Source organism: Colius striatus, chromosome 1 (genome assembly GCF_028858725.1).
Source record: "Colius striatus isolate bColStr4 chromosome 1, bColStr4.1.hap1, whole genome shotgun sequence".
Taxonomy (NCBI): domain Eukaryota; kingdom Metazoa; phylum Chordata; class Aves; order Coliiformes; family Coliidae; genus Colius; species Colius striatus.
In genome coordinates, this window is record NC_084759.1 from 180,818,997 (window position 1) to 180,891,085 (window position 72,089).

Below are 72,089 nucleotides of genomic sequence, written 5' to 3' on the forward strand. Positions count from 1 at the left end.
AATTGTCTCAATTTTAATTTTTCTTACTGTATTCCATACATAACACAAGAAACTATAAAATCATTCCTGCTGTGACTAGTTCTTTGGCTAGGTGTTACTGGGTAAGATCTCAAATAGGTACCTTTTTGGCTGAGCTAACAGTGGGTTTGATCAGTGACAGAGAAAGCAAGACTGTCTGATCTATCAAAGTGGAAGCTTTGTGATGCATGACCCTAACGACAACCTTAATCCGCTTGAGAGAAAAGTTTCTGCTTGCAGAGCCAAGTTGGAAGATTATTCAATGGCTATGAAAGGAAACTGATATTTAGGAAAGCTGATGGTGTCAGTTTCCTCCTTTCTAGCCCTCACCATTTTGTGATTTTATGATTCTCAAATGTGGGTGGCAAGTATCACCAATCTGTAATTATTAAAGGATATATAAACAATTCAATTACCTATTAATGTTCCTTGGAATTTGTAGCCATAAAAGTATGATCTCATATACAGCAACTACTTTCTTGCAATAAACATCATCTCTACAAGTCTAGGCTGAAGTTACTAAATATACATTATACAAAACAGTTGCTATGTTTTTATCCAGCTGGTATTTCTCTTATCCCTTTTTAGACATTATATACAATCTTTATGTAAATTATTACTAATGGAAAATCTGAGAACCGCAGAATATTTTTTGGAGCTCTCTTGCATGGGAAATAAGCCAACCAAGTACTCATAATATTATATTGTTAGCCGAGCTGTATAGGAAATTATTTCCTGTCTCATAGATTTTTTTGAAAAATCAAGAATTGTCTTTCATTGCATTGGAATGAAACTGAGAAGGTTCAAAGAGAGAAACATGACAAGCACATTTTTCTAGCCTGAGCTAGGTAAAGCAGCATTAGATATTGGTTGGCTGTAACTTACACAACTACCTTAATCATAGAATCATAGAATCATAGAATCATAGAATCATAGAATGGTAGGGGTTGGAAGGGACCTTTAGAGATCATGTAGTCCAGCTTCCCTGCAGAAGCAAGTTCACCTAGATCAGGTTACATAGGAACATGTCCAGGAACATGTGAAGACCTCCAAGGAAGGAGACTCCACAACCCCTCTGGGCAGCCTGTGCCACTGCTCCGTCACCTCACAGTAAAATAGTTTTTTCTTATGTTTAAGTGGAACTTTTTGTGTTCCAGCTTCATCCCATTACCCCTTGTCCTGTTACTAGCTACAATAGAAAAATGTCATGTCCTAATCTCCTGACACCCACCATTTAGATATTTATAAATGTTAATAAGATCTCCTCTCAATCTCCTCTTCTCCAGATTAAACAGCCCCAGTTCCCGCAGCCTTTCCTCATATGAAAGATGTTCCAGTCCCCTGATCATCTTGGTGGCCCTGCGCTGGACTCTCTCCAGCACTTCCCTGTCCTTCTTGAGCTGAGGAGCCCAGAACTAGACACAGGACTCAAGATTAGACCTCACCAGGGCAACGTAGAGGGGGAGAAGAATCTCCCTTGACCTGTTGGCCACACTCTTCTTGATGCATCCCAGGATGCCATAATCCTAGGTGAGATGGAAATATTTTTCCTGAGTTCTCTCACTGTGGTCAGAAATTCCATTCCTAGTGTTTGAATTCCTTGAAGAAAGTTTTTATTTCAAAGAATGAATCTATTATCATGATAAAATAAAAATTATTTCAAAATGTTGCTTCTCCTGTACCTTGAGAGACCTCTGTCATAATTTTCAACAGAAAAAAGAGTTAAACTCATTGGCTTACATCAAGTCAAACGCAGCTAACAAATAAATAACAAATTTTTGTATCTCTCTTCATGTGGGAAATGCAAGTGTCCAGACAGCTGTTCTAAATCAGAGTGAAATATTAGAATCTAAGAGGAATTATAATAAGGAAAAACTGTCAAAACAGAATTTCTAATAAAAAGCTCATATTTGCATTTTGCTGTTTTTTCACATCTTTACTTGAGACAGCACCTCTCAGTACTATAAAAAGTCAAATCACAAAACTGCAAAATGGCTGAGGTTGGCAAGGACCTCTGGAGGTCATCTAGTCCAATCCCCTTACAGGCCCAACTATAGCACATGGCACAGGACTGTGAATATCTCCAAGGAGAGAGACTCTACACCCTCCCTGGACAATCTGTGCAAGTGCTCAGTCACCCTCACAGTAAAAAAGTGTTACCTGATGTTCAGATGGAGCCTCCTGTGTTTCACTTCATGCCCGCTGCCTTTCATCCTGTCACTGAGCACCACTGAAAAGAGCCTGACTCTGTCCTCTTTGCACCCTTCCTTCAGATATTTTCAAACATTGATGATATCCTCCCTGAGTCTTCTCCAGGCTAAACAGTCCAAGCTCTCTCAGCCTTTCCTCATATAAGAGATTCTCCAGTTCCTTAATCATACACGCTTTCACAGGACTCTTACCAGTATACCTGTGACTCTCATACCAGGGAGCCCAGAACTGGACACAGCACTCCAAGTATGGCCTTACCATACTTGGGCCATGGGGAAAGATTACCTCCCTCGACCTGCTGTCAGCACTCCTACTAATGCATCTCAGGATACCATTTGCCTTCCTTGCTGCAAGGGCACATTGCTAGATTAGGGTCAACTTAGTGCTCACCAAGATCCTCAGGTCCTTTTCTGTAAAGCTGTTTTTCATCTGCTGAGTCTTCATTGGTTATCAGGCTATCAGGAATAACTGGGGATTATTCCTCCCCAGTTACAGGACTTTGTGCAATTCGCCTTGCTGAACTTCATGAGGTTCCTTACTATGGATACATTCTGCCCCATCAATCATTAATGAAAAAGCTGCTCTTGACTGCCAAGCCAAGCCTCTTGGTGAATCCATACTAACTTTTGTCCTTTATGTGACTGGAAATCGTTTCCAGGATTAGCTGTTCCATCACCTTCACAGGGATCAAGATGAGGCTGACTGGCCTGTAGTTCCCTCAGTCCTCTTCCTTGCTTTTTCTGAAGACAGAGTGACATTTGTTTTCTGTCAATCAAAAGTTATCAATTGACCTCACAATACAGCTTGGCAGTTATGGACACCTCTCATCAGAGTCTATAAACTTATGTATGTCCAGGTTGCTTGTGTATGCTCTGACCTTCTTGAAGCAAAGGGACATCTTCTCTGCTCCAGTCTTTCCCCCGGTCTCTGGGACTTCTGAAGGCTACTTTTACTAGTAAAGACTGAGATGAAGACAGCTTTCAGTATCTCGGTCTTCTCAGCCTTTTGCATGTCCTTTGTCACCAGGGCCCCATTTAGAAGCAAGTACACGTTTCCCCTGCTCTTCCTTTTGCAACTTGTGTACTGAAGAACCCCTTCTTCTTGCTTTTGACATCACCTGTCAGATTCAGCTCCAAGTGGGGTTTGTCTTTCATAGACATGTCTTTGCAGGCTCAGACAGTGCCTCCATATTCCTCACAGATTATCCATCCCTACTTCTGCCTTCTGTACACTCCTTTTGTATGTTGGCCAGAAGCTCCTTGTTTATCCATGAGTGCAATATTTATGGAAACTTAATATATAATAAGCTTTTTAAAGAACATGAAGTGTATCTCTCGGTTTGCTTAGTATTTTTCTGATACCTTTTTTTTCCATGCTATAATTCATGATACATTTTGAGTAAGTGTTGGGTTGTTTGGTTTTTTTCTCTAAGTAAATTTACCTCAATTAGAAATTTCATAATGCAGGAATCTTCCTCAGGTTGGTATGTTTGTAATTACTGTCTTTGTGACTAAACAGCAGATATTAATTTAAGAATTAGCAGTACTCTCCACTATATAATTTCTGAGTTAATCCAGTAAAGGATTTAAAAGCCTAAAAGTTATGCACTACAATGCTTGGTTTCTATGCTAAGATGCCTAAAGCACACATAATTCATGGAGCAATACCATAATCCAGAACAGTCTAAGGTATGAAGCACAGTGAGCAAGAAAGGAACTACAGTCAGCAAACAGTTGCCTCCCAGCTTATCTGAATCACCCATACTTGATAGAAAACAATTCTGCCTGTTAGGAAACAGAACTGCCTCCTAACCCATTTCTTTCATAGAACAAAGGACAGCTCACTCTTTTCTTTTAGAAAAGGTTTTTCTTTTTATGTTTCCTTCCCTCCTCTCCCCTTATCTTTTGCCTCCAATACTTTCCACAGGTACAAGACACAGGTTCAAGTTCCTCTTCTGACTGAAGGAAGCTTTGATTTTCCAGCAAGTGCCAAAATCATGAAGCTACAGCACTTTTTCCCACCATTTCTGCTTTGCCACTGTTTCAAGAACTGAAGACTAACAGGAATAGACAGGGAGCAAGTGAGTGAGCATGACTGTAGCCTGTGTTAAGGATTCTTTGGATAGTAAGTCCTTCTCACTTGTAAAAGTGTAGGTTCACGCAATATCTGGTTTATGTAGGTCTTGGGACTGTGTATCCACTAACTTCGACATATTACTCTCTCATTATTTCAATAGACGTCTTTTTTTTTTTCTCTTTACAAAGGTTCTACTTCATAATCATGTTTAAAACATCTCCTTTAACTATCTAGCCAAAGTCTAGTAGTTAAGCCACACTCCTAACAGCTAGAAGTTGTAGTTTGAATCCTGATCAAGCTGAGGTAAGTTTACAATTTTCTATTCCAATTTGAGGGCAAGTTCACTATCTACTTGGGCACTACAGAAAAAGTGGGGTAGAGCCTCTTCTCACTAAACTCTTTTTAAAAAAACAATATCTGCTACTGAATTTTGTACTGATCTTCAATCAGCCTCTATTTCATGCATGAATGAAACTTCGTAACACGTTACACTTCTCTGAAGAGTGAAATGCAATGATGTCCTGGTTTATAATAACCATGAGCCAGCAATGTGCCCTCATGGCCAAGAAGGCCAATGGCATCCTGGGATGCATCAAGAAATGTGTGTCCAGCAGGTCAAGGGAGGTTCTCCTTCCCCTCTACTCTGCCCTGTTGAGGCCTCACCTGATGTCCCATGTCCAGTTCTGGGCTCCTCAGCTAAAGAGGGACTGGGAATTTCTAGAGTCCAGCACAGGGCCACTAAGATGATCATCCTTCTTATGAGGAAAGGCTGCGGGAACTGGGGCTGTTTAGTCTGGATAAAAGGACATTGCATGGGAATCTCATTAATATTTATAAATATCTAAATGGTGGATGTCAGGAGGTTGGGGTATTCCTTTTTTCTATTGTACCTAGTGACAGGACAAGGGGTAATGTGGTGAAGCTGGAACACAAAAAGTTCCACTTAAACATAAGAAAAAACTATTTTACTGTGAGGGTGAGGGAGCCCTGGCACAGGTTGCCCAGGGAAGGTGTGGCATCTCCTTCCTTTTCAGGAGGTCTTCAAAACTCACCTGGACATATTCCTGTGTGACCTGATCTAGTTGGACTTGCTTTGGCAGGGGGGTTGGACTAGATGATCTATAAAGGTCCCTTCCAAATCCTACTATTCTATGATTCTAGGTTTAGACATTAGATCTTGAATAGACCAAGCATGAAACAGGTATCAAACTACCTGTTAATATTAACAGTTACAGAATCTCAAATCTGAGTATGCAAAAAGTGAGACAATTAACATACAATGAAGAACTAAGTGTATGTTTATCTAGGAAGCAGATAAATCAGCAATGCAGTAAGATTTCCAACTTGTGATTTAAGCACCTAGAGTTCCCTTCAAGGGTTTTATTGGGCCTATCCCAAGACATTCCATGTAACAGTCTCTTGTTTCATCCAAATGGATACAAAAAGGCAAATGTTACTGCTTTCTCAAACCGAAATGTTTTTTGAAAACTGAATTAGTGTATTAAGCCACTTTGAGGCAAGACAGACTCCTCTATTTACATTACACTTAAGACTGAAAGATTCTATTAAAAAAAAAAAATCTTAAAACATATAGTGTTATTAGTTACAACATGAAGCATCGAGTAAACAGTGTAGCTGGAAACTAGTCTCAAGACTTTGCTTCAAAGTTTAAACAAATTAACTGTTTATGAAATCACAGTTTTATTAGAAACAAATTTTCAGTTTTGCTAAGTCTTTATGTTGCTATCTTTTCTCTCAATCGAGGGTGGATTTATAAATGAGGAAAGGCTGCAGGAACTGAGGCTGTTTAGTTTAGAAAAGAGAAGACTGAGGGGGAATCTCATTAATATTTACAAATATCTAAATGGTGGGTATCAGGAGGCTTGGACATCCCTTTTTTCTATTGTACCTAGTGACAGGACAAGGGGTAATGTGGTGAAGCTGGAACACAAAAAGTTCCATTTAAACATGAAAAAACTATTTTACTGTGAGGGTGACGGAGCCCTGGCACAGGCTGTCCATGGAGGGTGTGGAGTCTCCTTCCTTGGAGGTCTTCAAGACCCGCCTGGACATGTTCCTATGCAATCTGATCTAGGTTGACTTGCTTCTGCAGGGGGGTTGGACTAGATGATCTCTAAAGGCCCCTTCCAAACCCTACCATTCTATGATTCTATTAATGTATATATCTAACGTTTGGAGATACATAGTTACTCCAAATGAATTCATCGTTATGGTATCTGAGTGAAAATCATAAAATGGGAGGACAATCTGACAGATCATCTACTATCTCTTATTCTGTTTTCAGAAGTGTGTGTGGTAAAAGTATTAGCCTTTCCCCATCTTCTTTGTTGTCTCCATGAATGTTGTTCTGGGAAAGTTAATGCTGTGATACATCTTGCTCTTTCTTAAAAAATGCTAATATTTAAAACAGATATTCAAAATTTTGTAGTCAGTTACAAGAAAGCCCAGCTCAGTGCCCTGTCATGTTTCAATGCTGCACACTTGCAACTTTAGAATCCTTAAGGAGAAAAGGTATATGGGATCACATTCACAGCATAGGAAGTTATTTCTGCCAGACTAATTAAAGCCATAGAAAACACAAAAAAGATTTAGAATCTTAAAATGCATTCTTTATTGGTCCAGGTCTCAGAGGAAGTATGTTCCAACAAAAAATGTGCTGGTTTGCAAAACAGAAGTCTTATATTACTGTCTGCATTTTCTATCATGTATATTAATTTACAGGCTTTATTGATAGGAGCAGTATTAAATTTCCTCTGTTTTAGTACTAAATTATTCAACTGTAAGATGCACAAATCACAACTACAGCATCTCCAATTCAAGAGGTTCAAGAAAAATACAAACTATACAATAAAAGCTATTATTATCCCATTAATCTCAGGGAGGTAAGAATGAGGAAAATATACTTTAATCACATAAGATTCTGTTTCACTTTTTTTAGCTTCATAAAAATGAAAAGTTGCTTCTATATCTATTCCCATATGAAAAGCATATAATAAGGACTATGATGCTTGAATTTCTCTGCTTAGCATAATCAAAGTGACTAGCAAGTCTTTGCAATTGTTGGCATTTCTCACTATCACATTATATTATTCAATAGCACATTAACTTAACAGGAATAATCTCTTGCCTAGTCCTTAGTCTGAAGAAGTTAGGAGCATGGATAATACATGGTCCCATGCATACCAACATTTCAGGCACTGGAATCATCCCTAAAACTAGCAGGAAGGAGCCAGTAAACCAAACAAAACATCATGAGAATAATAAATGAAAACCAAAATTTCAAAACTAACAAAAAAAAAAATATGCAACAGAGCTTGCTGTTCACCTCTCTTTAGAACACACACACACTGAACATTGCAACATTACTTGGTGGTCTATGTTCTCTCATGTTTTTTCTAATGTTACACTTGAGTCCATCCCTTCTCAGATTTATAGAGTGTCTTGGCCAAGATCTGCTGTATAGATTCATTGGTAAGAGTGGCTGGTACATACACCATGATACCTATCCCAGCACAAAAGTCAGAGTTTTGCTTTTACCTGTTGACAGACAACAACATTTTTGCTTTGTTGCAAACATCTTTGAACAAGTGACAGCAGACCAAAAAAATCCAAACAGAAACACTGAATGGGAAGCACATTTGGCCTCTGCAGAAGAAACAAAACTACTTTAGATTTACTTGAGAGAAGTTGGTATGTGTGGAGATAAAACATTAGATTCTGTAGATGAATAATGAAATAATCTAATAAATATTCATCACCACTTCCTAGGGTAGCTCTATAGTCTGTATGAATGTTCACTACTTTTCCAAAGTCCAAAATAAATATTGAAGGAGAAAACATTTAAAGAAGCATTCAATTTTTAAAATGCTTAATTATTGTCATTTTTTTATTACATATGCCTTACGTATTAAACACGCTTTATCAGTGACATGCCAGGACTGGTTACACACAAATGAGATTGAAGACTCAGATAAAAGTCTAATTTTTTATCACAATATTAATCCAGCACCAACAGGAGAAAAAAAATGTTCAGTTCAATGATTAAAAAGAAATTACTGCTGTAGAAGATGTACTAACATGTGATGAGATCGAGTTCTGGACTGACGAAATCTCTTGCGTGGATTCAGGTGGAAGAAAATCTACTCGAGTAAAACTATCATTGCCTCCAGATGTAGTGGAAGTGCGAGGGAGCAGAATTAGGCCACAAAACCTGCACTAAAGAGCATTTCTACACAGCTCCACGGACTCTGCTGGGCAAGTCAGGAGTGGGGCCCTGCTCCAACGACCACATCAACTGCCATACTTCTGCCTGGGACCCCAGTGCGCAAACGGACACAACCAACACATCTCAACTGCCTCAATGAGACCTCGGCCCTCGCTTTCACTGTTTTTCCGAGGACGTGCCCGGTGTGTCCCCGGCACAGCCCGTGCACCCGGCAGCCTCGCCAGCCAGCAGGAAGGTGGCAGCCGGGACCCGGCCCGTGTGGGCACGGCAGCCATGGCTGCGGATGTGGGCACAGCGAGAACTCGCCTGCCCGCGCCTCCGTCTTCTACTCGTGTCAATAAATCACTTGGAGCCGGGATTTTAATTTTTTTCCCTCCTTCGGGACGTGCCGAGTTCTCACGCGTCAGTCCTCCAAGATAAACCGCTGCGCTAGCGAATGCCTTCCCCATGACCTTATCATCCCGCCGGGGATGACTCAAAGGCCGTGCCCACGGGCGGGCGCCCTGCCAGCCTCAGCTCCCCCGCCGCCGTCGCACCGGGCCGGGCAGGGCAGGGCGGGGCAGGCGGGCCCGGCCCAGCCGGGCCTGGCGGTGCGGCGGCGGCGGAGGGTGATTGGCTGACGGGCGGCGGGCGGCCGGCGGGGATTGGCTGCCGCGTTGCCTTTGTTCGGCTGCAGCCACTGCCGCAGGGCAGCGGAAGTTTGAGCGCGACGGCGGGCGCAAGGCGCGGCCCCTCGGCTCTGCGCGGCACCGGACAGTGGCTGTCGTGCACCCGCTCCGGGACCCGCCGCCACCATGGACCTGGAGAGCAGAGTGAAAAAGGTAGGTGAGATGAGGTGAGGGCTGGCCGCCGAGCTACCTGCCGCGTCGGCCGGCGTCCTCTTCCCCTCCAGTCGCTGGAGACGCCTCCTGAGTGCCCGGGCGGCCACGGAGCGGTGCGCCTTGCCCGACGGCTTGCGCCTAACGCGCCGGCCCATCGGCTTTTCGTGATGGAGGTGAGGTGTGGTGGGGCGAGAGGCCAGAGGAGTTACCTGCGGAGTGACCTTCCTCCGCCTCGGCCACCTGGCCCACAAGCGGAGCAAAAACCTTCCTCTCTGCTTTCGACACCAATTAAAACGCTGCGGTTTCCCTGGTAGCTACGTGGGTACCCCTGTCCTACCATGTAAGTACAAATAGCTACACACACCCCCCAGCAAAAAGCCCTGAGATCTAATAGTGGTGCTCAGGTGTATGTGCTGTATATGTAGGTTTGGCTGAAACCTAAATGACGCACACCCAAATTCTGTCGATAAGTATACTGAAGGTTAATTTCTGACCTTTAATGTGACTGACTAATTGCAAATACGTTGTCGTCGTTTGTATGGCTTATGTTCCTGAGATGGAAACTTAAGAGTTGGTAGGGTTTTTTGTTTGTTTTTTCTAAGGCATGTTAACTTGGAGTCAAGCTGTCAAGAAACACGATAAGTAACAAAGTGATAGGTAATGCATTTATATTTCCAAATACAATTTTGCGAACTTACTATTTAAAACTTCCATCCGTAAAACTGACTTCCTGTAGGACACACCTCTAGTTTATTGCTTCTTGTGCTTTTGCGAATTAAATGCAGCATTTACTCAATTACTTCTTTTAGTAAGAACTTATTTATAGTATCCATAATGATGACCTGTGATAATGGCAGAAGGAGCTTTGTAAATGAATGTGGATTAAATCTCTACAGAATTTTCATTGATATATGAAAATTAGTCTTTTAAAATGAGTGATGTATAGACATGCATGTCTTTTATTCATTAATTGCTGTATTTAAGGGTAGTAACTTGTTTTAAAGCATATGCATTTCTGTATACCTGTGTGCTTTTCTAGCTTGCAGGCTAGAAGGTGCCTCTGATACAGAAGCAATTGTTTGATATGGAAGGCCACCTGTTAAGTAAAGACTGAGTCATAATGAAGCAGGTTAGCCTAGAGTTATAACTTTCTCCAAGTGATGTCACCATGTGATAATGTCACCGGGATGAGCGTCTCAGTTTGGAGAAACCACATATCTTATCCCCAGGCAACATTAGACTTTCAGTGTATAGATGGGTGTAGCTAAGCGTATTTAGAAGCTAGTTGTGTGCACAGAATTGTCCTTCTTTTGTGATTGCTTGTATGTAATGAAAACAAGCTTACTGAGTAGACTTTACTCTTTTATAAGCACAATTTAAAATTGATGGCATGATGGAGCTTTTGAACTCTGAGGATGGTGGGGGATGGGGAAGAGATGCATATTTTTGGAAGAGAGATTGTTTCTATTAAGAGCTTCTCCATCTACCAAAAATTAAAATATGTAATGTGAAATACTGATGATGGTGGAGTCTTGGTTTGAGTGAACCTGTACTTGCCTAACGTCTACTTTAAATATCACAGTAATTATTGGACAGTTGTGTGTGCTGTAAACTTATTTGACTTTTTTGTCGTACACTTTATTCATCTCTTATTGTCCTCCTTAATCAACTTCAAAGGCTCCTGAAGATTTTTCTGAACCTGCTGTGACATGGAAGCTAGCATTACAAAAGAAACCAGAAAATCTCTCTTTGTAGAAAGTAACTCATGTTTTCTGTTGTTTTGCTTTAGTATTAATACTGCTGAAAGGTATTTATGGTGTGTTTCTGCTATATGTATGTTCAGAAAAATATTTTTCCTCTGTCCTTCCTCCTATCTTCACATCTTATCACCTTTGTTCTCTTTATAATTTTGCTGAAGCTCATTTCCCAAGTGAACGGACAAGGATCTATGACAAGTCAATGCAGGAAGAACTGGGAAGCTTTGTGATGTACTAGTGTGTTTGATAGTAAATAGTTTTCTCCTGTTTTTTGACTATCAATAATTACTTAATAAAGAATTCTTCAGATTTTGTATGCTGAAATGGATGAATAACAGTTGTTGTGGTTCAAGCCAAGGCAGACAATGAAGCCCCATGCAGCCGCTCACTCACTTCTCCTTCCCACACTTGCTGTAGGATACGACAAGGAATAGGTAAACAAGTATAATAACTAAATTAAAAAAAAAAAAAACAGTACAAAGCATTACATATAATAAGAGTAATTAAGAAAAACAAAACCCAAGAAAATGACACAATGCAGTTGCTTACCACCTGCTATCGACGCTCAAGCAGTGATCAGCCTCTCCCTGCCAGCTCCCTCCAATTTATATATTGGGCATAACATTGTGATACAGAATCACCTTATGGCTACTTCAGATCAGCTGTACTGCACATGTTCATTCATGCTTTTTGTGCACACACCAGCTTCCCTTCCTCCAGTCTACTCACTGGCAGGGCAGGGTGAGAAGCAGAAACAACCTTGATGCTGTGCAAACACTGCTCAGCAATAACCACATATCCTTGCGTTATCAACATTCTCTTCAGTGTAAACCCCAAATATAGCCCTGTAGCAGCTACTAGGAAGAATATTAACTCTATTTCAGCTGAAATCAGTACACAGATCATGTCAACTCTGTGACAGCTTTTTATCTTCAATCTCCATTTGTTAATTCCTATTCTCAACTTTTTTTTTTTTTGTCAACTTCCTCATTTTTTGAGAGGTGGAAGAATATTCTGGGGAGTTTCCAGTCAAGTTTATTAAAACTTGTAAACTACTTGGCCTTTAAGAGAAACTTGTCTTGAGGTAGAAACATCCGTATCAGATTTTTAGTCCCATCAGCAGTAACGGGTTACTTAAATGTGTGTTGTAGTTATTACCCCATCTTTGTCATGTGCTCTGGGTTGAAATGTCTTTAGTCCTTGTGTAAAGTCTGCTTGCTACCTTATGTTAACTTCTCGTTTTGTAGTAACTTGTACCTCTTTACCAACAGTGACTGATGATGACTGTTGGGTACAAAGCCCTAAGAACACTGGGCAGAAGCAAGCAAGAATTGCAATGTTGTTCCCAGATAAGTTGCGGTTCTCTTGCTCTTTCCAACTCTGAGATGTGAGTTCAGAAGCTGGCTGTTCCATAACCTGTGTTCAACAGACCAGAGGGAACTGAATGCTCCATGGAGCAGCATGTAGTGTGGAGGCTCAGACGCTCACCTCTGGGTGCTTGCTTTCCCTACCGGCTAGTATAATAGAATGGTTTGTGCTTCTAGGAAAGTCAAGAGATGAAGTTTCCAAGGTGGTATTCTAAGATTTCTTACCTGAGCCTATTCTTTGGTTGAGAGTTTCTATGTTGTCTCTTTGGGAAGCTGCTGTTGGCTTTCAAAGGGCTGGTACCATGCTAGAGAAAAATATGCACATATATGTAAATAGTACATTTATATGTATGTGTCTGGATTTGTATAAAGAGAAAACACACTTGTGAACTGGATCAAAAAAGTCTGTTTTCATTGTTGATATTAGGTTTGGGGTTTTCCCCCAAATTTACCCGTTCTAGCGCAGTTCATCTGATGGGAATTGCTTCCCCTCCACAGTTAGGGCTCAAACACATTACCCATCCTCTGTCAAGAAGGTACCTTATGTTAACTACTTCACCTGCCACAAATTCTATCCCATCTTTTTAGCAGTAAATAGCTTACCTATTTGCTATCTTGTAAAAGAAAAGCAGCAGTCCTGTGTAACAATTCTCTTAAGTGTTTGCCTGTAAGGAACTTAAACTTAGACTTTTCATTTAGCTTCCTCTGTTTGGTTTCTTTTATGTGCTGTAAAACTCATCTTGCTGTCTTCACAAGTTGTGGGAGGAAGCAAGTCTACTGTGTAGCCAAATGTCTGCTACAGTCTGAATGCTGGGTTCTGGACAGCCACAGTCTGCAGGAAACACATTTCAGAATGAAGTTTTGTCACAGAATAGATGTGGAACGTATAGATACATGTAGAATAATATGTATCTCTTTGCTGTCAGGTCACCATGCTGCTTAGACATAAAAATCACTGGCAAACATCTAGGCCATGTATAGTGTAGGAAAACAAGTTGCAAGGCAGTCTTTTCAAGGCAATCTTTTTAGCTACTGTGTGAATACTAACTCTGATACCTTATTGTCTATCAGAATTCCCATCTAAAGGATATGGGAAGTTTAAGGCTGACTACACAGTTTTCCCCTTTTTCTCAGGAACAGATGAATTTGCTCATTCATTTGAGAATCATGAAGGGAGCTCTGTATATAAAAAGAGATTGCACAACAAAGCTGAGCCTAGAAACAGTAGCTTCAGCTTGAAAAGTATTTGTGCAACAAACAAACCTTTATTTCTCCCAACTACAATATACACTGTGTTCGCAAGCCTTGATTTGACACTATAGGGAAAATTAAGATTTAATACTTTTTGTTGAAAACTCTGTTGGAACAAAGTTCCACTAGTCTGGATTGCTGCCCTGTCTGTCACCTCTGAACTTGGCAAAATAAATCAGTAGGTCATGGTCTTGCTTTGTGGTCCTGCTGGCAGTATGGTCTTGTGCTTCACTAGACAAAAATAAGAATCTGGCAAAGAGTCTGTTGTGTATAAGCTTTCATAGTATAATACTTGCTTTATAAAAGAAACTTTGGTTGTGTTGGGAGAAGGGGCAGGGGAGTTTAAGGAGAAGAGATGCAGTTTCTCCAATGCAATGTCTGCATGATTCTTTTTCTGTGGTGTGAGACTTGGTTTGTTCTGTTAGGTGAAAACCAAACACAGAACTTTAGACGTTAAGTCAACAACTGTAATGCTCTTTGATAAATAAATGGTGAATAAAGTATGTATAGGAACAAAGTCAACTCTTTCATATTTCGCAAGGCATGGTGTTGTAATATCTGCTGGGCTATGCTTCCTGTTGAGGTAACTGTTTGTTTTGGTGTTACTGCCATGGAAACCCACTATAGTAGAGCTTTTTTTTTTTTTTTATTCCTTGTGTATAGTAAGATGCAACTTTATTCATGGGTGAGTTTTACCCACAAGGAGTATGAAAGCAAGCATGGAGATGAGAGGAACTACTTCAGTTTTGTTAACAAAGAAACTGCTTCCTGCACATGTTGTGGTAGGACTTTTTTTTTCCCCCTCTCCAACTTCAAAAACAAAAAGAGAATTGTCTTCTGGAACACCTATCTGAATGCACAGCCCTGTTTACTTATTGTCCAACGTGCCTGGATATCAGCTTGGCAAAGAAGGCAAGGCTAAATTAAACTTACTTTTTGTACTTTTTTTCCTGTGGCAAAAGTACTAAACTGCCTAGATCTTTGACCATAAAATGTCATGAAATGCCTGAGTAGCATGCCAAGAAAGTATTTGAATGCAGGACTGTAACTTCTAACATATGGTGAAACTTTCTTTGATTATATAAGCTGACTATTAAGAAGCGAGATGAAGAATTTACTTATAGTATTGTCATTAAAGGCAAAAAGGTTTGTTTCTGCAAGTGTTCCTGGAAAAAAAAATGTTTTTCCTTTCATCTAAGTAAAATAATATGATAAGTAACAATTGTGAATGACTTTTTTTTTTTTGTAAAAGTTACTTAAACACAGTTATTTTGCTTCAAGAAAGTATTCTGAATATATCTTGCAGATTTTGTTCGCTAGGAAGAAGCCATTAAAGATAGCAAAGTTGTATTTTACAATCTAATTTAAATAGGCATATTTGGCCTTATATATATTATACATATATGTATGGGATCTTATATTTTTTTCTTAAAGAGAGGGTATACGTAAAGAAACCAAACACCCTGTTATATCCTTTGGGCTAACATGCAGTGTTGGTGAGGTTCTGGGTGCTGGAGACCTGCAGGAAGAGTAGGACTGAGAAGGTAAAAGCTTGTCACTCTAGATAATGTGTCTTAGACTCAGTCAAACAAATAAGTTAGGTGTCAAGGGAGTAAAGGGGCTTACAGATGTAACTGTACTCTGGTACTGCTTTGTGTGTGTTTCTGGTCTTTTGAGTATGGTTTTTAAACTGCTTAACCCTTCCTCCTTTCTGCCTTATTTTCTTTCAGTCTGACGTTGTCTAGCTGCATCTTCTAAGAGCCCCGGTTGAAACAAAAAACATGCACTTTTTTGCATGACTAATGTCTTAAGTGAGTATGCAGATTTCCAGGCTTGCTTCTGGAAACCTAATGTTAGAAGATACAATAGGCCAAGAGCACTGATGTTGAAACAAAATATGCCAAGTATTGTGGAAATGCCTCTGCAGCATTGGGTGATGGATAGTGCTGTGTTGGAGGTTTATAGACAATATTACAGTGCGTATCAGTTGCATTCAAAGTTTTCTAGAGTAATACTGAAGTTTAAATAAATACCACTTGTTTTCTATCCAGCTATCTTGAATAGCTATTAGTCTTTTGACAGTAGACCATGTAGCAGTGTCTTAAATATTTATATTCTGAACTGTTTGATATTTAGGTAAAGATATCACAATAAAATAAATCCTTAGTACTTGTGTACTATCATAGGCTGCTGCAGCTCCTCCATTTATTTTTCTGCCCAGATCATCTTTCAAATATTTTTCTTGGATACAATGACTTTTTGTCATCCTTCTTTCTGTACAAATGGACTTCTTTACCCAAGTTTCTGCATCTTAATTTGAGTCAACTTTTCCCTTAATCAAAATGCACATTTAAAAAACAACTAGGACAGACTTGCAATCAATTTTAGTAGACACATTAATGACAAATACAGAGTGATTGGTGGGATACTACTCTTCACTGCAGATAAAACTTTTTATCTTTTATACAACATCTGCATAAGTCTTGTAAAAGCAATTGTCCACATATAAACATGTTTCTTTTGGTTTTTTTTTTTTCATTTTGAAATCATAATAAATAATGTTCTGTTTTATTTTTAAAGTTTAAAGTCTGGAAACTATTTTAATTTCCAGTTTGTTGTGTTTCCCTACTAGAGAAGCTTTCTACTCTTACGGTAATACAAGATCAGATCTTAGCAGTAAAGCATGCACAGTACATGAGACTTTTGAGGTGTCTTGTTCTCACTGTCTTTTTTTCATACTTGGCTTTACCTTCACTTCTTCAAAAGTTCCTAAAGTACATTAGAAAATCCTTGAGATCTGTTCTGTTATGCTATACAAGTGGGTTTTTTTCTCAAGCTTACATTGGGAATGAGAAATAGTATCATTTGATTTGGCCCCTCAAACATCCAAATGGATCAATCATAGTTGGATAATCTTTGAACTGGAAGATTCCTGGAATTTTTAGGGTAAGTCCAAGTATAACTTTATCATGGGTCTCTTCCATTCTGCCCTTGGAGCACTTAAAGCCACATGAGAGAGGTCTGCATAAAGGACGGTGAAAAGGATATACCTCTGTTCTGGGTCTCACTGTTAATTATCAGTTTGCTAGTGACAACTTCCTCACTGTATAGCCCCAAACTTTCAAAATTCTGCAAAGGTGTCAAACAATGGAAGCTTCTGCAGAGGCTAAGTACCAGTATTGTGTCTTGCTGTCTGTGGCAAGGTGAAAGGTTAATACAGCTCATCTGATGGTACAAGAGTCCTCTTGGGGGAAGGAAGGAAGGTTTTCCAACCAGCCTAGACTCAAGTTAGTGCAGATCTTTTGGTGGAACCGAGAAAGTAAAAAATCTTGTGGGGAGAGTCCTGGAAATGCCAAAAGGAGCTTTTACATTTTGTTGCAGGTTCATCTCTTACCTTCTTACTGCTGCACCCCAGGGGCTTCTTCGTAAAGGGGCAAGAAGGTCAGAGCAACTAGCTTTGTGGGCTACATTTGTGTTGGGTGTGATGACTGTAGTCAATTACTTTAATAATTTCCATTGAAGACTTCCAGTGGAACTCTGTCAGGATACTTTTTGTATTGTTTATGCTTAACTGTTTAGTGGGAGGGAATAAAAAAGATGGAACGGGACTCTAGTCACTGTACAGTGTTAGTATTGAGAGATTAGGCAGAAGGTGCAGTGTTGAGAAATTCTGATTAAACCCATAGGTTTTCTTTATATAGTCCAAATTGTAATAGGCTACTGAACCCACATCTGCGCAAGGCTCTGGGAAATATGATGTTGCTGCACCTGCTTTTTATAGGCAGTTGTGTGACCTCCAGAGAGCCCTTTCAACTTAATAATCTATGCTTATTAAAAGCAAGAATAAGCAAGCTTTAAAAACTACTGTTCTGTCTTATGTTTTAATTAATCATTCTCAGAGCATAGCTTTTTTTTTCTGTAACTCCAAAATAATCTTGATTCCTGTGATGTTACACTTAAACTATTAAAAAGATAATCTTTCATTCATTACAACATTATTTTTACCAGTGGTATGTGATGTGGCACAGTTTGTTCCGTGTAAGAAAACTTGTTAATAAACTTACCCATATCTTACCACATAAGATAAACAATAGCTGGCAAAATGTAATTGTGTTTCTATTGGCCTGCAGACTAAACTAGCCATCTACTTCTACATGAATGATCTATTTGTGTCTCTGACTTATTTTTTTCATAGCATCCCACGTGGGAAGATAGTTTCTTGTCTGATGGTCTCTGAAATCTTCTGTATTTACAGTAATACAAAATCTGAAGTTAGTATTCTAATCTTACAATGAAGCAGGACTTGAATGCTTGCTGATGGGTTTCAATTAGGAGAGAGAAACAGGATTTGTTGGACTTTGATTCTTGGTCATCTTCAATAAAGATGACCAAGACCAACCTGTTCTGATGAGACAGGTTTAACTATTTTGTAGCAACTGCTGTGCTTCTCCCATACATCTGAACAAACTATTACACACTTGATTTTTAAGATGACAGTAAGCTTCTGCACATGGCTCCTTAATGTAAAGTCAGCCAACTTTTAACACTGGATTCAAGTCTGAAATGAAACGGAGCAATCTTTCACTAATTCTCACTTAGCTGTAACCATTTAACATTCTTTGCCCTTGAGGATTATTAAATCTTGAAAGCATCACACAACAGATGATCTTAATCACATTTATATCATCTTATGTAGACAAACTATTTAAATCTGTATTGGGCATCTTAGCCATACCAGATGGTTTTGGATAGCTTTTGCTATGAAATGAAAATTAATGGCAGTAGACAGGCAGGAACCTTCTTCAGGCAGTATTTTAGATCTGCTTGTGCCACTTCTCCCATAACTCTATTTATGGGGAAATGGATTCCTTCCTATTTTCAGGGATGCATTCCCACTCCAGTGTGTGCTCAGCCTGCTCTGTATCTCCGGGTGCTCCAATACTGGTCTGGCTATGCACTTCAGAATGGGGAATGGGTATGAGTAGCAGTAATGAAGAAGCACACTGCAGCTTTAGACTTACTGAATTTCCCCAATTACAATAGAATTGGCTGCTGAAGGACGGTCACTTCTGAGGCTGATGCTTGCTTACCAGTGAGGGAGGACCTATTATAGGACTGAAGGAATTTCATGTGCTCTGACTTTCATATAGTCAAACTCAAAAGCACTGTGTGCTGTTGTTATTGTGTATCTTTATTTTTTGGCAAGCAGCCACATAGTTTCTCTGTCAGAACAAAGACAGAAGCTGTGTGTGTATATGGAATCATGTCTAATTTGTTTCTCAGCGTGCCCCTTAGTTTTGAACTAAGCCTTTTCCATAAGGTGACCAGATGTTGCATACAGAAAGGTCATCCCTTCCTTTTATTTTACAGCAAACTTTAGAAATACATTTCAAAACATGTGTATTTTGTTTCCTAATTCAGTTTATCTCGCTGCATAAGCATTTACTAAATGATTATTAAGCTCTTTATTAGTGGGGAGTGAATTAGTGTGGAATTCTGTATTTCTGAAGAAATTTGTGCAGAGACTGCAGGTTGTGAAGATGCAAGTAGGCTCAATGATTGCTCTCCACTTCATCTGGAAAAGGAGCAAGTTTTAGGTGAGGAGTTCCCATTTCCTCTCCTTAATTTGCTCTTAAATGTTAGAACCCTTAAATGTTAGAAGTCTTGGAAACAACATATAAAAAAACTGCAAACCCCATTTTAATTTTCTTACTCTAATTGTCTAAACAGAATCTGAACTACTTGGAGTATTAAAGCTGTTTCTCTATGTACTGTACAACAGCACTCTAAACACAAGTGATCCTGGACTTCTAAGCCTTTTAATTACAATATTAACAAAACTTTTATTCCCTGTTCTTCTTCCTCTTTTTGTAAAGGAGGTGAGAGCCCAAGCATAAAGAGGTAATGCCAGCTTGTAGCTGAAGTAGCAGCTAGAGAGAGTGAGTTCATATTAGCTTTGCTTTTTTGTTTTTAGGGGAGTGTGGGGGATTTTGGGGCTGTTTCTCATCATAGTTTTCTAGGGCAGTGCAAACACATTTTAACAACTTTTTAAGGAAGATGATTTTAAGAGCAACACCAACAAAAATCAACCTCAAAGAAAACCTGACCTCTTTTGAAAGGCAAAACAAAAAGCAATTGTGGTTTGTTGCTTTAGCTTCCTCTTTCTCTTTTGAGAACATCCTGACCAACATTTTGTACGTTTAAGTGTGTGACTTGACAAGAATGCTCAGTTGTTTTCTGATGTCTGTTGTGTGTGCAGAAGGTACAGTGTGCATATGGTGGGGTTCAATTCCAAATGAGAAGATATTTGTTAACACCCACCTTCAGTGGACACAAACTTCTATTAACCTATTAGCTTTATATATCCAACATAGACAAAACCATAGTTGATGAAGTCTCTAAATGTATGTTTTCACATGTCTATTGCTCTGCCTTCAAGTTAGTGCCTACAGCATGTGAATTTCTTGAGCGCTTAAGCTGATAAAGGTGTCACAATCACAACAGGCTTGTATTCCTTTCTTCTTTCAGATAAGAAAGGAAGAAGTCATTTTACGACCTTCTGCCCATCCTTGCGGTTGCAAGCAGTAGTTTATTAGCTGTCAAAGTATCTCTTCTCCCTAAATAGATCATAATCTGAAGGAAAGTTCTGTAATTTCCTTGGGGATGTCTAACGACTGTGGAGGCAGTGATAACCACAAATCATAAAGTAACTGAGGACATGCGCTTCTCTGCATCTTATCGCGTGTTCTGTGTTAAGCAAGTTGTTTGTGAATAATCTGTTCCTTTCTTTTGGACAGAAACAAGTTGAAAATTGATCTGTTTATATCCCCGTATGTACAGTAACAGGGATATGGCTTCTCAGAGTAAATTGCAAACTTCTTAATAAAACTGTATTGTCACATCTAATTAACTGTGACCTTGTATCATGGTCAGAACTAAGCTTAGGGCCAGAATTTGTCAGCACTAATTCACTCTCCACTTTTTTTGGTAAAAGCCAAACTGCAGGTGAGCTATCTCCTTCATGATGATAGTCCCTCCCAGTGCATCCACCTACAGGAGTGCTTCTCACGTTGTGAGGGCTATGGGTGGGAGGGTGAGGATGGGCTGCCTTCTGTGTGTTGGGCATGAGCCTCAACATCCAACCATCGCCACAGTTACATGGTCCTTCGTGCATTTGATTTTAAAAGCATTGTTCCCTGAAGAGAAGTAAGAGCCAAGAGACCTCTAAGAGCTAGAGTGAGACATTTTAAATTTACTGTGTTATATGAATGCATAAGTTATGGTGCTTGGTGTCTATTTTTCATCTTGAACTTCCAGTGGCTGTTATTCAAATTTGCTGTAGGATTGATATATTGTGTGAATACATGGCCTTTACTCTGCGATGGTTTTTATATTCTCTCATATTTCCTCTGAATTGGTCATCTGTCCTTTTAAACTTTTCACAGTGAAACCCTTTACATATCATTTATGGTCATTGCTTTTGCTAATTGTGCTGTTTCTCTTTCTCCTTGGAAAGTAAGCTGGTATTGGTCCAGCTGAAATGTAATTGTAAAGGGTATGTTCTGCTTTCAGTCACTGAGTAGTCCCAAATATACTTGGGAACGTTAGTCTAGTCACTTAAATGTTTTCTTCATTCCTATCAGAGGCTTAGTGCATATAAAAGTGGGATATGTTTATTTCTTAGTGGTCCTACATTTTGCCAAATGTGTACTGCATATCACTTTGTACTGACAACTGGATTAAATGTCCTTTGACTTGAGGACTGATGGCCTCAATGTGGTTTCAAAGCCACAGACCCAAGGAAAGGCTGCAAAGAATCTGCTTTCTTCCCTTGTATGAAGCTTGCAGAGCAGGCTAGTCTGGGAAGACAAGTCATCAGAAAAAATACTTGGTTTTGGCCAAGGCTAACTTTCTGCTTTCTAACTCAACCCTGTGAACAGGCTTGCATGGATGCTGTCACTTACATAAGTACAATACAAAGATGAGTGGCCCCCAGAATACCGTCCTGATGTCAATTAGTCAAATGCTTAGTCTTTTTCTTTAGTCATGAATAGTAGACTATAAATGCAACAGTAAGATCATTCATGCAGTAAATTTCTTGAAGCTGACTCTGGTCATCTTGTTCTGTACACAGATGGGTCTGGGCCATGAGCAAGGATTTGGTGCCCCCTGCTTAAAATGCAAGGATAAGTGTGAAGGATTTGAGCTCCATTTCTGGAGGTAAGTGACACCAGATGTCTTTTAAGCTGTGACTCAGCACTGCAGATCTTGGCACATAGATGAAAATGTGTAAGTAACTGCTTTTGTTCTTTCGTTTAAACTATTCAGATGGTTTAAAGAAGCTGTGTCTAGGTTCAGGGCCCAGGCTTCTCAGCTACATTACAACAGAGTGCATAAGTATGTAATCACTTATGACCATATCTTTCATCTGCACTGAAGTCAATGGTAAAAAATCCCTCTCAAAGGCAACAGCCTGGAAAGGACCCAAAAATAAGTAATTTTTAGTAGCACTAACTCATACTAGCAATGAAAATGACTGCATTTCACTAAGGTGATTTAGCTACAGTCCTAAGTGAGTTTTGTAGTAGGGTTTTTGTTTTGTTTTTAAGGTAGTATTTACATCCCAGCCAGATGGGCATCAGGTGCAGATGAGGCCCAGGTGATTTTACATCTTTGCCCAAGTATTTGACTGCAGCTGAGAATGTTTATAAAATAACCAAATGGACCATAGCAAACACTTAAGCTTTAAGTATCTGTAATATGTAACTATAGAAACAACTTAGAAATAATGTCATGGAACAAGAAGTGATAATACACTAGTAAATAAATGTGATCATCTAAAGATAAAAAATTATTAATTTATGGAAAGACTTTTTCCAATATGCACTGAGGAGACTTGTTCTGTTTTGTTTTAGTGGTATCTCTACACACAGTTGATGTGTGGATAACTCAACCAGAATTTTTTAAATTTCAGGAGTAAATACTGGTTTTTATCGATGTTTCAATGAGAAATTATGTCACTTTTGAGTTGAGAGGAAGTTCTTTATTCATAGTTAGTGTGATAGATGGGGAAGTCACAGCTGAGGGGAGGGAAAAAAGAGTAGTCCAGCTAACTTTCTCAACTCTTCTTTGTCCTCTCTTAGTTCTTGTTAGACCTTGTAATTCCTGTCTTATTCTTTAACAGGCAAGAGTTTGGGTTAAAAAATAAAATGTCTAAAGTGATTTAATTGCATAATAGCGTGATTATCAAGTTGGAAGGTGTCTGCTCTTGTGTGTGTGCCTGGAGGGGTTTGTGTGTTTTTCTTCATACACCTTTTGCCATGTTCCTGTGGGTAGAGCTCATTGTTACAAGTCCTGAACACATAGCTTGTCAGACCACTGTCTATCCTAGAAAAGCAAGAGCTTGTAGACAGTGGTAGTATAAAGAGCAAGTAAGAGATATAAAACTTTTGACTATTTAGTTAAGACTTAATTTGGAAATGGAGTCTACATAGGAAATACCAGATAAATAAGGTAGCTGGAAGCAGTCTGAGAAGCATCTCCTAGATGTCAGACAAATGTAACGTGTCTCAAACTGTTGAAAAGTTGGCAATTGAGGCATTTCAAGAATGGGTTAGAAAATAGCTGTTTCTCCAGCAAAACTGGACAATACGGGTGTGCATCCAAAGTGTGAAATAAATTTTGTCAACAACTTTCAAAAGAAAAAATATATTCATATACATTGCATGATAGAGATTTCCTGAGTCTTATCATTTGAACAGAAAGGGATGTCTCACAAATACCTCTTTGCTTAGCCATTTTAGCCTTAAAATCTGACAGAAAGTAGAAGCAAACTGTAGTACAAGAGGACAGAGTACTGTCTTTATAAAATGAATGAACAAAATCAGTTCAAGATTAATCCGTTTCACCATTACTCATATGTAAAACATAGGTGTTGAGGTAGGGGTTGTAGTTAAAGAAACTTACATGTTGTTGGAGGAAGAATAACTGGTGGGTTGTTGACTCCAGACAGCAGCCAAGCAGCCACACAGCTGCCTGCTCCCACACTTTCCTGAGTGGGAACAAGGAGTGAAAAGGAAGATGACATATGACAACTTACAGGTTGAAATAAAGTCAGTTGAATAGGTGAAGAAAGGTAGAGGCAGGGGAGGAGAAAAATCACCACCTCCCACTAACAGACTGATGCCCAACATGTCTCTAAGCAATGTCCACTTCAGTATTGAGAAACCCCATTGTCTTCATCTTCTATGCTGTCTTATTGCTGAGCATGACACTATATAATATGGAGTATTCCTCTGGCCAATTTGAATCATCTGTTACCCCTTCCCTACTGCTTGCCTTCTGCCAGTTTACTTGCTGAAGTGCAAACAGAGCCCAAAAAATGGGAAGCCTTGACCATTTTGAAAATGAAAAATGCTCTCAGGGCTGTTTTAGCCATAAACTCAAAGCACAGTCTTAAGATTCTGTGATATGGGCATTACGAAGATCGTTACCTCCAGAGAGCCACATCATACACGAGGAGTGAGGCTGCAGTGGTGGTGTCAGGCTGCGGGCCTTGCCCTGCTCTGTGATGTGGGTGCACTGCCCTTTGCTGGGGATTGCTGAAGAGCTCTAGCAGCTCACGGAAGTCTTGGTCTGATACGGGATGAAAACCCCGGTGTACCTCAAAGAGCTAAGATGTCATTTCTTTCTGTATTTCTGTATGAAAGAACCTCAACTGTGCCTTTGGGAAGTCAGATTCAGCAATGCAGGAAAAAATCGAAGTGTGTACCTATTTAGTAGCAGAGGTTTATATGCAGTTGCTACACTGTCTTTCTCTATACATCTTCTGAGGTGGCAAGTACTTTTTAAGCGCTTTGTCCTATCATTTTTGGAATAGTATGTGGGATGGTTATATAGGTGCAGGACTGCTAACTTAGGCTAATCTAGAAATGGTGGTAAACAAAGCCCTGTCATGGTTTAGCCCCATCAGGGCACAAAAGACCAAGATTAGACTCAAGTACCAAAGCCTTAAGAATTGTCAAAGGGCAGAGAGGGCTTAATTGCTGCTTATGGTTTCAGACAAAACAGACCAGGCTACTTGGCTTGGGGAAGAAAACAGAAAATAACTTAATGCAACACCAACTAAAGCATAACCATAAAATCCCAAAACGTAACAAACGCAAAACAACACAAAGTGGTACAACGATGAGGAGTACAACCAGCTCTTTAAGACCACCTTCTCCCCTCCTCTCTTCCCAGGCTCAGAGCTCTGATGCTGGTGTCTTTATCTCCTCCCCCACTGAACAGCCCAGGGGAGCAGGTAGTGGGAATTTCAGTCAGTCTATTCCTGATAGCTTCTGCCATTCATCTCTCCTTTGGGCAGGTGGGCTTCGTGCCAGTCCTGCCTGCACCTCTACAGTGTACCTCACACACATGGCAGCCCTGCACAGGCCACTCTGATGTGTGTACATCCCAAAGGCTGCAGCTCCTCTCTGCCTCTTGTATAGGTCTGCTCTGTGGCACACAGGCTCTTCAGCATGGCCTGCGCCATGGCTGCCTCCTCACACAGTCTCTTGCCCATTTGGGCGCACTCACACGGAGCTGCTGGTGGCTCTCAGTCCTGCCATTGCCCTGCATGTGTTGCAGGGGTACATCCTGCATTCTCGCCACGGCTTGCAGAGGAGTCTGTGGTCTGGTGCTCCTCCTTCCTTCCTCCTCTGACTGTGAGGTCCATGTGGTCGCCTCCATCTTGTATCATTCTTACACCTCCTGCCAAGCACTTCAAATTCCCATCCCTAAATAGTGCTGACAGAGGTGACAGATTGGCCCAGCTAGGCTGGAGGTGGGTCTGAACCCAGGAGCCAGGGGAGAGATAACTCTTTACTGAGTCTTCACTGCAACCTTCTCCCAATGTTACCAAGCAAAAGCTGCTGCTTGCTAAACTATGACAAGCCTTTAGTGACATTTGTTCTTAAATGCTGAAGTTCTGAAAGTGTCAGTGGTATGAGCTGAACCCAAAAGGAGTACAGTGGGAGTCACAGTCTACTGTGGTAGCTGAATGGCAATTACCTTCTGTATGTCAATGTGGTGATGGGTTTTGCTTTTAAAACTGCACTCAGAATCATGCTTCTGTCCAAGCATAGCAGCAGGCAGGGTCTTTGCCATTCGGGTATTAGACTTTGTTCAGACTGCAAAATGACCTGCACAAAATTAGCAGGGCAGGCTGTCTATAAGAGACTGTGGAATGGGAGGATATGTTTGCTTTTTGGGAATCCATTTCCCACTAGAGGGAAGTGTGGGACAAGAGTCAGAAGTTGCTGAAAGCAGGAGGGAAGGCTCTGATTTATCTTGGTCATGTATTTACTGGAAAGTGATGCTTGTCTCCAGTGCAGCTTGCCAAGATGCTAAAAAGCTTCTGGAGAGAAGAATCTTGCTTGGGAATGACCTTTTTCACCATCTGGCTTCTCTTCATAGATGCAATCCCTAGAAGGCAGGGAGAGCTTTAAGTTGACTTTAAGAATTTTCTGATACTACAGCTAACAGACAAGTATTAAGGCACAGTTCAAGGCATTTGCAATTACTATAGCTGCATTAATAGCTCCATACACCAAAGCACAGAAAAGTAGGAGGATGGTTGATATTTGAAAAAGGAACTGGAAGTTTTTGATCCTTGCTGTCAGTGGACATCCAAGGTACAGGATTTCACCTGGTGCAGAAATACTTGGGAAGGAGAGAGGAATCTATTTACTTTCCTTCTTTCTACCCACTCAAGATCTGGAAGAAGGCACAATCTGCTAGATCTATCTCTTACAGTGACAATGCAAGTTTTAATTCCACAAATTTTGACATTCCTTCCCTGTCTTCCATGTTCTGAATAGGAAAAGCCTCCTGAATTTGAGACTTGACTGGAGCATTTATCTCCTTCACTAAAGTTCTGAGAGCTGTAAACACAGAGTCCCTGATACTTCCTTCAGTAGAGATCTTGCTGAATGTCCTAAAGTGAACGGGAAGTCTTTTTCAACAATGCAAGTGGAGAGAACAAGAAATTCTCATTACCTATCATCTTGAAAGAGCTAAAGGAGATAAAGTTAACTCTATACACATATATGACAGCTGATCTATATTAAGTAAAAACCGTTGACTGTATTCCTTCTGCAGAAAGGCTGGTGACTAATGAACAGGACTCTGATGTGGCATCTTAGTGGAAGATGATATGACTAAATTGTAAACAGTACTATGCAGGAAGAGTCATGTGTGTAAATGTCAACCAGATATCTTTTAAGGACTGGAAATTATTCAAGAAAAGGAGTTATGAATCAGAACATGGAACCTCTTTTTTTTCTATTAGCAGTGTACAGATACCTTCATGTGGCTGAGATCCAGGGGAGCCTTGACGAGCCATGTCAATGGCAATAGCCTGGAGGATTTTCTTTTGACTTACTGAGAAATGCTGACATCAGTTGTGAATCAGCATTGTCCACATTCCTTCTGGATTGTTTTCTCCTGCGTTAGGAGAATTTGTTATCCGCAGATTCACTGTCAAGGCTGCTACACTTTAATTTTTTTAGTATAGCCTCTGTAACAGCTTCTTGCAGACTCCATGTAGGCAAAGAATCATTCACTTGATCTTGAAAGAGCAAGGAGATAACATTAGACTGAAATGTACATGGTGAAATTCTTAAGTCTGGGGTGGGGGAAGATTATGAGCATCTCGCACCTGTCAATGCAAGTGTGAAGCATAATAGTTCTATACTGGTTTTCACAGTTGGACCCAGGAAAGACCTGAGGACAAGTTATATGCTTTCATTTCTCTGAAAGTAGCTGTTCAGCTATTTATCAGGACAACATAATCTCTCAAGATGGGGCTGAGGATGACAGAAACAATTGAGTCAGGGTGCTTTTCTAGTTGGAAACAGAAACAAGATCTCAAACTTGTTCTGCATAACAAGAGTATACTACTAGAAAATAGACATATCATTTCATGTTGTAGCATAGGCTAAAATAAGGTGACCCTTGTGGCTTTTCCAGCATGTGTGAAAGTCTTGGGGTAAGAATTCCACCACACCTTTTTGGAGACAGTCTGGTCTCTGCAGGCTGTCGATGCTGCTTCACTGTGGTTGGATGTTATACAAATTATAGAGTTGCACAAACTGTCACGCTGCTGTCATGACTACGCAGGCAATATGACAGTACAAATTGTTACTGAATTCCAGTTTGGAAGCAGAGTGATTCTGGACACCAAGACATACTTTACTTGCATGAGTCTGTACAGGTTACCTGAGAATGTCTGTTCACCAATGTTATTAGATCTCATTCTGTCAAGACGCAAGAATAAAACTGAGACTTATTATTGTTAAAGACTTAAGTTGAAAAAAGTGAAGAAAATATCTGGTTAGCAGTTGTCCAGATGAACTAAGTACTTGAAATAAAGCTGCATGATGGTCATGATGTAATAATGAACTATAACTGTAAAAAGTAAGGTCTGTGTTATCTAGCATTAGATCTCAAGACATGAGTCCAAGGGGTAATGAGGTATAATCATATGCACAACTTAAAAGATGCACAATGTGAATATAAATTGCTATATTAGTATGTTAAATAGTGTCTAAGTGTTACCTAGGTAAAGGACTCATTTAGACTGAAGATCATGCAAAATAGTATGTAGTGCGTATTTGAGATGCGTAGTACAGCATTTAGGCATAATGGCAATGCTAGTTCATGCTTGAATGTTTTGGTAGGATGGGAGATTGCAAAATGCTTGGTATTTACTATCTATTCCATGTAAGTATCAACTGTGAAATTCTGTGCATGTTTTATGTTGAAATGAGTTAGAAGTCAAGCAAACTGTCAGCCTACACTTCAATTGTTGATGTCTTTAGTGTTTTTGTGTTGCAAAGCAGAGTCTGTTATGATTAATGTTCTTATATTGCTTGTTTTTTTCCAAGTGTTTCTTTTCTATTACAGTTAGCTATTTTTATCTGGAGTGGGCTTTCATAACTTATGGTAATCTAACTTATGTTTGTTGTGTAATCACATGACCAGGGCAGCAGCCGTCACACACTGAAATTATAGTACCCCACATCATAAACTGGTGTATACATGTAGTGCGTACTTTTGGGGCTGGCTGTGCATCACTTCATATGGCCAGTTACATGCAAGTCCTTCTTCCTTGCTTTCCTATCACCTAATGGGCCTGCTGTAGTCATGATGTGTTCTTGTACTGTACCTGTTAAGTGCCTTAAGGTGTCTATCTTGCCTTCAAGACTCTAGAAAGCAAGATGAAAGACTCTTTGAGTTTGCATTTTGACAAGCAGGACTGAGATGCATTTTACAGGTAGTAGTTTCATTCTATTTGCTGTGTGAATAATACTAATGGGGCAAATATTAATGTGGTAAAATATTACTCATTCCTCCTCCAACTAGAGATCCAGGAGGCTGATCTGTTTTCTCAGGCTGTAATAAGAACCTGTAGTTAACGTCTAACCCCTCTAATTTCCATTGACTGTATCTGACTGCTTTGAACTGAAGCTCTGGAGAAGCTGTCAATAAAAAGTAAACTAGCCTGCCTAATGCAAAGTTCTGTTTTAAGCATAATTAAATAGTTCACATATAAGGTAACAAATTGCTATTTAGTCTTACACCCATAGAATGGTTTGAGTTAAAGATCATCTAGTCTCAACCCCTCTGCCATGGATAGGGACATCTTCCTCTAGACCAGGTTGCTCAAAGCCCCATCCAGTGTGACTTTGAACACTTCCAGGGATGGGGCACCCCCAACCACTCTGGGCAATCTATTCAGTGCCTCACCACCCTCACAGTGGAGAATTTCTTCCTAATACGTAATCTAAATTTACCCCCTTTCAGTATAAAGCCATTTCCTCCTTGTCCTGTCACTACATGCCCTTATAAGAAAGTCATAGACAGACTTTTTACAAGCCTTCTTTAGGTACTGGAAGGTTGCTTTAAGGTTCCCCCTCTTCTCCAGGATGAACAACCCCAGCCCTCTCAACCTGTTTTGATAGGAAGTGTGCTCCAGTCCTTTGATCATCTTTGTGACCCTCCTCCGGACTTGCACCAACAGGTCCATGCCCTTCTTATGTTGAGGTCCCAGAGTTGGATGCAGGTATTGCAGATGGGGGTCTCATGAGGGTGGAGTGGAGAGGGAGAATCACCTCCCTCAACCTGCTTCTTTTGATGCCGCCCAGGATAGGGTTGCTTTTCTGGACTGCAAGTGCATGTTGCTGGGTCATGCTGAGCTTCTTGTCAACCAGCACTCTTAATTAAAGCAGTTTAAATGTGCTGTATATGAAAGAATGCCATTTATATCTTAGTAAAGCCTTCTACCTTTTAAGGATGTTATCTGAAAATTCTCTGTACAGCATGTGCCCAAGGACCTCAGACTTGGGTCAGAGCTGTTTGAAAGGCTTTGTCTGTATAAGCCTTTCACTTTTCTTACCTCTTCTTTTTTTAAACGCTGAGCTTTGAACGGAGCTTGGAGCAATTACACTGTATACATGGCTGTATGTGGGGTTTTTTCCTTTCTAGGAAGTATTTGTTTCTACTTGATAGCAACCCTCTGATAAACAAATATCATGCATACAGTGAAAAATGCATATGAAGAAAACTGTATGGTATGTGTGTAATTTTAAGTGCATGAAGACAGCCTGAAAAATGTAAACCCCAAATAAATTATTTCAGGGGGAATTGTGTTTATGCATTTAAGTTAACCCACAGATGACTAAGCATAAGTCTGGTAGGTGGATGGCAATGGACATATATGTGTATGATCAGTACTGAGATTTAACTGAGGGAATGATATAGCATCATAGCCAAAATATATTAGTGTAGTTGACCAATACCTGTCTGATCACAACCTTTGTGAACGAAGAATGTAAATAATACAAGGCAAAGAATAACCTCAAGAGGGGTTTGTTGTATGACAGAGTAACTGGCATATTCCCTCATCAAAGCATGAAAAGAAGCTTGTGAGTTCTCGGTGATATTGTTAGCATGCATGCAGCTGGTGTGAGATGTGACTTCCAACCAAGACTGTAACTTTGTTGCTGTTTCCATAAATTTCAGAAAAATATGCCGCAACTGCAAATGTGGCCAGGAAGAGCATGATGTCCTCACAAGCAACGAGGAGGATCGGAAAGTGGGGAAACTCTTTGAAGATACGAAATACACAACCCTTATTGCAAAGCTGAAGAATGATGGCATTCCCATGTATAAACGCAATGTAATGATACTGACTAATCCAGTGCCAGCCAAGAAGAACATATCCATCAATACTGTGACTTATGAGTGGGCTCCTCCTGTCCAGAATCAGACACTTGTAAGTCCAACTAAATTTTTGTTCATCTTCAAGGCAGGAGTTGATAAGAGAAAGAGAAGAGCTTACTGGAAGGATAAATTTGCCTCTTGTGGTCTTTTTCCTCCTCAGATGGTGCCTGTTTAATTACTCTTATTTCTGTCATCTGGCAGATATGGATATTGTCTATGCAGCTACTTGAAAACTGGGGAGATTAGGTGGTTTTGGATAGAATTAAACATTATCTACTAAGTCCCCAGAGTCCAATTTTCTCTAACCTGCCTTTTTTAGTAAATAAAAATTTGCATGTAGTATGGGCTTGAAAGAAGGAAAAAAAAAACCACCAACCAACCCCACAACAGTTTGTCATTGTTTAAAGTTAAGGGGAACGTTCAATCTTGCTTATAGCCTTTACTGTATATGGTAAGAACAAGAAGAGTGTTGACATCTGAAAGAGCAACTCTCTTCCAGTAGCTTTTCAGCTGAAGTAGATGAGATGGCAGATAGCCTTCTGAGGACTTTGCTTAACTTTTCCATCTCTGGTTGCTGATTTACTGTACTTCAGTGTTGTGTGAGATCCATGCTGGAATCGTGTTACCTCTGACCTACTTCTCAAAATAACCTTTTTCAGTGAATTAGTCAAATCCTGTGTATCTAAATCAACTATTACTTAATATTGTTACCACTTTGATTTTTATGCTTCTCCTTGCTTTATTAAAGTTTATTTAGCTGGAATTATTTCTGCAATGGTCTGTGTGCTCCAGGCAGACTATTTTGACTTCTGCTTTTTAAAGCTATACTGATGGTCAGTAGTTTTATGTAGCTTTGAAGAGACAAAGTGCTTTGGAAATAGTTATTTCTCTGAGTAAATAGTAACATTTTGTATGTTTTAAAAGGCTTAAAAGGAAGCCTGTCTCTTACTCTGGGAAGAAGCCAGTTCATCTGCTGTATTTTATGTGCATCTACTGTGTGCTGGGAGATAAATGTTTATGGAAAGAACCTTGTTTTTGACAAATTTGACTATCACTAACAACAATAGAGATGATTTTAGTACTGTATTTGCTTAAAAGGATGGGTCTGTAGTTGAAGTGGCATCTGATAACTAATTCCTCCTGGTTCAGGCTAGACAGTATATGCAGATGCTGCCAAAGGAGAAGCAGCCTGTTGCTGGCTCGGAAGGAGCACAGTACAGGAAGAAACAGTTGGCTAAGCAGCTGCCTGCTCATGATCAAGATCCTTCGAAATGCCACGAGCTCTCCCCCAGTGAAGTTAAGCAGATGGAACAATTTGTGAAGAAGTACAAAAACGAGGCACTTGGTGTGGGAGATGTCAAGCTCCCTGGTGAGGTGGAAACAAGAGCTATTGATAAGAATAACTTGAACAATGGTGACAGAGGCACCTCGGCTGCTGTAGGAGCAATGGAGAACAAGTCACCAGATCAGAAGGCATCTCAGTATGTAAGTATAAAAAAGTCAAGATAAAACAAGAATATATATTACCATCTCAATGCTCTCTTTGGTTGTTTTACCCAATTGACTTATTTGTTAACTTGAAATAGTGAAAATCTGGGGAGGGAAAGGAAGAATGGCAACTGGAAAATGCTGTGAATATCTACACAGAAACCTGGTTTCTGACTATATTTAGTGCATTACAGCAAATAACTTTCTAGGTGACCTGTTTAATCTGTGTTGCAAAAGCATATTAGCTTAGGTTTAGATATGTTATTTCTAAGTATTTTTGTCTGGCTTCTATAATGTAACTTAGTCTCAGCTATATGCTGTAGCATTATCTCATTCTTTTTTATAAGGATTTGAAATAGACTAGTACAGAGAACAGGTCTTAAATACCTTGCAGAAGAATTGCCATCCTTCCCTATGCTTTTTCCTATCTGTTAGTTCTGCCTTTTTGCTCTCCAAACTTTCTTGTACATTCCATACTTTCAGACTCAGTCTGAAAGACATCCCCATAGCTGTGGTAAATAAAATGTCTTGAAAAGGTAAGTTTTGTTGTAGGAGTGGATTGCAATTCTTCTAAACCTGATTAAAAAAATCAAAACAACAAAACCTACCAAGACACAAATATTCAGGTCTCCACTAATAAGGTAAATATAACTTTCTCCTCTGCTTTTAAAAGCAATTCACCATGACTGAAAGTTGAACAAGAAAAAATAGATTTGCAGCATATTTTCATCTTGTAAAGAAGCAAATCTCATTATGCATCTTTTAACCACCTAGGGTAGAGATGCCTCAAATTGTAGGTAATCATCTTGCCTTCATCTGGATTTATACAACTGCTAAACCTTCCAATTGACTCCTTGATGTAGAAAAACTCAAGAAGCTTTGTAAATATATATGTATATAGTTTCCCTTGTATTAGTTTTTTTCATTTGTTCCAAGCTGTTCTTTCTCCCATTTTGATGTCTTTCTATGTGTATTTTAAAATTGTTAGTGTGAAATGAGTGTAGGGACTGATCAATATGCCTTATAGCTGAGACACTTAGTGTTTCATGTTTTGATATACACACACAATTAAAGAAGCCATTTGTGGCTGAGCTTGTAGTTATGTGAATCACAGCAAAAACCTTTCCAGGATATTCCAGTCCACAGACCAACTGGAGTGCAGGAAATGCCAAACTGGTGATTAAACTGTAGATAAAAAAATCATTGCAGTAACATAAACCACCTGCATTTTTTTATGACAAAACCCTGTCTGTAAGCAGGTGTAAAGCAGAAGACTGAGTGAACTTTTTGGAATGATTTGTAGTGTAGCTTTGTTCGAAAATGTTACAGTCTCTTTTCAGTAATTGCTTTCCTCATCCTAAGAACATTAATCACAGACTATTGGAAAACAGCCATGAGTGACTAGCATTCTTAGAACACATCACAGACTGACTTTCAAGTAGTCACAATTTTTTCTCACCAGTGGTTCTCATGGGGTTTGATCTTCTCACAATCTATAAGTACAGTCATTTTCCTGTCACGTATTCTGGTCATGGTCTAGTTGGTTAGATTTGATGGAGGCTGCTTAATGTCTCCTTGTTCCTGAGCAGGTAAGATTTGTAGAACATGAATTTAATTGCCTGTTGTTGGTGGGGTTTTTTTTAAAAACTGGACTGCAGTTGCAAGAACATGAATATGGCAAAATACAATAATCCATTGTATTGCTAGTGCTATGTCTGTCAACAGAGTGCACATCATCTTGAATTGTTTTGTTAAACCTATACTGTGGCATCTTGTCACACTACTAGCTGCTCATGGGAGTAAACTACCATTACATTTCAGTCTGGGAAGGTGGGATTTATTAAATGTGTCAGTAATATGTAATTACTATAAATGTACCTATTCAAAAACTCATTAACTTGGTAATAACCTCTTTCCAGTCCTGCTATCGCTGCAAACTGAACATGAAAGAAGGTGACCCGGCTGTCTACGCAGAACGTGCTGGATATGACAAATTGTGGCACCCAGCTTGTTTTGTCTGCTCCACCTGCAGTGAACTTCTGGTAGACATGATCTATTTCTGGAAGAATGGTAACTTGTACTGTGGAAGGCATTATTGTGATAGCGAAAAACCCCGCTGTGCTGGATGCGATGAGGTAGGAAATATCCCAGTCCTTTGTTTTAAGCACATTGTTTGCTCCCCTAAGAAGTGAATGTGATTATTAGTAAAATATTTTAGTGCAGGGAGATTATTCACCTTCCCCAGTTTTGCAAGGAACTGAAACTGATATGGACACATTCAGAAAACTCTATAGTTTGCTTTGGATCTTGTGAGGATTTTGTGCAATCTACAGGTACATAGGATGAATGAAGTCCATGAGTGCTAATCCTTCCAAGAAGTCCCAGTTACAAAACTGTTTGCTGATAAAGGGCACTAGGGGGAGCGCCTTACTAAATTACACCTTGTGCAGTGCCCCGAGCAGCCTGCCTGCTGGCTTTGTCTTCTGCTGACTCTGAATACATGAATGGGAGACTTCTGGGAAACAGTCAAACAGATGAACATGTTTAATTTTGTTATTGAAATCACTTGAAAGAGTGGGAATCGCCAGGAGTTTCTTGGATATTGCAAAACATCCTGAGGCTAGATTTATTAAAAGGAATACTATTCAATTGAAAATATTCATATTTGTTTGTATCTTCCTCATAGCTCATATTCAGCAATGAATATACTCAAGCAGAAGGTCAAAACTGGCATCTGAAACACTTCTGCTGTTTTGACTGTGACTGTGTCTTGGCTGGGGAAATCTACGTGATGGTGAATGACAAGCCAGTCTGCAAACCCTGCTATGTGAAGAACCATGCTGCGGTAAGGTTCTTACAGATGTGTTGGCACTGTAAAGGAATGTCCATCTATGGAGCTTGAAACTCTTACTTTCTCCTAGTGTTAGGAGTACCTGAAGAGTGTAAAAATTGAATGCAGATTTAAGATCAAGTCAATCATCTTTTTCATCTTTGGAAAAAAAAAAATCTTAAGCAGACAAGTATTTTGTCAACTCATAAATTTGAGCCACTGGTGGAAGGAAAGCCTGTTCTGAATCTACCTTTAACTTTAACAAAGCAAAATGACTGACAGGATAAAGCTAAAAGTTTGGGAAGGAATCATAGTTCTTGATTCATAATTATTCTAGGAACTCAAATCTGAGATGATGGTCCATCTACCTATTAACTGGCTATTAGTTAGGAGTTCAGTCCAATGTGTGTCTAGACTGTTTACATAGTTAACACAAAAACTTATTATCTCTAGCTGGCAATCAATCATCTTCAGAGGTAGTGTGAAGGTTTATCTTTTGGAGAGACTGTTTTTCTCTTAAGATACTAATTTCTTTTATCTTAAATTATTTTTGACAACTAGATTTTAAGAGTAATTACATCCAAGATTTAGTGGTAGCCTTTCATTCTTTGGCATTGCTTTACAGTTGCCAACGCATGGGAAGATTTGTAGTCCTTTCAAATGTATAGGTTTAATATATGAAGATCTGTGCTTTTTGGCACAATAGGTTTTTATTTTTTCAGGCACTGGGAAATCCTAACCATTGTAACTGTGTAAGTGTAGTCCCAGCAGCAACTAACTTCTTGTGTGCGTTTTATTATTTTGGGTCCTCAGCTGTATTTGGATCGGAAACTCTGCTTTAAAAATGAAGGAAAATCAAAAGCTGGAGACTTATTTTAAAGACTTCTTTTAACATTTGTGTCTTCTCCAGAAACACACGAGAGTTCCGGCTTTTAGTGGACTTAAGAGGATTTGTATGCTTCATTTAAGTATTATTTTGTTTCTAAACAGATCTGCCAAGGTTGTCATAATGCTATAGATCCGGAAGTTCAGCGTGTGACATACAACAACTTCAACTGGCACGCTACGCAGGAATGCTTCCTGTGTTCCTGTTGCAGCAAGTGCCTCATTGGCCAGAAGTTCATGCCGGTGGAAGGGATGGTTTTTTGCTCAGTGGAATGTAAGAAAAAGATGATATCTTAAGATGTGCACAGAACAAGCATTGCTGCATTCCAAAGGCTCTTGCATTTCTACTGTAAAATATATGGTATTGGGGCATTCAAAGTTATTGAAAGTATTAAATAGCATTTTCCCAAAGATTTTTTTTTTTTTCCAATGACTAAAACTTGTTATGTAATCTTCCCTTCATAGCCATAATGATACTTTCTGGTTTGGACAATTGTTCCTGAATCTTGTGATTACTTAATATCCCAGAAATATAAGAAACAAATGTGTTTTAAACTGTATACACTTTAAGGGAGCTTTTCACCATAAATGATCTTACTGTCATATGGAAATGTGAAAATGCTCCAATTTTTCTTGTTTTGTATGATAAATGCAACTTTTCTACATTTGGGTTTCACTAATTTATCATTTTTATAGTTTCCCTGCTTTCTTCAAGCACTTTAAGACAAAAGTATCAGCTTTACTGACACATAGTTTTGTTCACTAAACCTGAAGTGTGCAGGGAGAATGAAGCTTAAAAATTACCTGGAATCATTGCTGCTTGTTGACACGTGGATCTCATGCCTACTCTCACATCTAGTTTGTAAAGTAACTGCACCACTAGAAAACTGGCTCATACTTCTCTCTTGCAACTGCTCATGCATGGAAAAGTTTTTATTCTCTGAATGTTAGTTACTTTACAGATATTTGGGGAAGTGTAGGGCAAGGAGGAAACATAAGAGTAGATCTTGCCTAGATTTAAAAGAATAAAATAATCCACTGATATTAGTGAGTGTCTTATCCTTCCAGATCTGGCTTCTGTTTTTTCATGAATGTTATTTCATAAATGGTGCCTTCTGAGCAATGTGGCACATGATACTGTATGCATTTCCAAGAATGTAATTCTGCAAAAGGATCACACTTTGGCTTTTGATTTGTAAGTTCTTAACCAAAGCACAAGGAACTCTGTCCTTGAAGACATCCAGTATGTGGATGAAGAAAATCAGTTGTGTATTAGCTTTTCTTACTAGGTAAACCAAATGTGTGGTACTCTTCATTTTCTGAAGTTTCATTGTAGATCTGTAATTCTTGATAGCTATTTTTGTGCCAAACAGTAAATGGAGTCCTTGGCATAAAAATAAATGAAGTCTATGCAAGTCTTATGTTTGGCTCTTAAGTTTTGTGGTGGCTATATTGTAACACAAATAAAAATTAGTGTTGTTCACTTGAGTTGTCTGCTAATTCTGTTCTTGTCAAATCCCCTTCAGGGGAGGCAAAGGCATTCTTCATTTTAGCTTTCACAGAACCGTAGAAGTTGAAAGGACATCTAGGCAGCTAGTCCAACCTAGATCAGGTCTCTCAGGAAGACATCCAGATAGGGTTTGGTAACCTCCAGAAGAGACTCCACACACTCCCTGGGCAGCCTTGACTTAATTTCCAAAAAAATGTTAAGGCCTGTGTTACTGTGAAGTGCATACTGTCTTGTGTAATACTGTTGATATAGGTGCAAAACAAGGGATCTTGGTCCAACAAATACGCAGCTTCAGGACTTAGTGTGTATTTACTTTTTGTCCACAAACTGTGGCCTTAATTAAGTTTTAAGACAGCAGGGCAAGTTTTGATTTTGCACAAGTGAGCTATTGTGCCAAGAAAGTGCATTGTGATTTGTGGAGCATGACAAAAATAAGACACTGGTGTGAGATTCATAGTTTGTATGTTGCCCAAATTGAGATGTAGATGTTAGGCATCCTCACAATGTACCAAAAAAAGTATGTCTTTCACCTGATGCCAATATTCTTGCCAGATTTTCAGTTTTAAACCAAGAAAACGTAGGATGCTGTAATAAGAGAAGACATTTCTGTTTTTCCATTTAAGTTCTTAATCTGTAGCAGGATATGTAATAAAATGTGCCATTTGGGGCAAAGGGGAATAAGGTCTAATTTAATAAGGATGACTGAAGAGTGTCTGGGTTTTGAGCGCATTGGTTCTCACCCACTCACGTTTCTTCTAGGAGATGCAGCTGATCTCTATACAGAACTCTGTGAAAAGTGTTGAGCAACCTTCTCTGCCCCTCCCTTGGCTCACCCTATGTAGCACCTCTGCTTCTCCTTAATGTGATTGCCTGCACTGATGGCAGTCTTATTTTTCACTTTAACTCTTGTTCTGTGCAATTTTGTTTATTACACCTGTTTTATGGTGTAGCCTTCATTTAAAAGGATGAGCAGGCACTAGCTCAGAACTTAGTCATTCTATCAAGACAAAGCTGCTAAGGAAGTTGATGTCAAATCAAAACATCTCAATAGTGCATCATCTCCTGGGACTAGATTTGTCCATGCCTCTTCTGAAGAGTGCTGGCTTGCTGTCTTTACCTAACTCTCTTCTTGAGAATCTTCCGTTGCCTGCTTAATCCCTTCTGTCTCCCTTCCCTGGAACCTGCTGTATCTAGGAGTTTCTGCTACAGAGTAACCAAAGTTTATTTTCTGTCCGTGCAGTAATTGAAGAGGGTCATTTCAGGGGAAGGTAAAGTATAACATAAAATAATATGCAGATGATACAGAGGAGAGATACTGCTGTCTGACTACACAATACATCAGGAGACAATTAGAAGTGCTTTACAGTTCATATGAGATAGGAAAGAATTTATATGCCTGAAGATAAAACTGTTCTTATTAGCTGAAAGATAATTCAGCAGACTGAAGCTTGAAAACAAACATTAAGGAGATTTAGTTCTGTCAGTGCCATACTAAAAATGTTGGCAGTTAAGTCTTGGGCTTTTTTCCTCTTGGATTTTTTGGCTATTTTGTCATGGAGGTCCCTCTTAATCTGTTTATCTTAGTAAGCTAAGAATAGATGCCGGAAGCATTTGCATACTTCAGCAACAAAAGTAGATACTTTGTAGCTGAAATTTTTAACTCAACGCTCTAAAGTTGAAGTTATACATTTAAAGGTAGACATTTGTAAGAAAGCCTTATAAAAAGTGCTTATAACAACAGCATGCTACAGAAGTAGTTAATTGGCTTCAAGAAACAGCCTGAAGAGGCACTTAGCTCTATTTATCATGCCACTGCCAAAATGACATACTTGATTTTAACTTTTCACACATTAAGCATGAAATGAAAACAAATACTCACAGCAGAAGACAAATTTTGCCTTGTCATGATCAGCATCTGTGAGAAGGAAAAGCCTAAATTTACCTTTGGGATGTAATTTTCTGCCTGACTTAGCTGCTTGCGCTGTGTTGTGTTTTGTGGCTGCTGTGGCAATGCAGGTGTTACAACTCCAAGTTTGGTGGCTTCAGAGCAGAGTTGTGTTTTTAGCAATTGGCTGTGAAGAACAAGTAGGATTATACAATGGAACTTGTTAGCAACAGCGATTAAACAGAAGTGGGGTGCAGCTTAAACACCAAATGTGCAGCTGAGGACACTAAAGAGACTCTTGTCACTGACCTAATTGGGACATCCAGGAACTTGATTTTTCTCTTCTGTGTCACAGTAGCAGTGACTGTTTCCAGAGAATCCCTCAAATCCCCAGCTCTCTGTCCATTTATGCTTTTAACACTTTTAGATTTTTCTGCTGCCCAAAAATTCTAGACAGGGTGCAATGCCATTGTAACAGTTGGTAAATCCTGCTTCACCTGACCTGTTGATCACCTTGTCTGCAGCCTGTAGGTATTACCTGTTGGTTGAAGGTGAGCACCTGGATGGTCTGTGCATGTAGAACTCCTGGAGCTTTTCAGGAGATAAGGACATTTATGCACGTGGCAGATTTCTAGCACACTTATCTTTATTTTTTTAACCATTTCAGCTAGAAAAACTTATTAGTGTGTGTCATTACAGATATTGGCATATTACTTGGGGTCTTTACAGACTGGACAAAGAAAAAGTGGTAGTGCGATTGTAGCTCTTATGGTACAAAGAATAAGCATTTCCTTTGTCTTTTTTTTTTTTTTCCATTACTGCTACAAAACCACATTTTATGTGAACTCTAGGCAAAACATTTCCTTTCTCTGGAAAGAGATAGGTCAAAGCTGAGTCAGTTCTATACAGGAGGGTATTTAGTAGGATGCAACACTCAAGCAGTTTGCTTTGGATTGCATGAGGCTGCTAGTACTGTTATATAGTCAGAATCCAATATTGCCTTTTATTTAAGGAAGAGCTATCTTGGAGGTCTATAAAGTCCAGTCTGGAAAAGGTTTTGCAAAACCTTTAAAAGAACAAAAGTAAATAAATGTATCTTTGAATTAGTAACATATTTATACACGGTAGGAATAACCTCTAACTTTTATTGAGGTTAGGATTGCATCTCGAGCTTATTATGGTTCTACATATGCTAGAAAGAAAAAAACATGCTTTAGACAGCTTTTTATATGCATCTTACCTCTGGAAATATAACATCTATCTTAAAATACATGCTAATGAGCAATCAACACAGCATCTTCCCCTTTTACTGCAGAATCTGTGTTAATGGACAGAGTTGATGATGTGAAGCAAAATTTTCTGGCTTTATTGAAGTAACGACCATTGGCACAAAACTCTTTCTGTTCAGGACTAACTTGAGGTGCTCTAGACCATCTGTTTCCAGAAGAACTGGTAAGGTAGGGGTGCTGGGCTGGTAATGCTCAGTTCAACAGCCTCCGTCAAGTTTAGCAGGGGTTTGGGATGCTAGAGCTAGCAAGGAGGAGGTTGGCTGTCCTGGAAATTCAACTAGCAGCAGGCTCTCCAAGGGAACCAGGGGCACAGCGGCTGTTCTCTAAGAATAGGATGAAACAGCTCAAGGGCAGGGACTTTCCCCAAATAATTTAGAATTCCTGTGTGATGTGCTCAGGTCCTGGGTGTACTCTTCCCCCGCACAGCAGAGCCCCATACCTTGTGGCATCTCAGTGAAAAGCCTTCATAAAAAAATCACCTCCACAAGAGCATTCCACTGAGGCCAATGTGGTCTTCTCCTTTCTCAACCCAAGCAAAACTGTAGGAGAATACTCCAGAGTGATTTGCATCAATATCTATGGATGTTTTTGTGTGTGGTGTAAAAATACGGGACAGGTTGGCAGAAAATCTTCTACTAGGCCTCCACACCTTTTCATGCATCAGGAGTGCAGAATGCCCTATTTTATCCTACAACTGACAAAATCCCAGTCCAGCTACCAGAGTAACACTTGCTGCCCACATACCCACCATACTCTGTTGAGCACAAACATCGTTTTCATGTATACATTCATGCATTGCATTTACTACTCCATTACTTCAAAGTGATAAGGTCAAAAAAGTCTGTTGCCCAGGACCTTCTGAGTCTGCCTTTACTCAGTCCTTCACTGAATAAGTAAACTGAGGTTATTAATTCAGTATAAGGCTTAAGAATGGTACTTAATTAAATGTACTGCCAAAGAGGTCTCAGGAGCAGTTGTTAAATGCAAAACAAATAATCTAAAGATCACCAACGGTCCAGGAGAAGCAGAGAGAGAAAAAAATAAAAATCAAAGTACTGAAAATAACATGTTAACTTTTTAAATATCTTTATTAATAAAATGATGGAGCTTTAGGGAACAAAAGTCTGAAACCATGTGAGGCCAGGACCAGGCTCGGATTGCACATTGCCACCCTGCGTTCCCTGCCTAAATCACAAAGAATGAGCCAGGTCTTTTTGCACTCTGGTGGGCACCTGGGTAGTATCAGCAAAACAATGCTGGGGTTTACAGTTGCTATGACCAGTCACAACCAAATGTAACCCATCAGTTTCCCTCGTTCCCTCCCCTCTAAACAAGTGGAAAATGACCCAAATAAGAGAATGTTTCAGCTACAGATTAAGCCCAGCATTGTTCAGATTTCTGCTAGCTTGAAGAGAACTTAAGGACCCAGGTTATAAGAAACTAGTCCAGCATCATATATTTGTTAATTTTAACTTGTTAAAAGTGTGTAGCATCACAATCAAACATCAAGAGTATTTACTGGTTGCCCTGGATGAGCTGGTTATATGAATCAAGACTTGATTTTTATGCTTATAGTGACTGAAATACTCAGAGCAGCCACAAGATGTTCTTCAGTTACCCAGCAGATGCCGTCTGTGCTACACTGAGCACACGTGCTGCACCCACAAGGCAAGACCCTGGGAAAGATCCAGCAGAAAAACAGGTTTTGAATGGAAAGAGGTGTTTGAAGGTTTTAAGGAAGGAATAAGGTGAGAAGAGAGCTGTAAATCCATGAGGCTGTGCAGGAGTGGAATGCAGCATGATCTTGAATTTAGAAAGGAGGAAGAGGCACAAGGGAGTGGTATTCTAGAACAAACATGAATAGAAAGGGAAAAAGGGTAAAACAGAAGAAAATAAATAAGCCAGGAGAGAAATTGCTGGATCATGCAGGCACTGTGTAATCATTTTGACTTACTACAAAAAGGTGGGAAACTTAAGTGGAGAATGACAATTGCTCTAAATGAGGAAAGTTGATGGTGCTATTTAAGTGCTATGGGTAGAAAACACCACAAACTGAGAGAATAGCCCACAATAATCAAGGCTGTGAGATAAGGAAAAAAGGACATCAAGAGCACAAGTGATGAGGAAAGGTTTTTCTTCAGCAGTAGTCCATGCTTCTAATGCTGCCTGCTTATGATAGATCTAAAATCTAATCTATTACACCTGTGTGTTGGTTCGATGTACTCCATTTAAATTGTAAAAAGCAAAATGTTTTTTGTGTGGTGATCTATGAGCTGATGTTCTATGCTGAAATCTGCTGTCAGAGGTTAACTTTATGACCCTTCCTAGGAAACTAATCTGATTCTGAGGAATCAGATGAGTGAAACACAGGGATAGTGAGAGAAAGCATTTGGGAAAACCTGAGGTGATTCCTGTGTTCCCAAACAGGACACTAACATCCAGTTAAACTTTCCAAAAGCTAAGGGCATCCAGGACAAATGTTCACATACTGGTAACGATTGAGCAAAACAACAGCAATCCAATTACCTTTCTTTTAACTACAAATTCAGAAAGATTTAAGCTGGAGACCTCTGGGGGTCATGTAGTCCAAGTCCCCTGCCAAAAGCAGGGCAAAATCTGTGGATGTATCAAGTTACCTGGGGCCTTGTCTAGTCAAATCTTACTCACGAACCTGCTTACCTCAATAATGGGTACAAATTGGTTCTCTGTATCCCATAGCCTACTCTGGCTTTCACACTTGCTCGTTGTAAAAAAGTGCTACCAGGTGCCATTCTCCCTGGAACAGAGATCGTTGCTTCGTTGAGTCTTCCCTAATTAAGCCCAAAGTTCCCAGTAAAGAGATGCAGCTGGATCCTGGGACTGAGAACAAGCATTCCCCAGTACTCGAATCTAAGCAGCTTAGCTCCCAGTGGTTTTGTGAGTAATTGTCAATCTATTTGTATTACATTAAGCTGCGGCAGGAGATTATCCCTTACAGACTTCAGAGAATCTAATTGGGAAACCATACATATATATGTAATTATGACTTCTATCCTCCTCTGCATTTTACCAGAGACTACATACAGGCTCCAAGAACTCCAGTCTGAGGTTTGTCTACCCTTTAATGCAAAAACTCTGACTAAAGCATTTCCCATGCCTAGGGAATTCATTAGTTCTCATTTGCCCTTGTAAAATTTCTCTTGTCTTGTAGAGACTAAGGCTCAGCACAGGCACTTGTTTTGCAAGTTTCAAAAACTTGTAGGAACTTAATATGTCTTAGGTCTCCATCCCTCTGCCAAGTTTGGCTGAGGTTACAGGAGAAGAGACTCCTTTGTCTCACACACACAACTCCTACACGGAAAATGCATCCACACATGACTCAGTCTGGAAGAGTCTTTCCCAAAGTAAATTAGCACTTTAGTGTGGTCTGCATTCGTTTTTCTCTGACACTAGTAAGATTCAAAACAGGCTGAAAAATCCATATTCAGCACTTTCAACATTTCCTACTAGTGTGTTTAGGTGAAGTGACTCTGTTCAGCATGTTGACGGATTTGGTTTTTTGGTGCTAACCTTATCTACATTTTAAATTCTGGACCTGAAAATGTTGTGTTCTGATAGCTAAATTTTAGGTACTGACATCTTTATGTAGCTTCCAGATATAAATGAAAGAGTTAAAATTGTGTAGGAATGTGACTCAGTGGAAGCTATTGGGGCTTAACTTGTCTCAGTCATATACAAATCTGCATCAAAGAAAAGAAGAAAAAAAACCCCAACAACTGAGCTTAAATTTTCAGTTGAAACAAGCTGGGAGGCAGAGATCAGGAATGATCAGTAAGAATAAAATGAGTAAACAGTTCAGTACTTAGAAAACATTTTAATGACCTTCCAGCAAAAGAAGCCAGAACACTGTGGGCAGAATACAAACAGCATCTCTCTCATTCCAGGAATTCAATGCACATTTTTCAAGTAAAAAAACTTTTTATATGACATGCGTTCCAAAGCTTTTCAGGCTGCTTTTGTAGAGTTGCATCTATTCCATCGCTTCTTTCTCTTTTTTTCTTCCTTTTTTTTAATACGTTGGGGGATTTATCTCTAAAACCAAATATTCCTCTACAAATTTCTTATTTACAGCAAACAGATGAATGCTTGATCTCTTAATTTAATTGTAATGGGTTGAGAGTATCAATATGGGCTGCTTGGAATCCTTTTTATGTAATAATTTTCTTCCTGTCTGAAGGCACAAGGAGTCGGCATAGTTTAGTAGGCTGCAGACTATGACTGTCAAGCAGAAACATCCAACATCTAACTGCAGTCTTCTGCTGAATGCAACAGGGCATTGTCTAAATTCCTCAAGCATTCTGTTCCTCAGCTAACATCCTACGTAAGACGGATGTAATAGCAACATCATGCTGATGTTTTGAGGCTTAGTACACTCTAACTGATGAATTTATTGAAATTGTAAATTGTATAACTGCAACCGTTACCACACACAAATGATCTGAAGAGTTTTTCCCTAAATACTTTTTATTTTGCTTCGTTTTGGCATTCCCATGCAAAACTGGCAAACAGAATGTGAGGTTTATATTTATGAAGCTTGGAGTCACTCCATGAAGTTCAAGAAATCTGGCAGTGATCTGGAAAACTTAGGAGGCAATAAAAAGTTCCCAGCAGTAATGCAGAGCTGCCTTGTATGGTAGTGGAGAGTAGAACCAGTACATATTTTGATAGCACAGTGCAGCTCTTGTCTTTGGGGTGGACCTTGATTGTATAGCTCTGCCTGCATTTGAAATGCATGGCAGTGTAAACATTCTTCTAATAACACAGAGGTTTTCTTAAACATTTGTAAATAGTTCAGCAATTTTGAGAAATGGGGTGGAGCCTGGAGACAGCTAAAGAAAGAAGCATTATTCTCACGCTTGTTGAACTCACTGTCCTAAAGCCCAGTTCTGCTCTTAATGTAAACCACTGCCATTTGCCTTCAGGCACAGTTGTACAACATGCATCTGACCAGACTTGGAAAGCACACACTGTTCCAGAGATGGACAGGGCTGTGCTGCATCCAAACCTGACTCAAATTTGATACCCTAAACTGAGAATTTGTTTCTACTCAACAAGAAAACATGCAGTGTCAGCTGTATCATGAGTGGTTTGGAGGATATACCTTTTTTTTTAATGGAAACTACTTACGTGGAAGATGTAGAGGGAAAAACAAATTGTGAGATCAAATTCAGCAGCATTTTTGCCAGCTTTGATTATGTCAGAAAGGCAATTTTGTAATGTAAAGTGTGAAGTCCACAAAGGACAGGAAATTCTGAATTTCAAGTATACTTATGTTAGTTAATCTGTTAATTAATTAATTACTTTCATCAGAAGTACAGTAATGCACTTCTGTGGAAGGAAAATAGTACCGCACTTGCTAGTGGTAGTTACAAAACTAATTGTGTTCATGCAGGACCAGAACTCCTGAGGTATCATTTTGGGTCTTGGTTTTCTTCCTTTTGCTATGAAGAACTTATAGAAAGCCATTTCTGTGGTCTCATTTTGTGACTGAGTCTATGTTTCAGGAATCTTCTGGGGCCAACTAATAGCTTCAAAATAATTTGAAGGTGGAAGGGGGTTAGATTGTTTGCCTCCTCAAGCTTCTAATTTCACCAAAGTCAGTATGCAGGTTTTCTTGTCCAGCATTACCTGACCATTACACATGGTCCTTGAGGCAATCATATCCTGCCTCTCAGCTCCCATGCTCTGAATCTTGTCTCAAGGTACAGTTTCTTGTATTTTAGAAATACCCTCATGCCATTGCTACAAGTAACTTTCACTACTTAGTGCAGCCAGTTGAACTCATATGCTTAGTTAATTCCATCTATTTATTTCTTTACACCTTTTAAAATAAGTAAATAAATAAAAAGAATTAAAAACCCAGCATCCTTTATACATAAATAATCCAAATTAATCTCATTAAGATTGCCTGATTCTAAATATTATTTGTTACGGCAGCACTCTTTCTGCTAATCATTCAGAGAACTTGTACAGAGTGAGAGATCTTGTTAGTACAGATTGTATCTGCAAGGCCTTCATCTTTCAAATTAATAAGAACATATTCACACTGACAGAAGTATGTGGGAAGGGATAGTGTGTGGAATTAAAGGCCCGTGTCTTGGAGGATCCTGCCAGCATTCGTCATACATGGTGGTACACAGGTCTCAGTCCCATTAGAGTAGGTAACAGGAAGAGGGAGCTCTGCAAGAAGGGTTCCCTAGAGGCTCCCGTAACAGAACGGGAATTAGAAGCCTCTGAGGAATGTTACAGTCACACCCCGTTAGCTACCCTGTATCCTTCACTTTATATCCATAGGGGTTAGGGCTGTCATTCACAAATGAAGCACAGTGGATCTGAGCAATCTAATCTGGCAAATTATTTTCACAGAATTCTCCACTTTTCATAAAATGGACAAGAAACATGAAGGTATGATGTTTGCTTAAGCCAACTCTTTTACACCATGCCAATGCCATCACCTCTGCGACTGCTAATAGTGACCCCTACAAGAACAATTGTCAGATGGGACACACAGAAATGAGGCTTGGCCAGGTGCACACATGTACCAGTCTGCAGCCAGTATAACTGCCTGACAATTCTCTGGTTTAGGAAGGACTTCAATCAGAAAATGTAATGGGGGAAGAATGTACTTTACTAGGGACAAAAGGCCAAAGAGACCATGTTCAATGCTTATCTCTGCCTCTGCTCTTTTTTATTTAGCAGCCTATACATGACTTGACATTAAATTGATTTTATAGCTCCACAGCAATGTCAGCACAATACTGACATCCACATTCTACCTTAGTGAACATGTCAGGATAAAGAGTCTCTTCTTTAAACTAATAAATAATGCTTCAAAACAACAAATAGATCAAAGTGATAATGTCCCAAAACTTCTTCACTGTGAGAGTGAGGGAGCACTGGAACAGGCTGCCCAGACGTGTTGTGGAGTCTCCTTCTCTACAGACATTCAAAACCCACCTGGATGAGTTCCTGTGTGATCTACTCTAGTTGGTCCTGCTCTGGCATGGGGGTTGGACTGGATGTTCCCTTCCAACCCTTAAGAATCTGTGATTCTGTGAAGTGACACAAGTATAGAAATAGGTCCATCCCACATGGAATTCTTTTTTTTTTTTTTAATGGTGAACTTCTCTAGCACACTGACCAGTCAGCACCTGCCAACTGAGGCAGATATTTTGCTTCCTACCATGGGAGTGTAAGGACTCAGACCACTGTCTTAGGATTCTCAGAATGAAGCTATTTGCAGTGGAGCCTCACAAACAATATGAGTCAATTTAGATGAGCAGCACTGCCCAACATTTACTGTGGCAGCTGAATTCAGAGAAGCAAATGCAAAATCCTGTTTTATATAGGCTGTAAGTGAGTCAGTATGTAATTGTCTTCAAAATCTGAAATGTTTTCTTTTCTTTGTTTTGACTAGATTTGTAATAACTCAAATAATATCATGAAAGTCAGAGCAGGGCTGCTTAAGCCAATCCTCTCTATGGCCCAAAACAACATCAATGTAGGCAAGAAAAGTATTTTACACTTTCAGGTCATTTTGGAAACCAAAGAGAGTGGCTAATTGAGTAAAAATCTTTTTTTTTCTGGAAATATGTCACAAATTCAACATGTTTGTTTTGTCAAGATGATAACCTGCTGTACTCACCACATTCAAAGCCAAGGCATAGCATTGTTTAGTCACTTCTATTTTATCATGGTGATATATACACAAATAAAGTTTGGCCTCTCATGCTCAGACTGCAACATGGTTATGCAGCCCACATCTAGATTGCTGTGAAGGCAAAATAGAATAGTAAAATATGGTAAATACTGTGTGAAGAACACTTTTGTGCTGCGTAGACACAAAAGTTCAGTGAAAGCAGCATTTGCTTGCCAATTTACGGGGGAGTTAAATGGGCTCAAAAAGGTGCCCCACGTTCTTGCAATATCTTACTTTTCCATGTGTACTTTGTACTTTGCCAGGAAACAACCAGGCATTAATGTTGCAATTAAATAGCAAAATGGGTAACACTGGAGATTATGGGCAGCAAACTCCAAAGTTCCCACTGGGCCTCTGAGTGTCTCTTTCCATGGACTGTAAAGGAAATCTGTATTCCTAAACTTACATGTCCTGATTTGCACCTACAGCAGATGCCTAAAATAAGCTCAATAAATCATTAAGTAAATTTAATAATTGTATGTGAAATCTATTCCCCCTTCAGTGACTGTGCTCTAAATATTCCTGCCCTTTCAAGAAGATCCCAAATGAAAATAACTTTCAGTTATTCAGTATTCAGCTGGTTGTGAGGTGTGTAAGCTCTTTTTCTACACTGCCAGTTCCCTCTGGTACAGAGAGCAGCACGGATGAGTGAGAAACATATCCTTTCAAGTCTGGCCTTCACATTTTAAAGCTGTAACTGCACATTAGAGCAATGATGTTGATAGGAATTTCAAGTGCTAAACACCATTAAAAGTATAGCATTTGATCCTGCAAACTGATGAGCACTCTGGACCTGCTCCAGCAAAACAATTAGACTGACTTATGGCACTTGTCTTACATTTAAGCATAAGCTTGCTATTAAATGCTTTGCTATATGGGATGGAAATAGATAATGGCAATATAAGGTTTATGTCACCTAATTTTAGCCATTTAAAAGTAAGATGTCAAGCTGAAGCTAATTGTCAAAGCTCAGCCAGCTACCAAAAAGGTAAGAATCTCCAGAGGGCAATTCTATTTCAGATGTTTGTTTCTGAATGGACTGAATTGTACCCACATGTTCCTCTCCTCATTCTCTCTCGGTGTTAGCCCTTTAGCTTAGACTAGACACCAGACTTTCAGGAAGCCAAAATGATCTATTAATTTCTATAGAATTTGTACCAATTTCACATTTAATTTACATACTTTACAGATTTACATTTAAAAACTTTACATTTAAACCATATCAGTTCAAAATGTTGATGCAATTTAAATACAAAGGTAATGCCCACAATTCTCTGTTATTATAGGAAAACAAAAAGAGAAAATAGAAGTTATCAGTCTCTTAAACTCTGATATATATATGTGTGCGTGTGTGTGTGTATATATATATATATATATATATATCACACAAGGTGTGAAATCACTTGATCACCAAATAGTCTAAGAGGAGTAATTTCTTTTTTTTCTTGTCTATTACTGAATCTGCAGATTGCTGTCATTCTATAATGATTTAAAAAAAGGTAAATTTATACCTCGTTTTCTAATGGAAAGAATCCAGACAGGGAGAGGTAGCTGCATGTTAGGAGTGGAGCTCTTTTCTAGACATAGTGTCTCAGCTAAAAATGAATTAATAACTTATTGAGACAGAAAAGCACTGCACTTTGTTCTTACACGTGAATTTTTGCAACAAATTGATCATAACTGAAGCTAAAGATTCTCAAAAAGGCAGACACCCAGCATCGTGGAAAACTCTGTATTTGATGATTGCCAAAAACTTTCTTGTGTGGTCCTGAGATCCTGAGTGCTAATAAAATTCCTAAAGAAAGTGATAATATGTAATGTCTCTTTCTCTGGAAGTACTCTTAGTACTAAATGGAATACACAGAAAGCTTAATCATAAATTGAGTGGAATGTGGGTAGAAGATGTGAAATTTCACTTGTTACATTTTTAGTTTACATATAGTATCAATAAAATAAAACTTTTATCACAGCCTTGACCCAATATATATTTTCATGTGGTGAAATGCTGGATAAGGCACTTTAACAATACGTTCCCACAAGCACAAATTAGAACAACTTGATTGCCTGTCAGTCATATTGCAGCGACTGGTTGTGTGCATGGTCTTAGCCCATTGCAAACATGCGGTCAAACAGGCAGCTTAACCAATCTTCACGGGTCACTTTTCATGAACCCGTTCTACTTCGCCCATGCAATGGCCTCAGAGTCTGCTTGGAGCAGTCAGTCACTACCCATTAATTGAAAGTCAGTAATGCTTTGCAGGCAGGAGGTCAAGGAGAATTAGAAATGGCAACCTGAATTGCTACTGATTCTTTCAGCAATCGATTTTAGGGGGGGGGAAAGGCAAGATTTTCCCATTTACTATGTTTCTCTCTTTTTTTTAGCTGGAAAATAATTACATTACAATGTAAGTTTGAGACACCATTTGATTAAAGTGTGTTAATCCACAAGTGAGTCTGCTGAGGAAACAATTCATGTGTGGTTAATTACTGAGAAGAGTAATTCCTACCCAAGTAAAAAGTCTTCAGGAAAGCAATTGATTTGCATCCTTCATCTTTTTTATTTATTTATTTATAGGCATCCCTCTGTTGAATCAAGACTGAAAACTGAAGTACCATGCATGTCATTGATAGTCGCACCTATTTCTCCTTATATGTGATTACAGTATGGTTTATTTTGCTTCCAAATTCTACATCAGCTCTGGGTCATTTTTTTGATCACAAAGAAATGTATTTGAAATAAAGCTACTACTGCCCCTTTGCCTTCAAGGTGTGCATTTCATAGAATCATAGAACCTCCCTGGGCAGCCTGTGCCAGTGCTCCTTCACTCTCACAGTAAAATAGTTTTTTCTTATGTTTAAGTGGAACTTTTTGTGTTCCAGCTTCATCCCATTACCCCTTGTCCTGTTGCTAGATACAATAGAAAAAAGGGATGCCCCAACCTCCTGACACCCACCCTTTAGATATTTGTAAATATTAATGAGATGCCCTCACAAGAGGAGATCCTTCCTCTTCTCCAGACTAAACAGCCCCAGTTCCCGCAGCCTTTCCTCGTATGAAAGATGTTCCAGTCCCCTGATCATCTTGTTGGCCCTGCGCTGGACTCACTCCAGAAGTTCTCTGTCCCTCTTGAGCTGAGGAGCCCAGAACTGGCCACAGGACTCCAGATGAAGCCTCCCCAGGGCACAGTAGAGGGGGAGCAGGACCTCTGTTGACCTGCTGGCCACACTCCCCTTGATGTCATTGGCCTTCTTGGCCATGAGGGCACATTGCTGCTTCACGTTCAGTTTATTATCAACCAGCACTCCCAGGTTTCTCTCCACAGAGATGCTCTCCAGCAGGTCAACTCCCAGCCTGTACTGGTGCATGGGCTCGTTCCTTCCCAGATGCAGGACTCTGCACTTGTCCTTGTTGAACCTCATGAGGTTCCTCTCTGCCCAACTCTCAAGCCGGTCGAGATCCCACTGAATGGCAGCACAGCCTTCTGGGGAATCAGCCAGTCCTCCCAGTTTGGTGTCATCAGCGAATTTCCCATCTGATTTGAGCTTACATGGATATTTATCACCTTTTCATTAAAGAGCCTGTGTATGTTTTAATTTATTTCTGGATTTCAATTTGAAAATAATGTTCTGTTTTGGAAGAAGTGACAAAATTGAAGTATACCTAGCAAAAAACCATATTGTACTAGTTATAAAAGTTTATACATTGTCCTGCATTGTGGTTAGCCTGTACGCACCCAGAGAGGTCACTGGGATTCCTTGTGAGAGAATGCAGGATTTGGTGTGGGATGTAGGGCTGGGACATAACTATCTGTTTTCCTTACCTAGGAAATTAATTTAAAATATCCCTGTGAGGGCTTTCAGGCTCAACCCAGATGAACGTGTTCCATCCTGAAGATGGATAATACTGATAACACACAGATGTTGTTTACTTGTTGAAACCCATTTCTTAGATTGTAGAACTATCGAGGGTATACTGAGGGGAAAAAAGATTTTCCAGTATTGTGCAGTCTACCCTTACTAATGAAGCATTTCACCCCTTCCATAAGCTGCACTCCCAAAAAGTGACTCACAGACAGTCTAAAGTTGCTAGAATAATGCAGAATTGCTTGATTTGTAGAAGCAAAAGCTTCTCTATCATCTCTGGAAACTACTTGGTAGCCACAAAAACATGCGGCATCTAAGGGAGCTTTGAACAGCTGATGATCTTCAGCTGCTGTCAGTAAGAGTCCCTTATAACATTTTAGCCTTGAGACAGAGCACAGCAAAAACCCACTTAGACCAACATCCTGTCTTCAGCAGTGACCACAAGTGTCTAGGGAAGTGTCAGTGTCAGTGTCTAGGGAAGAGTGTGAGAACAAGGAAAATGGAAGATGTTTCACTGAAATACATTCTCACCGTTGACTTATTTTCAAACAAAGCTAAACTAATTTTCCTGAGATCAACACTTGTGGGTGGTTTGGTTTGGTTTTTAATTGGCAGTATTTACTGATTTCTCACCCGTGGGCTTGTCTAGTTCAGCAATCATGTTGTGTAAATTTCAACATTCACAGCATCTTGTGGCAAGCATTTACCAAGTTGAACTATACTGTGAAGAACAATAATTGGACTTTTCTTTGTTTCATCCTTAACCTAGAGATAGAATATGGGCAGTTGTGGTAGTGCATCGAGATTTTTGGCAGTGATGCTCATTAAGAAAGTACTAAGCTTTGCAGCTGACTCAGCTTCTGCACTTGTGAATGCTGCTTCATATATATCAGTCGTGGTTTAACCCCAGCCACCAACTAAGCACCAGGCAGCCACTCACTCACCCCTCCACACACCAATGGGATGAGGAGGAGAATCAGGGAAAGAAAACTAAAACTCTGAGGTTGAGATAAGATCAGTTTAATAACTACAATTAAATAAGATATACTAATGGCAATAATAAACAATATCATAATAGTTAAAATTAATATTTAAAAGGACAGATAAATAAAACCCAAGTAAAGCCAAGTGCTGCCCAGTGCAGTTGCTCACCACTCACTGAACAATGTCTGAGCAGCAATTTGCCCCTCCCTGCCAGCTCCCCCTAGTTTATATACCGGGCATGATGCTCTGTGGTATGGAACAGCCCTGTGGTTGGCTTGGGTCAGCGGTCCTGGCCATGTACCTTCCCAGCTTCTTGTGTACCTCCTCGCTGATGGAGTCTGGGAAACTGAGAAGTTCTTACCTTAGGGTAAGCACTACTTAGCAACTGCTAAAACATCGGTATGTAACCAACATTGTTCTCACACTAAATCCAAAACATAGTCCTGTACCAGCTACTAAGAATAAAGATTCACTATTCCAGCCAAAACCAGGTCAATATCTGAGGCCTTTTGTATCCCTTTCTGAGGAGCAGCCAGGGTCAGTTCCCAGTTCTCCTGCAGACTGCCTCTGGGCTCTCTTGGGCAATGACCTTGTCTGCATAACTGAGTGCAGAACTGAGTGCAGTTCAATCTGCTTGTGCTTAGTTTCCACATTCTTAACAATAGCTTACTTCCCTCACTCATTGCTTATGGTGTATAAGTAGACAGACTGGTTTGTCTGGCAGAAGGTCTGCTTTTTTCTTAGTATTGGTAGTCCCCTAAATCCAGAGCAAACACAAATAAACTTTAAGCTTGACTTTAAAATTGTGACACTTAAGAAATGAAAAAGAAAAAATAAATCCTGTCTTCTTTCTGTTCCATGTATGGTTTTGAACTCTTAAGGTTTTCCTGCACCGTTACGTGAATTAGATTTTCTTTTTAATTAAGCAATAGTTGAGAGTCTCCCATAACACAAGGAAATGGGAAAAAAGTCTTGAATAAGAACAATCAAAATATTGAAAACACTAATAAAATCGTGATTATTACTAACTTCAGTTACTGTATCTTTACACACTGCCTAGCACACCAGGAAACTGGTAGCATGTTTTTATTCTCATACTGTTGACACCTGCCAGTCTCAGGAGTATTATGCTTCTGAGGAAAAGAAAGTGGACGAAAAAAGTGCACTTGTGTGTGGTGCAAGTAATTTTCTCCTTTATCTAGTTCTATTCATGATCATTTTGCTTGCAAGAAGTTATCTCACAGCTCACAAAAAGTAATTCACACACATTTGCTTTGGGAGTATTTCAGATGAAGCCACACGAAAATTGTGATCACAGTGGTGGATCATGATATAATCAGGGCCAGAATAAAGAATTTGGGAATGTGCATTCTTCAAGATAATCACTTCTGTAAGTCTTCTTTTATGTCAAAACAATTATAGCTTTGAGCATCAGTTGGAGTCTATTCAGAGACCCACTGGCTTCAACAGAAATGGAAGATATCTTTCAGGTCAAATTTTGCATCCCCGAATTCAGATCAACAGACATAGCTATCATCATTTTATCTGTCCCTCGGTAGATAAAAATAGGGGAGTGGAAGAGATCTCAGGATTGCATTAACTCACCTTGCACTGAAACCAGTCCCCACAGAAGAATGTTTAGCCTGTCCTAGCAGATCCCCACTAAACTGATTAAGCAGTCACGCTTTATTTATGCCTAATACAGATATCAAAGTTCAAGCCTTTTAATATCCTAGAAAGTGTTAATTCAAAAGAAGCATGGATTGCTCTGCAATGTACCTATTCAAGGATGTAGCTCAATGAACCACAGTTTTTCTAATTTTTATTCCAAATGTATCCTTCCTCAACTGAGGCTCTTGGCAAAACAGCACATTTATGACCTTCATTCACAGTGTGGCAGTGCAGAAATGCAGTGAGGAGGGCAAGAAGCCTCCCCATCATGGGTGCAGTGTTCAGAGCCCCCACACCACTACCAGAGAGGCTAATGGCCCTCCCATGGCAGATGCACTCCACATGCAGCCATTCCACCCCATTAGGACAGAGATTCCCACAGCAGCTTACCACAGGGGACACTAATGAAAATTTATTGAAATAAAGTTTAAAATAAAAAAGAAGCCTCCTTTTTTACTTCACTGTTGGTCATGTTTCATTCCTCACAGTTCAGTCTAGCTTAGCTTCACTGAGCGCTGAGGTTTCTCACTTCATTTGAGACCTTTTGCTAGCTAAACACAGAATGGTAATACATTTAGAAACAACCAGCTTTGAAAACTATGCTACAAATGCTTGTAGAGATGAATAATGTTTGTTGGCATTCCCTGAACATATTGCAGATCATTTACAAGTCTCAGCAAAATGCCTACAGAGTGCCAGCACCAGGGAGTGAATTAGTGTGCTTCGTGCTGGTGAAGCCATTTTCTTTAAACAAAACACACAGTTCAGGAACTATATGAATTTTCCAAATAATCTTTTCTCCTTATCTGGATAAGAAGCAGTAACCAATTAAGTATTTTGTTTAGTTATTCTTAGCTTTTTATAACTTCTTTCAGCTCCACTGTCACTAAGCAATCTCTATACATATTTTAGGTCTGTTACCCAGATCACTGTAGAGCTGCCTAACACGGTCCCTGGCTGGCATCTGATTTTATTTTTTCTTCTGTAATTTGCATGACATGTGCCTGTGATCTGGCAGGATGCATGCTGTCCAATAGCCAGGTATGTTGCAAAACTCTCTTAGTTTTGCCTTGCTTAGCAAAATTATTGAGGAACTTTCGGTGCCTTACATGTTAAATGGTTATCTAGGTATCTGCTGGAAGGGAGTAATTTCTCTCAACTGATTCTAAATAGGATAGACTCTACTTTATCCGTAATAAAATGTTTATTTCTGCTCATGTAAAAGAATTCTTCAAACCAACTGGAATAATAATGTGACATGCAGCTACAGTCCAAGTGGCCAGCCAACGAGAGTATGATCTTTTATCATAGCTTTGCATTGTTCTGCTAACTGCATGATGCCAAAAAATAATAATAATAAAGAGAAATCCTTTGTTCCCTTTCACTAACCTAGAAGGTCAGAAAACAGACAGTTCCTTCTTGATTACACTAAATAAATAAAAGTCTGATTCAGAGAGGGGAAACAATCATCTGCCAACTGCCAAACCCTATAAAGGGTAAAACTGCTTTTACTTTGTGAGCCAGATTGATGAGTCACCAAGGCTATGACTAATACCAGCAAGAATTAAAATGTACCCAGTGGTAGTATAACCACTCTTTGTACTACATAAGTGTTACTCAACAGCAGACCCCAGTCCAACAGGTGCTGCTGGGCAGCAGGGACCACCCCAGCTTCTGCTCTCCAGAACCACCAGCCCTCTCTGTTGCAGCTACTGACATACATTTACTGCATTTACAGGCATAAACTCAGTGTGGGAGTCAAATAATTAGGTTCCTTGTTTGGGAAATCAACCACTATGAAAATAAACACCCTCCTCTCCTTCCTCCCCTCTGCCTTCAGAACATGCCGTTACCAGAGGTTCCTCCCGGAGTCCCGGTGACGTGGATTCAGACAACAACAGGAGGATTTTCAACAGGAAAACCTGAGGTGGATGGTTCAGAGAAAGTCAGGGGTTTTGAGATAAAGATTAGGGTTTGAATTTGGGTCTTCTTGGGAAACATACACTCCGAACTCAGGAAAGCTGGATGAATGAAATGGTTGCTCTGAAATGACGTAAGAAAAATGTATTACAATAAAAATGGGGGGGGGGGGGGGGGGGAAGGACTTTGTTTGTTCATATCCTTTCTTTAAATGGGTGAATTTGCTGATCCATTACAGTCACTGACAAAATTCTGGTGCTGGTAACAAGGCCGGGATATCAGCAAATGCACTCGTCCCCTAACTGCATATTTTAATAACTCCTCAAAACTATCTAATGCTCTAAGATTTTTGTCTTTAAGTACAATTCTTACCACCAAGACATGTCACAATGGAACAGAAATTTTCTTCAGAGAGATAAAAAAGATCTTTGTCATTCCCTAATTCAGCAATGTTTATATTTCATTCCTAGAGTTATCTCTCCTGCATTCTCAGCTAGGGAAGGATACTCAGGGTCTCTGGATAATACGCAAAAATTACATAGGAGAAGAGTCATCTAAAGTGAACTAAAATGAAATGAGGCAAAAATAAGATTTGCCTATGGACAACAGTAGTTGTCAATCCACAGATAAGCATCTATGTTGGCAGCCTGGCAAGTACCTCACTGAATTTGGGACCCTCTGCAGCAAAACCTAGCATGATGCTAAACCCCTATATTTGGGGTTTATTCATTAACAATGAAAATTAGAACATCACTATAGATTAAGTTAATTCTCCTGTCACTTGATTAGAAATAATTCTGATGAGAGTATCCCAGTCAGAAAAAGAAAGTGAACGCCACTGTACTCAAATACTTGCTTATGAACAGGGAAGGATGTGAATACCTGCAGACCTTTTTAGACCCTGCATGGATCTAAAAAGCAGAACAGCTTTGACTTGTTTCAAATGGAAACAGTTGCAGTTGGTAAGAGAAGGTTTAGATCTATGTCCTCTACTGCTCTGTAATACAATTCTGTAACCTTTGGAGAGAAAGGCTGACAGTGCCAAATGGGTTTTATTTAAAATATTATAAATTCTTACTTTTTCTGATCAAGCAAAGTATTTTCTTTGATTCAAATATTTTCAACTAATTTCATTTTTGTTACATTAAATTACAATTACAATTAATTAATTGCAATTAATTAAATTTTCTAATTCAGCCTTTGAACAAAGATAAATTATTTGCACAGATCCATGTATTTGCTAAGTTCAGCTCAAGTCACCTTTCTAAAAAACTCAAAAACTCCATATTAAAATTGCTTTCTGTTTTTTTAATGTTTTAGTCTGTAGTGGAATGGAAAACCATGGGGTTACAAAGTAGGTCGTTCCACTTTTTTGTTAGAATTGTAACATTTTGCAAGCAATTGTTTTTGCAACAATGACAATTGGGTATATAACAAAATGTAAAGAAATATGAAGAGAAGCACAGTGAGATAACTGGCCTATATAGTCACAAAAAAGACAGAGAAAGCTAGATACAATCCCCACCTGTCTTCCCAACATTAGTTTGGATATAAATACCTACTTTTTCTTCCATTCCTAGTGATTCCATCAGAACAAATTAATGTAAGTCCCTTGGGAGAGCAGGGTTATAAACTGCAGTCATATCGCTGTCTATGCAACCTCTGAATAATACATGTAATTTGTGACTCATATGCCAAGAATCCCAATCCAGTGTATCTGTCAGCAGTGGTAAATGTTCCAATTTTTTTTTTTAACTAAATGAATGAAATGCTATTAATCAGTAATTTAACAGTTACAAAAATCTGAATAGCACAAAAGCACAAATATATAAACCTGTACAAATGGGAGAGGAAGGCAACAAACTGTTTGAAACTCCTTACAAATAGCTAACTCCCTGAGCAAATAGCTAATTTTTCTGCACCTCAATTTTCCAGTTACAATAAGCTCATAACAATTCTCTACCTTGGAGAAATGTTGTGATGGCAAATCCATAATTTTGAAACATTTACACAGACAATGGTGAAGGGAGCAATAAAAATAAGTAGACAGATAAAAGTGATTCACTGTCCGAAATAAAATGCTGCTAGTTACATTAATTTCAAATTTCATCTTCTTGGCTGGGTATAGAGACCTATGGCATGGGAAATAAAAACCTGGATTTACTGCTCAGGAGCTAACCTGAAGATAAATAACTGAAATCTGCTTCTGGTTTCCATTATTTTGTTCTTTTTTCTTTCTAGATCTTAGCTTCTTGGTCTCAATTTTTCCATATCTCTTTGGAAAATTCAAAACTGTTTCCATCGTGTCCCTATCCTCTCAAGCAAAATGTCTGGAGACAAGTGTGGGTGCAGAACTTGTTGACAGAGCAGGTTGGAGCATGACAATTCTGTGAGCCTTTGAAGGAATGGGGCTGTGCCCTAAGCTCAGTCAATGGAAACGACTCTGGGAGATAGAGACAAAAAGACCCAGGGCCTGGCAAAGGGATATATTTGCAGAGACAAGGTGACAAACGCATAGAGAAATCTGACTTGAACTTGGATCTAGGAGTGAGAAGAGACAGAACTCAAAATGTCAGTAACAGAGAAGATTGTCCAGCCTTACAACTTTGTGAGAAAGGTGATAAATTTGTATGTTGTTTAGTATGAGGAATATAGATCATAGAAATATAGAAATATTTCTAAAATACAGATTTTAGAAATGTTTAGGTTACTATTTGTTTCAGCTATTGCAAGCCTCTAAAGAGGTGCACTGTAAACCCAGATAACACACATGGTTGGAGGGCTTCAAGCCAAACGCATGACTGACACCTGATTACTACTGGGTTTCTGTGGTTGAGTAGCCCTCATCTTCCACCAAGAAGAAGCAAACAGAAAGCAATGCACACTTTACATTGAGTCTAAATGAAAAGGGCAGGAGAGCACTGTGGATCAAGGGAAGCTGAGGAATGAGCTCAGTTGATGAGGCCCAAAGGGAAGCAGCCTGAAGGCTAACACAAGCAGCTTAACAATTCCTTTCCAGCAAGCATAAGAAGGTTACTGCAACAGAGATAAAAGGGAAAAAAAAGTTGTAATTCTGGCAATCAAAAACTTAGTCTTTCTGTAGAACTGTAAAGTGCATTTCTGTGTATGAGATGTAGCAAGGCCCCAGAAACCTTAATAAAACAGATCGATCAGAGAGGAGAGTCTGGAGAAACGTTCACAATAGAAGTGGTAACAGAACAAAATCTACTGCTAGCAGTGAAATGACTGCTTGATGGTGTATGATTTTCTCCAAGCCAAGAGAGGCTATAAAGGTGACAATCTTCTATTTTCTGCAAGCTTTATGCAGTGCTGATGTAGAGACTTTGGGAACTACCTTGAAGATATCCTCTTTAAGAGAGGGCAGGGTGCATGGAGGCAGCAACAGTACTGCTATTGTGGATATAACAGCCTAAGTCAATGAGCATTGAAGAGCAAAGTGCTGCCTTAGCATTGTGTGATGATCTCCCATGAGGTTACTAGCTTTCCATATAGTTTGGCCTCACTTAGGAGAAGGATAAAGCCAGACAAAGCCTTGAAGTTTCTTCTCTTCGTGCTTTTGTTTCTTGCTTGCCTTTGAGCTCTATGGTGGTTCTTTTGGGATGCTTGGCAAATGAAAATAGTCCAGAAAGGGAAAAATACAGTGTGGCATATCAGATTCCTGTCTTGAGCAAATGAAATGGAAATAAATAATGTCATCTTTCTGAATACACTACATCACAAAATTGTGAAACTGCAATGGAATTGTAAAGAAAGATAACAAAATAAAGTTGTCACATCTTAGCTGCAGGCTCTAGCAGGAAGGAAGTGTCATATTTCCTTAACTTTTCTTTGAAAAAATAGTGGCAAACAATATTTCATCAGAAAAGTAGGTTTTCAGAAATGCAATGAAGAACCTAGAGATCAGTATCATGCAAAAGTCTACATGTGAGAAAACAAGAAATGTATCTCAAGGGTTCATTTGAAAGGACACTAACAAAGATCTAAGTGCTGAAAAAACCTAAGAGAATTGACCACATTAATAGAAAACAGCAGAGTTTTATACATTGAAATTTCCAAGTCCAGTACTGTTGTGTTGTATGGCAGAAAAAAATAATATGATTAAAAAGGGACAGATTAGGGGCCTGGCACAAGGAGAAGATAGTGGCACAGAAAGAAAAAAGTAATCATAAAGCAAATAGAAGAAGTATAAACAACAGATTATGAAGTACTACCAATTTGCTTTGAGCATTTACAAGATGAAGTGCAGATAATTAAAGACAACTTTGAATAATGTTATAGCAATGTCAATTGATAATGGAATAAGTTAATGTTATGTATTACTGTTATTATTGTTATGTATTATTGGGCTGTGTCCTGCCAAATGATTTTTCTGCTTGCTATTGTTTTTCTTCAGATTTGATCCCTCATATAATTTTCAAACATCTGTATCCACCTACAGATTGTAGCAGTGTGGAAAAAATAGAGCTGTTTTACTTATCCAATGATATTCGTCTTACCATCTGATGACATCAATCAGATCCTGAGCATATTTTTGCGTTTCACTCTGAGGAACACCTGTTGGAATGAAATCAAGCTCTCAGTGAGTGCAAACTATTGCTGGGGGATGAAGCTTGATTATAGGCCTCTGCAGGGCAAGCATTGACATCGACTGCTGGAGCCATGTGTGATCGAAAATCGTGTCTATATTCTAGATATAGCCAGGATCACAGCAGTGGGCAAACAATAAGACTGTGGCACGGAGGAAAAGGCCAGAAGAAGCTTTCTTTAGAACAATTGCTCACTTTAAAGATAGAAAACTATCCCCTCTTGCTCCTTACTGACTTCAAGATAACGATTTTTCATACATTCTTTGCAACCAAACCAGACTGCCATTGGGAAGTACCTAACTTTCCAAAGGCAATAATCCAGCAAGATCTCTTAACTCTTATGTCAACTTTGGAGCAATGTGATTTATTGGCCCAAATGAAGAATGTGCAAACCATTGTATAAACACATGAAAAGAACATCTGCCTGTAATTTATGCTTTACAAGGTAGATTAACACCTTTTGGCCATGTGTTCAATTTTAACAAGTCATTCCAGTCTTGAAGACTAATGCACAGTTTATAAATTCTGTTACGAGTACTCAGCCTTTGCCCACTGTCAACCATGCTCCTGTTCCAAAATCAGGGAAACCATCTAGAACTCCTGATGAACCAGAATGATGTTTCAATAATTTTGTTTCATTTGTGTAAGCCACTGGTGTGTAACTGCTCTCAGATTACAGAGGATATGACCCTGGAAAAACTACAAATTACCAGCTCTTCAGCATAAGGAATAAAGACTTCTATGTTTTAGCTGAAAATAACCTGCTTTTTTTTTTGCTGATGCTAAGATGAGATTCATATGGGTCTGTCTCAAGGTAAGTGGGTTTTTTGAAGAGGAGAAAGGCAAATCACTGAAGATGGATTACACATGAAATGCCAGAGCCTTGACTCTGTTATGAAGAGTATTCTGAGGAATAAACCTTGACACATATGCTTCACAGAAATCCCGCTCAGCTGAAAAATGACACTGTCAGTCTTCTGTAATAACCTCTAGATGAGAGGATGATGTCATGGACAGACAGTCTGAGACATATAATCATGTCCTCATCCCTGCATATTCTGAGGGGAAGAGCAGAATGAGGAGCTAGATCAAAAGAAGACAACATGGACAGTGGAAGTAAATATTCTGCTAGGAAAGGACACTGCAGCATGGTAATCCCTGTAATAGTTTTTCTTCTTCTCTTACCCTCAAGTTATAATTTGATTTTTGGTGGAGAGAGATTCTTCCTCAGTCTCCCTGTGTGCTTACCCAATTCATTTCTGTTTCAGAACAGTAGAGATGGAAACCTTGCTGAAAAAGCACACAAATGGAAACTGTGACAGCTGAGACTATAATGAAAACTTTTATTCGAGGACAAGAAATAAAACAGGCCATCTGAGTTCAGCTGCTTTGCTGTCGGTTGTGACGTTCAAGCGTTCTTCATACTAGTCCAGCTGTCAGCCTTCGCTAACCATTCCTACACCTTGACTCAGCTGACGAGCATAATTGAGCAAGCTCAGAGAAAAGGAATGTAAGCTACAGTGAGAGGTGGAGCACTTACTTAAAAGAGTGCACTTGTAGCCAGGACTGAACTGAAACCAGTTAGAAAAGAAAAGCCGTTCACCTAACATTGTCTTCTCATTTCATCATATCTAAACATCCCTGTGGGAAAAGCTCAGCCTGTGAGCTAGCAGAATGCCTCAAACACAATTCACTGGAGAAGCCCTGTTTATGTAATAACTGAGAAATACTCATAGATATTAGAAAAATCACCAGATTCCTTCATGGATAGAATAAGAATGATGGGAGGAATTATGTGGTTGGGGACCTCAAGAAGAACTGGAAAAGGAAGAACAGTTTTATTCTCCTAACCAACGTGTGAGTTACAAGCTGGCAGCTGACAGGCCATGGGACTGTCCAGGCCTGAGCTGCTTGTGGTGGGATGGTATCACAAGCTGTCCCCTTCTGCTCTCTTCCAGCAAGGAAAACTCCTTCCCACTCTACCTCACCTGTCAGAAAGTGAGTTCAGAGCTAGTGACCTGCACTCCCTGCACTCATCTCTCACCATGATTGTTTGATGCATTGTATATTAGTCAGACCAGATTCCCAGTAAGAACCAGCTGCGGCAGTTTCACTGCTGCCACTTGCACCAGCTTGGGCTATAGCACTCAATTGCGAGGTACTAGTACATCCAAGATTTTTAATTATGATCCCAGAAGAAGTGTCAATAGCATTTTAAAAGTTCTGTGAGATGATGGCAATTAACCTCAGGAGTTATTAATAAATATTTTTAGGGAGATACATATTTTTTTTTCTCCAGGTGCCATAGCACGCTGTGCCCTCTACTAGACTGAAATCTAATGTATTCAATTGTTCATGGCAGAGAAAAACAATTAAAAGGGACAAGTAGTGATGGCAGTAACTGAATTACTAAGTGCCTAATTGTAGGTATCAGGAAAAATGTTATGGGCCGAAACATCCTAGCAGTTGGTGGTAGACATCCTGTGTACTTTGGAAACCACTCATTTTGATTTGTTTCTATTTTTCCTTTCTCCACTGGTCTAGCATTCCCTGGTTAATTTGTTTTCATCTTCCCAACCTTTCCCAGCCCTACACAGCAATTCATTCTGTCAGCACTAATGCATGTTGTTAAACGCACATAATGCTGTATCTCTTCTGTGAAAACAATAGCAAGAACAGGCCATCACATAACTTTTCATTCTATTTGAGTTTCTTTCTTTCGGCAGAGAAACAGAATTATTTTTCATGTTCTTTCCTTTCACTCTTAAATTACACAAAATTGCAAATGTTGATTTTCCCTGTGCTCTTTCTTCATTTTCTGTTCCACCAACTCTTCCCACCAAATGAGAGGGAATGATTCCAGAGTGGGTTTTTTGCATCCTGCACCTCTTTGGATCTGAACCCCTCCTGATAGAGCCATCCCCGAACACAATGTGGTGCCTTCTCAGATGAGTATTACCCACATCTGACCAATGCACTTGGGCTCTACCCTCAAACGGTGTTGCCTGTGCAACTCCTGCCCGAGCACCATAAGCACCACCTTGAGAGTGTGAGATGGAGATGAGGAGGCCAAAGAGACTGCCTCTGGCCTAAGCCAGGCTATAAATCTTGGTCACACCAGAGGAGCCACTTGTTTCTATTTTTCTCCCAAAGGAAATTGGCTTTTTGAGTGATAAATACTTTCTAAAGCTGTGAAAGGGCATACTCTGCAACATTTTCACATTCCCATTTTTCATTAAATCTCCTCCCCTTTCTGACAACACTTCAGATGAAGAGAAACAAGAGGATATGAACAAACATTTTTTTTAAACTCAGATGTAATTTCTCTTCAGGTCAAAATGAAAAAAGATCTGTGTAACTTCAGGGTTTTTAAAGCCTTTCTATCAGAAAATGTCCTTTATCTTGCATTAGCTAATTCAAGAGATCCTTTAAATAGTCCTCCAGAGACTCCAGTTCTCTTTTATTAGAGTTCATCTGTCTTTTATGGCTTTACTCTCATGAAAGATGAATAGCTGCAAAGGTCATGGGCCATTGTGATCATTTCATCTGACCTGCATAGCATAGGCATCAAATTTTACTCAGTAATTGTTGCACCGAATCCCATTAATTGAAGGTGAAACATCGTATACCTTTTAGTAATAAATGTTTTCTTGATTTAAAGGTAACAAATGACGAGAAGCTTTCCCCAGAAATTTGTTCCATGGCTTATTTTTCCTCACCTTTTGTGAATTTTCACTAATCAGAATTTTTTAACAAAATATTTTACACCAAAGAAATGTGGGTGTTATCAAAGGAGTGTAGTCCTTCAGCTTTATCTCAATGTTATACTTTCAAAAAAAAAATAGTAATAAAAGTATCAGTAAGATATCCCTCAACACATTGGACTTGTTGTTCTGGTTTGTTTTGTGGATGTTTCCTGAATATCAGCACAATTGGAGCACTCAGGTCCTAATGCTGAATGTGTAAAACTAGACAGTGGCAATGCCTCTCCTGCTGTCTCAGCCTGACTAGTCATTCTGATACACTTAGCTGGGAACCTCATCCTCATCAAGTACATGAGCCCAAATACCAGAAAAACACTACAATTTCTATCAGGCCTGTGGTCCTACTCAAAAGTGCCTTAAAGCCCATTTGTGCCTCCTGGGCTTGAAAATATGGCTTTGAATCCAAGAAACACATCCATTGTTTTCAAACAAACCACCCAAAATAAATTGATGTGGCACAAGGTTATAGGCTCATGGAGGACACCGGTTAACTTTCTGGAGAAACATTTGATATCAAAAAGAGATGACAAGACAGAGAGACCCCAGTGAGGTACAGCCTGAGTTATACAGATTAGTTTGACCTAGAAAAACAGTGTAACATACAGATGTTGAAGTGATGACAGTAGAGTAACGGGTTTGGATTCCTTTACACCCTTTCCCAACAGATCATCTTTCCCATGGATTGAAATGCAGGTACAGTATCATGAATTTATCAAGGTGGCTCTGATGCAGTTTCTTAATAACTGATTTTGTCCCTGTCTACAGTATAAACCACAATCTTACAGACAGAACAAGCCAAAAGATTTCAAAGGAACTCTTTTTGACAGATAACTTAGTTTCCTTAAGCTGATTTTTCAACAAATAGCACTTTCTGCACCAAATAATTTCCAAAAAAAGAAAAACATTCAGATGAGCACAATTTCCTCTTTCAAAAGAAACACTTGATTTGCATATTTTGGAGACTTTTTATTTTTTCTTATACCTAGTCAAAAATTTAAAATAATTTTTCAAAACTATGCCAAAAAGCTTTGATCCAAAACATTATTTTACTGATAGTTTTAAGAATTATTCATTTATGCCTCAATATCAAATTTTCCAGTATTACAGTCCTCTAAAGATTGTAATTTCTGACCTCATTATGGCTACATTTATGTATCAGGTAACAGAAATTCAGATGACATAGATCTCACAAGCTCTATCACATCTGTTTTATGGTAGAGGACAATGGAAATTACTTCTCCAGTTTCCTGCTCAATGACTTTTTAGACAGGCATGAGATATCAAACATGCCTTTTGACTTTCTCCATTGTATAAGAATCTCAAGACAAGTGCACTCATAATCTCATCTCCTCTCAGTTGCTAGCAGAGGGACGATGATAAGTGCCCATGATAACATAGAGTATAACGCAGAATGAGACATAAGAACTCCTCAGTTCAGGAACACAGGCCCAAAATTAGAAAATTCATGTTTAAAAATATCAACTTAAATTAATTTTAAGCAATGCGTTTTTGTTCATCTTATGGAATACCTGCTTTTCTTCTTTCTAGTAGTAAAACATCAAGTATTTGTAAATTGCTGTGAAAACATGATAAATGAAAAGATCAAGCCAAAAGTATTTGCAACTTAAATGCTCAGAGAGAAAGCACTTTACAAATTATAACAGCAAGGTCATAAGAGTATTCATCATTATGCCAATACATTCTGGTTACAGTCACAATCATATCAGACTTCTTTGTCCTTTCAGTTACACTGGTTGCTCTCAAATGACTTTGAATGGGACTATTCCTTCATGACACAGATGTGAGTAACAAGAAAACTCTGTTCATTGGTTTTTTTTAAGTTTGGAAGATAGGAGGTGATTCTTACAGATGTCAAGCAGTGATGATCAAAACCAAACACCAAGATGAATTCTCTGACATGATGAAAATTGTTAGGCTGGACCTCTCATTCAGCAGTACACTTTCCTTTCTGTATCTGATACTCCTAGTAGCTATTATACTTGGCACGTCATTCTCACAGTCTATTGTTAAATTTGAATGGTAGTTACAAATTCAAGCATTTTCAAGAACTTCCTGGCTTTTGGCAATTCATTTTTTTTCCTATTGTAAAATGAGTTCTGTGAAAATTTTTTTATGGGGCTCATTGTCTCAACCTTTTAATATCCTGTTTGAAAACAATAACTGTAGGTTACAGTTCATGCCTCATTCTAAAAACTTGCAGTTCATGTATGTGTTGTGGCACTTTGAATCAGTGATATTCTGTTGAGAGAGCAAAAGCCTACTTAGTTGCAAATATGCTTATTGACAAGCCAATGTTTGACTGACCCTGAGAAATACACCTTCTGATTCTCCATATATCAGTTGGCTACTGCACTCCAGAAACGTCATTTTGAAAATCATTGCCTCAGCACAGGGTCCTGGAGCTAGTTTAGTGATGACCCTCACATTGTGGTAAGACTCCAGCACCTGCTCTGAGCACCACATCTTAGAGAGCCATGGTGTTTTGTACAAATACTGTCTTGGCACAGACTTGCTGGGCACAGCTAGGACTGCGATGTAGCAGCAAAGCCTGCTACTGCCACCACTCTCATTTATTCAGTTTGACTTTGGAGACTTATTACACAGTTTTATACAAACCTGGTGCTCTGGCTTTCTGACCTATTCCAAGTACCTGAAGCTGGGAGGTGAAAGTGCTGTTGAAACACATGGTTTATCCATAGAAATCATTGCTCCAGTCAGTAATGCTACAATTGCAACTGATTTTCACAAAACAAAACTAACTATTTGACTTCTATATCATGCCAATTATTACAATTATTCACCTGATAAGTGCTCCTTATTGTATTTCTAACATCCAGATCTGTATTACGCTTTTCTTGGGCCAGATACCACTTCTGTAAGTGCAGTGGCAACAGGCTATAATTAAGTCACCATTTTCTCAGTCTTTCTTCTACAATACTTAAACTAAACCCATCCATATTTTTTGTTCTTGTACTGGTGAATCTTAGCAGCACTTCTGGCTTAAAGTTCACTGATGCTCTGTGCTGTGACATGGGCAGATTCTATTTAAGGTTACATGGCATCCTCATTTCAGTTGCTTACACAAAGAAAAATGGTTTACTCACAGTAGTTGACTTTTAACATCTTTTCAGATCTGCAGGACTACTTGACACTGGTCTGCTAAACACTCATAGTAACAAGATTCTATGCAACATTTAGTTTGAGAACCTTGGTTGAACACCAAAAAAACTGTAAAATTATAACTCACCAGAATAATGACTGAAGCCACACTTCTCCTCTCTGAACAGCTCCTTACGTTTTTTTCAGTGACCATTTGCATGTATTTGTAAGAGTCTTGCATTTTGATAACATCATAGAGTACAGCCTGTGTCAACACAACCTGACATAGCAGCTTGCCATCTGTCTAACGTGCTTCTTCAATGGGACTGAATGCCTTCAAGTGGCACAGCTAAACCCAAACTGGTATCCCTCAAATCACTTCTCTGCCCCAGAAAGAGGTTGCAGGTAGCATGTGTGGGAGCTGATAGAGCAGGACCTCCTCAGTCTCCCTAGGGAGAGATCCAGGATATTCCTTCCCCTTCCATGTCATGCTTCAGCTCTTGGTATATCTAACAATCAGGCAGTTTGGCCAAATGATCTCTATATCTTGCAGAAGGCATTCAATCTGTTTTGCCCTATTCCTAAATTTTCAGTCCATAATGGCACAGCTTCTGAATGATACAGCCATTGACTGTTGCATTGTGGTTTCCGGCTTAGATTTTCTAGAGATGAAAGTGGTGGGAAGATATGGGTTCCATGTATAATCCATACACGTGGCACTGAAGGCACGTCATAACACTATAGTTCAATCAAATACAAAAACTGATTATTTTCTGTTTTATTTCTTCTGAGAAAAACAGTAGTCTTGAAAAATTAGTGTGTGGTTTTTGCCACGCGTGGTCATAAACATCTAACTGAAAGGCATTCCCAAGTACTATGAGGCCAAACATAACAAGAGCCAACAGAAGGAGGACAGCTGTTTTCAAAAATTATTTAAAAAACAGAATACATAATCATTTAAAGAAATCATCACATAAAACAATGGATTATATCTTGCTCACATCTGTGTTCAGGATTGAATACCTTTCATGGATATATGCTTCAACTAAAAAAAAAACCTATTCATCAGGTGAAATAACCAGGTGAAGGACTGCCCAGTGTTATAAACGATGGGCAGAGTAATCTGAGGGTTTCTTCTATCCCTAAAAATCTTTTTCTTTTCTTTTCTTTTTTGTAAATCTACTCAATCTTTTGTTTTCATATTTTTAAATCTTAAAAAAAAAAGGTTCTCACCCAAAACTTTGGGTAACAGCCATCATTTAAAAACAATATTGAATAATAAGTAAAATGTCCCATGTAAATGTAACCAAGTTAAACTATAATGTCTCACCTCTTTCAACTTTATGAATAGAGTTGATTATTTGCTTCATACTTGTGACTCTTGATGGCAAATATATGTGATAGAAATTAAGTTTTCTTATCCCCTAAATTTCAGTTTTTCCTTTACCGACTTTCACACTTTATAGTAAGCAGCAATTATCTCTTTCCAGTTGATTTCTGCACATTGTTGCTTCATACAGAAAGGATCCTATCCCCTTGCTGCAAATGTGGCAGTAGAGAAATAGTATTTTGTTCTCCATCATAGCTTGCCACCAGGAAAGTCAATTCAAATTAACTTCTAACAAACTGGAAATGGGTGATTGCTCCTGACATCAATGTTTCAATGCTGACTTTTTCTTAAGTTTTATTTTGTTTGTATGTGGGGAGTCCTAGCTTCCAGAACAATACAATTCACCCAGAAAATACTGAATGTACTTTAAAGGGAGACCTCAGCCCCCAGAGAGATCTGACAACTTGACCTAAAGCCTGAAAATGCCAGACAGCAAAAAACCCCAAAATTGCTTTGATTCTAAGCTAGTCTGGTGCTTTTTGCTGTGTAACTCACATTTTTCTAACCCTGAACATAGACAATACTGTACATTGTGCTTTCTCATGGGGTCCTGGTTTAGGATAATTGTTGGTTTTGCATCAGGCTCTTCTCCTCAGTGTCATATAGACTTAAATTGAATGGGGAAAAATGTAATAGTTTTGCTCTCTGTAGACCAGGTAGGTTGAAGAGAAGATGAGACAAGGACAAGTTCCTGCCCTTATATGTCCAGGCTATTTATGGAGAAGCAAAAAGAAAAGCCGAGGCATCTGTCAGACCTCAAGTCCACTCCAGCCTGGGGGAGCGCATGCCAGACCTCATAGCTGTGTCCTCTGCACAGAGCATGGCACAGAGGCGGCTCTGGGGGCTGAATCAGCCCTGTGCCACCCCTCTCAGGATCAGCTCTGTGGAAGTAGGCAGCCACAGGCACACTAGGCACCAGCACAGCAGGGCAGCCACCAAAACAGCCTCCCAACTGCTGCTTCCTAAAGCTGATCCCCAGGCAGAGGCAGGGGCGCATTTGTCCAGCTGATAACTGCCCTCACAGACACAATGTGATTTAATAAACAAAGTGTGTATCCGTTAGACTGTTCTTGCCAGTGAGACAATTCCTATTCCACACTTTGCTGTGCAGAGACCTCTAGTGTTTGGGGGTTTTGGTATTTGTTCCTAATTGGGTGTCAATATAGTAAGTGAATACCAGCTTGTATCTCAAGCTGTGTTAGTGTTCCCCCAAAGCAACAGGAGCCTCGAGCATCCAAACATCTATCACTCCTCCAGCAATCAGAACAGTCTTAGTGGCTAACAGTATCTTAGACCATAGGATTATTTTTTTTCCTAATGCATCTGAGCATCTGAGCTGTTTATCCCAGGCTAAAATCACACTGGAACTGATGAATGTCACAATCCAGCTACATGCTGCTAATCTCCCAAAGGGAAGTGTCTCCATGAGTGTTTAAGATGATTCCTCTCACTAACTTCTAACACCAGCAACTGAGATGACTTTAAGGAGCTTTACAATTCTCTCCCCCTGGCATACAGCAGGCACAGCCTGTGAAGGATGAATCAACCCCATACGTCAAGCACTGTTTGTATATGTTTCAGCGTATCCAGGCAAAGTCTTTTAACTTTCCATCCTAGAGCCCGAGCAGTACTTTCCTGAATGTCAGCCAGGAAAATTTTGTAGATTTGGCAGCAGGACTGTGGGAAGCCTGGTTGAAGACCAGCCCAGTGTGCTGGAGCAGAGGCTTTATATAAAGAGAGAGAATCCAAACACCTTCCTTTGTTTCATGCTACAAACGAATACAAATGGAGCCCTGAGATTGCAATCAGAACCTATTGTATAAGCACAGGTCTTTCCATTACTCCATTACAGCTTTTTGGCATGTAGAACTTCATTATTTTTCAGCTGGAAAACTAATTAAAATGAATTATTTTTTATTTATCAGAGTGTTAATGTTTCAGTTCTCGAGTCCTTCACTGGCCTCCAGCCATTTAATTTTGGTCCCTAGGGCAAAGCCTGACATATTAAGATAAAGCCATTACTTAATGTTCCCCTCCTGAGAGAAAACAAGAAGTATTTCCTGTTCTTATTAATTGCATGAAGTCAAATTCCATGGTAAAATCTTGGTGTGATCAGAGCCTGTGCACACAAC

The 72,089-nt window shown here is 39.3% G+C and overlaps 1 protein-coding gene across 1 annotated transcript; it reads left to right on the forward strand.

The window, feature by feature from the left end:
* The first annotated feature begins 9,221 nt into the window (after positions 1 to 9,221).
* TES (testin LIM domain protein) lies at positions 9,222 to 37,698 on the forward strand. Its single transcript, XM_062017608.1, has 7 exons — positions 9,222 to 9,372; positions 21,882 to 21,967; positions 30,812 to 31,064; positions 32,162 to 32,497; positions 34,420 to 34,635; positions 35,187 to 35,345; positions 36,321 to 37,698. Exons 1-7 carry the CDS (start codon positions 9,346 to 9,348, stop codon positions 36,510 to 36,512), a joined length of 1,269 nt encoding a protein of 422 aa, XP_061873592.1. The 5' UTR covers positions 9,222 to 9,345; the 3' UTR covers positions 36,513 to 37,698.
* Positions 37,699 to 72,089: the final 34,391 nt, after the last annotated feature.

What these genes read in the sequence shown, in the direction of transcription:
- TES (XM_062017608.1), top strand. Translation starts at nt 9,346, where the DNA reads ATGGACCTGGAGAGCAGAGTGAAAAAG. An exon ending in TTTGAGCTCCATTTCTGGAG is followed by an intron (nt 21,968 to 30,811) that starts GTAAGTGACACC and finishes CATAAATTTCAG; the next exon opens with AAAAATATGCCGCAACTGCA. An exon ending in ATGTGAAGAACCATGCTGCG is followed by an intron (nt 35,346 to 36,320) that starts GTAAGGTTCTTA and finishes GTTTCTAAACAG; the next exon opens with ATCTGCCAAGGTTGTCATAA.